The sequence below is a fragment of the Pelmatolapia mariae genome, linkage group LG16_19 (assembly GCF_036321145.2).
Source record: "Pelmatolapia mariae isolate MD_Pm_ZW linkage group LG16_19, Pm_UMD_F_2, whole genome shotgun sequence".
NCBI classification, from domain to species: domain Eukaryota; kingdom Metazoa; phylum Chordata; class Actinopteri; order Cichliformes; family Cichlidae; genus Pelmatolapia; species Pelmatolapia mariae.
This window is the reverse complement of record NC_086241.1, coordinates 57,990,372-58,062,460: the sequence shown is the minus strand read 5'-3', so window position 1 is coordinate 58,062,460 and position 72,089 is coordinate 57,990,372. Positions and strand designations below refer to the sequence as shown.

Here is a 72,089-nt window from a genome sequence, read left to right as displayed (position 1 = left end):
TCAGCTGGTAAGAATATCTGCTCCACTTGCAAACATAGTAGTACCTCGGAGAACTTTAAGCAGGTTATAACTTGATTTACCTTGTTTGTTCAGCTACAAGATGCCATTATGCACCAGACTGCATTAAGACCGAACGCTGTTATGCTCAGACAAAGTTCCTCAGCCTATAAAGGGAGAGGCACCGGAGAAGGCCTGCAGCAAATGGTCTACAAACATCGGGTAATTGCACAGAACATTAAGCAACAGGACTTTAACAAGGGGTCTTCAGAGGAAATAAACATTAAGGGGCCATTTCTCCAAATGACTTAATCACAGTTGCTTGATTGTCAACAGTGATGAAGGAGCTGCATCGAGACACCAGAGCTGACGACAGCCTGATGTACTCACCCCGGGTCAGGAGGAAATTTGTCTGCTGCCTAACTCGGAGTCATAACAGATAAAGGGGCTCGACGTACTGAACAACATTTACCCAGCTGATCTCCCACCATGCAGTGCGGGAGGAATGTCAGCCAGGGGGCCAGGCTCTGGAATCGCATATGGGTGCTCTCTTATCACTCAATAATTCGATCAGGGTGCAGTGGGGGGAAAATCTAATGTGTTTGACAAAGAGGAAGACAACAGGGCCACAGCTCTGCATGCAGCTGGAGCTCATTTCTGCAATGAGAAAAAAAAATGACTGTACCGGGTTCTGGTTCGTATGTTTAAGAGAACTCTACAGCATCAAAGTCAAAGGTATATAAAAATCGGCCGTTTGAAAGTGCTCTGAATTAGCTTGATGCAGCGTGCAGACATCAAATTAGCAGCTTATTTACATTTTTGCAAGCGATTAAGCGATCAAGTCTTTCGTAATGGTCATGATGTAACCGATGTTATTGTAAATATCTTGAACTCATGGCTGGCTGGCTTCTGTTCTGTTGCACCTTCTGGTAATGTGGACCCATCTGTTCAGCTTTTCCCACAATAAAGCCCTATTAAACACACTTACAAACCAAAACACACACGCACGCACGCAGAGACACACAGACACACAGACACACATACTCCCTCTCCATCCTTTTTCTCATTCCTTTCATCCATCAGTGACAGCTGAGTCCACGCGGGTGTTTCGCTTTTTGGCTTTTGTCGCAGCAGCACGATGACTGCATGTCCTAATAAGCACCACACACCTGACTGGCAGAGTAAAGGGCCCCAAAGGCAACGATGGACTCAAGCGTGAAGGGTACACAGAGGGATGTAAGAAAGGAAAAAAATAAGCAGCCTGTGTTTCCTCCTCTGCATCCTCTTACTGTTCAGCTCTCTGGACTACAAACACCCTCAAGGACCTGTGACCTTTTACTCAACTTAAAGACAATGGCCATTCATTTGCACCCACAGGGGGATTAAGCCTCACAAGTGACTTTGGGGGAGTTTTAAAGTAAGGAATGTGTTCATTTGTGGCATCTTTATCCTGTGTTTAAGTGGAATCAAATTGTTCTATTAACTTGACAAGCTGTGGCCATCAGGAAGTTTTTTTTTAAATTTACAATCATGTTAAGGAAGGAAGCTCTAATGGATAATTTGTTTAAAAAATCCATCCCCACTTAATAAGAAAAGAGTTTTAAGACTGTCCAGTGCTATATCTGTTTAAACTAAAACTAAGCTGACCCTGGCACTGCTGTGTTGAACATCATAATTGATCTGTTCAGGATGAATGTGTGTCTGCAGTTCCCTGTGGTGCTCAGTGACAGCGCAGGGTGGAGAGCCATGCTAAAGAGCGGGTAGGAAACACTTTTTTGGACGAGTCTCCCTTTGGCTGATGCAACCCCATAGCAAAACTTAGCTCTGGAGGTCGTCTGTCGCCTCAGCCAAGGCGAGGTTTCCTCCCCAGGCTTTCTCCCTTTCTCCCCTCCCTCTGTGAATAAAAAAAGGCCGACCGCGTGAATCCTGTTGACTGACGTAAATGGACTGCAGTTAACTCGCATCCTGTCTGGGCTGGTCAAAGGAGCCGCAGGCAAAGCACCCTCACCACAGTCCGTCTCAGTGACATGTTCACCCTCCCCAAACCCCTACACATGCTTACCCCTACACCACATTTCTTCTCTAACCAGTCAGGACACTTAGCCCAGCTTCAGGGTTTTCTAAAAGATCTATTCTGCATGTACAGCTTAGAGTAGCGGGCAATGTATTCAGAAGTGTAGGCAGGATCACTGAAATTTCTTTAGCTCCAGCCAGAGGTAATTTTGATAATGAACCCCTGAGGGGAAGAGACATCATATGACGGAGGCAGAAAATGTAGCAGCTAAGTGAAATCATCTGAGCTGTGTAAAGTGGAGTATTAAAACAGAAGAGTGTGGTGTACTGGAGTGCCTCGATTTAAAAGTGCACAACACTTTTAAATTGACATGTGATTTTTAATAACAAGGACCCAGTGGTAACATTCACAATAACATCAGCATTAGCCATTTGGGGCAGCAAATTTATCTGTAGTAGCTACTTTTTGGTTAACACAAACAGAAAAAAAGAAATTTGATATCCACTGGCAAAATGTGCAGTTCCTACAGCGATTTAAATAAAGCCAATCCATATAAACCCATGTTAAAATGACTTCTTTCAATTATGTTAGGGCTAAACTTAAGCATGATCAGGGCACGGCCACTTTGTCTGGGAGGTTGATGCTAGCTGTGTGCCAGGCTTTTAGAGCATTTCAAATATGGCAAATATGGCTTCCTCTATGGTTAATTATAATAACAGCCCATTCAAGAAATCTGTACTCCTGTTACACAGAGTAAAATTCTAAGTTTTATATCTTTGGTCTTTTTTATTTAGCACCAATAGGCAGTGTGAAGACATCCTGTTACCTAACACGCATATAAATTAGTAAATATCATCACTTTTGGCTCCAGATAAACCTGAGATGACCAAAAACACTAAAACGAGCAAAATGCTAATGGCTTCAAAAGAGCCTTAAAACAATGGGTGACATCATGGGGTTATTGCCATCTTTTATATACAGTCTAGTGTGTTAGTGATGGTCTTACCTAGGTAAGACTAAGCAGCTATAAGACTAGCCCACAGATTTCTGACCACTGCCTGCCACTATGGCTTTACTTACCGATTTGCTATCGAAAGCTAACTTTCATGTTTCGATCCACTGCTGTCATGGTAACAGTGGGTGTTTTGGTAGCTGGTTGCAGACAGGGCAAAAAGATTATTTTCAAACAGCTCCAAATAAAACTCAATCTACTGAAAACTCTGTTGAATTTCTCAGACAAACTTGGATTTTCTGATATATTAACCTTGAGTGACAAATAAGTCACATGGTTCACGTACGTCATGCCTGTTTCTGTTGCACTCTATCACATTTTGCTTCTGAACTTCTACCAGTTTTTCCAGCTCACACAAACAAAACCTGTTATCCAACTATACCTCATATCTATATGATTTACAATCTATCACCTAGTGTTCTGTGTTTTATCAGCCTCTAGTTTTTACTGGAAACCTGCCACGTGACTGCACATGTACTCTATGTATAGAGGGCTTCAACATAGCGATATGTTTAGAACATAAATACAAGAAATTGTGCTTGCTGAACAAAATCTATTCGTAAAAAATATAAATATGCATTGTAATAATGCAATCTCTAGAACTGTGGACTGTAATGAGCAAGCTATTTGGATGAAATGCACACATCCACCTTTGTTTCCTCTGTGCCGTTATGTAACAGGTCGCACTGCTGGAAGGCTTCACCTGCGTGGGGAGGTGGGGCAGTGGGGAGCTCAATTGTCAGCACCCAGCTTAATGCCATCTCCATTAGGGGATCATATTTGTGCCTCAAAAAGGCAGAGAAAAGGGACTCTCATTGAGTGGCACACAGGAGCTGATAGGTTATGCAATGGCACTGAACAAGAGGCAACAACTCAAGAAATGATGTTACATAACTGAAAAGGCACATTCACACAGCCCACTGGGCAGCCAAGTGGAAAACAGGGTACTCTAGCGTCGACAGAGAAGATGTGAGGGGGAAAAAATAGGGGTATTGTGTAGCTGTTTGGGGTAAAAGCGGGATTTAAAAAAAAAAAAAAGATGGTGTGTGGGAAGCAGTGCAATGGTCTCTGTGCTCAGACTGAGGAGACGAAGGTATTCTGTCTCACTAGAAGGACAAATGTACGGAGAGACAGAAAGAGCCCTGTGTGAATAGAGATGTCCTTTCTCATTATAATGCATGAAGCACTTTGAGAGTCTCAGTTTAAATAAAGGCGAGCCATCTCACATTCTCGCATTTCCCCCGGTCCTTGTAATTTAAAAAAAAAAAAAAAAAAAAAAAAAACGGGAAGAGAAATTCAGGGCCTGAGGCATCGCTGACCAAAAAAGAGGAAAGAGAGCCAGAGTGAGAAGGACTAGTGAATGAAAGAGAGAAAAGGGAAACTCGCAGCAGAACACCATTAGTTCCCATTAAGCTCTCATTTATTCAGTTAGCTGCACAAAGATGCATTGCTCCCGTTTGTTATGCACAAGAGTTGCATCACTCGGCTGAACTTGGATGCTCGAAACAAGCTTAGCGAGCCGTTTTGTCCTCCTTCACACGCCAACAGTGTCAGCAAATAGTCCCCCGTGTATTATGAGCATCTCCATACCACAGGAACTAACAGACGCGTCACCGCAATGTGGACGCTGAGAATTTTAGTAAGCAAGCCCTGCAATTAAGAAGTGACCATCTCTGAGATGTTTGCATTCTTTTAATACCAGCACCAAGAGCAGCTTCCTTTTTCTGCTACTGCTTATTTGGGTTTCTTAAAAAAAGCCTGGGCTTTTATGCTGCAGAAGCTTCAAAAGTAGAGAAAATGTTCCAACATGTGCATCGAGTGGCAATGAAATTGAACTGTCACCACCGGAAGACAGCTGTCCTTTAAAACTGAAAGGAAAATAATAATAAAAAAAAACTCCTTTTCCCCAAACCGAAAGAATTTCCATTCCAGACTGCGGCTCACCGAGGCCACTTGAAATAACGTCCCCTACAGTGGGACTCAGCCAATCAGCTAGAAGACCAGGTGGGGAACAGCAGGGTGGGCCCATCTATACAGCACACCACAAACCATGACCAAAAGAAGAAAAGGGGTAGAGCAAAATAAGATGGAAAATAGACAATTTTCTCTATCAACAACACATGTCATGGTGCATTTCTAAAGCACAGAGTTTTTATTTTCCACTTTACACCCCCATTCATGCCTTTTCCTCTGACTTTAACAGTTTTGCAGAGCTGAAAATTGATCTCAGCTCTGCATTTTTCATCACTCTGCAAAACCAAGTGGCTGAGAGGAGGGTGTGTGTAGGTGGAGCCACTGAGTTCATCTACAATATCTGAACTTCATCACTGACATGTTGATGCTCAGCCTGTGGGCAGCTAAACTGTTCTCCCTCCCTGACCTCTCCCTTGTCTCGTCATAGTTTTCACAGCCTCCCTTGAAATGGCTAAAACTTTAATAATACCTCCACTCACACCTCCCCTGATCTCCTTGGCTGGATGAGTGCAGTTAATTTAGTACGCACTGGCTTCCAGTAGGCCTACGCTGTCATCTTCATTGCTCTCCACCCAATAACACACCCCAACCAAAAATAACTCCACTAGCCTGGATCTCAACATGTTACATAAAAAAACCATCACACATCACTAAGGAGCTGTGACTCACCCACTGCAGCGTATTATGGTACGGTGCATAAAATTTGTATTGGAGGAAAATAAATCTTATTTGTACTGATATTATTCCATGCCGATGACTCTCGGGACCCATAGGATGAGCAGCAGCTGGGATATTCACTGCCACCCGTGTTACATAAGAGGACTTCCATCCACTAACATAATTGGTTTTGACCCCCGTAACAGCTCAGATGTGTGCTGCGAAGTGTAGAACAGATCGGTATCCAAGATTTTTTTTTTTCCCAGCATGCAGCCAAACACAAAAGCAGAAATACTCAAAAGTTCAACTGGATAACAGCAATAAAAACAAACTGAGGCGTGAGCATGTCAAGTGCAGCTTTCAGATGTAAATGCTCTCCTTTAATCCAGTGCTCTGCGCGTAGATTACTTTGCACTGTAAACATCTGTTGCAGTGAATATAAGGTGCGATCACTCTCACTGTGACCAAGTCGAAGCTCACGGCTCAAGTGGGTGTCTTGTTTTCATATCTTTATTTACAAAGATGTGAAAGATGCATGTTTTCAGGTTTTCATCCCACTGACGCAGCATGATGTTGTTCCGCTCCTCTCTTGAGTGGGCAATCTCAGCATATGGCATTTCTGCACTCTTGGCAACGGCCTGCATCAGCCAACTCTCCAAAGCCAACTGCCAGGCTTGGATGTTTACCAAACACAACAAATTAAAAATGCCACAGATCAGTGTTGAAATAAGATAAATCATTCATCCAGTCTTGTGTAGACAAGTGTAAACAGGGCATGTTTCCATTCACATAAGTTAGAAGCATTTAGTGTACAAAAATAAAATCTATTAAATGTTTGCACTTTGTTTGCACTTATTGGGTCTTTTGTTTACACTAACCCCACTTTCACTTCAGCTTCTAGGTTTATCAAAGTATTTCTCTGTGAATCATTTACTTTGTCAGCAACCTTTAGTCTAATAAGACATGTTAAGAGTTTTAGCTGAAAGAGATATTCCTTTACACATCATTATACATTAAGTTATACAGTTAGCTACAGTTTCACAAATTCTTCAAACAAAATACACCCAGTTCATGTTTACATTCAGAACCTCATTTAAAAAACAGGCATTTTTAGCAAATGAGTGTAAATGCTAGTGCTAGGTCAAATGTTTGTCTTTTTATTTTCAATGAATGGACTTTGAAAAATATCAAAAATATTTTATATCCCATTCAAAGCACCGCTCATGGGATTTCTAAATTAAGAGGATTAATGTAAAAATAAAAATTACATCGATTGGCTGTGATGAGTATATTTAGCTAACGAGCCAAAAAGTAATTTAAACACCCTGGATCCCTTAAACCGGGAATCACTTACCGAAATACACCGTCTTCTCGCACTTAGGACACTTTGAGGCCATTTTTGAGTGTGGTGGTTCGAGTGAAAGTGGTGTGTTTTGGTTGTCCGCAGCGGTTTCTACTCTCTAATCGTCCTCTAGCTCTGCTCTCAACAGCAAGTGTCCCGCTCCGCTCACAGAAGCTGGAGCATCTATTCAGCTAACGGCTCGTCATTTACATAGCTCCGCCCCCCACGCTATGAAAACACTCCTGATGCCCCCTTCAAGAATGGTGGGAAATGCCACAATTTCACGACAGACTGGTAAAAACGCCGAAATTTTCAGTGAATTTTCCGAAAAGCTCTACTGAAAATTGATTGTGTAATTTGCAGAATTTATACGTTGCATCCTACACTATATGAGCTTAGACAATTAGACAAATGTTACTTGTTCGTCACTTTAATGCTTGTGTGCTTCTGTATTACAATTTCTTGCAACATAATTCTAAAAAAAAAACAAAACAGTAACTAGTCAACATCTTTATCCTGTTTAGTCACATGAATATGGCTTGAATGTCTGGGGAAACTTTTCCCATGGTAAGTGAAAACCATTGATTTAAAATTATGTTCTAAAACATGTGTCTGTTTAATGTGTGAGTGTTGAAAGGTTTGTCTCTTGCTGATGCCAGAATTGGGATGAGGCTTTGTTATTTAGAAATCTGAAAATCCTACTTTAACTATTGAGTTTAGCTACCTAGTTGCTTACTGAAAAACTAGGCAGATGCTTTTAAGGAGCTTTATTTTCTTGATTACCTTTACCTTACTAAAGAGGCAGTAACCCAGATAGCTTTGCACAATCTGGAATCCTCTGGGTCTCCTGGACATCCCTGTAGCCAAAGCAAAGACAAAAGGTGATCCATGCTTCAGGTATCACGGCTCTGATCCCTTATAAGAACCTGCCTGCGGAAATTAGCCTTGCTGAATCTCCCTCTTTTTTTATTTTTATGGTTCATTCAGCTGCTTCCCTTCATATGCTTTCTGTTTCTTCTCATTTTTACCCAGTTATCATACCTTAATTACATTGTATTTAATTAAGATAAGGGGGGTTGTTGTCTCTCAGGCACACTTTAGCTTTAAATAAGACTAAATGACATGCTGTATAATCTGCTTTCTTTAAAACATGCTTCAGCTTTTAGAATCTTTCAAGCTTGATTTTGAGTTTTAAGTCTTACGAGCTGTCCTTAAAGGCAACCGTCTTCTCTATGGGCCAGCCTGTCTGCCATAGTCAGTCATGTTCAGGCGGGAATGCTTTTGGGCAAGTGGTGGGCCAGTCCACTGGGGCAAACGCACTCCCACTTCCTTTTCCCTTTTTCCACAGGAGGAGTAGGCAGTGGTTGGATGAATCACAATGCTTTCTTTCAGAGTGAGTGACTCGTAGGAATTTGTTAGGCAAAGGAAGATGCTGCTGAAACGTGGCTTGGGTGGATCAGCTTTCCCTTTAGAAGGCTTCCTGGCTTCATGACAAATTAGGCCCACTGAGAGTGATAGGCAGAGCTGGAAAGCAGCAGCAGAAGTTCTCACAGCCCAGGATGACATGTAGCTGTTGCCCTCACTTATGATGACTTATTAAAACACTCAAGAGATTATCACTTCCTCCGGCAGAGTGTCTGTCTCTTTCCAATCTTGGGAGTAACTGAGATCATCACATTCACACATTGCTATTGCCTGGTCTATCTGCTTAGTGACACAGAGCAGGTCCTGATCTAGGAACAGACACAGTGAAATTTCCCACATCTGTGTCCCAGCTGATTAGCACCCGTCAGCATGCCTGTAACCGGTCCCTCCTTATCTATGAGTTCACTGTTTTTGAAAGACCTTAGACTAACGGTTGGAAAGGCTTCTCAATGGCAGCAAAATTGTGCACTCTGCAGTTAAACAGTTGATCAGCTGGTGGGGTTTCACAGAGAACATGAGTTCGTTACAGTTCACCTTTCGGCTGTGTGCTGTGGTTGCAGGTTTGCTGCCCGTTCAGCTGCAGCATGCACTCAAAGCTGCTGAGAGGAGAGGTCAAATTTTCTATGGAGTGAATTGGAGACAAAGAGGACTAAGAGAGTGAAACTGAAGGGCAGTGTTCTGCAAAACCCTTGGCTCATTGAACACATGATAAAGATAAAAGAGGGGTGTATTATCCCCACTACCTGCATCTATGCACTACAAACAACCAAAGTTTGAGAACTTGATTTTATTCATTTCAGTGTCAAAAAATATATGGAGCCAAAACTGAATGACAAGTGAGGGAACAGGTGCCCCTGACAGCAGTGTGATGTGATTTGATGATTTTGAGGAGTGGGTAATGCCACGGAGACCGGAGCGAACATATTCAGGCCACCAGTTTTACTTTTAACTTGATTCTGATCTGGTGTTTGGTTCAAACCCGCAATGCTCTTTCCGAGCAGATCAAGAGTCTTGCCCCACAGGGATAGACAGAAATAGAAAGCAACAGTTAGAGAGGGAAGGGTGAGGTGGTCCTAAGGGTCTTAAAGCATGTTAGTATAGACTGAACAAGAAGACCACAACGTGACACACTAAAGTTTCTTTATTAAAAAAACACCCTTGGGAAGGGAATGCATCAATAGCTTTATAGCAGAGCTACTAAGTACAAAGCAATTTCAAGTCAAAACTTAGTCTTCATAGCAATAAAAATCGCAGAATGATAAGTACTATGCAAACGTCTTGAGCCACCCGTTATTGATTTATTTTGCTATGTTTATTTTCAAAGCGCCAGATTTTGTTGTTTTTTACTTAATGTGGTCTTAAAGGTAGGTCAAAGTTTTTCTTTGGATAATTGGATGCTTTTTCACTCATTTTCATTCCTGTCTTCATACCTGATTATTTTCAGATCAACACTTGCCACTGACTTATGAATCATCAAAGCTTCTAAAAGCTTTGATGAACCAGTGTTGTGTCTGCACATAACAGACAATAGTATCTTCAGGCCCTTTTGCTAGCAGACTACTATTAAAAAAAAATTAATTCTTTTACATTTTTTAGTTAAACCTATGAAAAATGCCCAGGATAACAATGTTCAATGGACATAGAATAACATTTTTGTACCTACAACGTGATTCCCAAAGAGCTGTTAGTTGAAGCAGTGTGCACTTTCTATTTGTGCAGTGTGTCCTTAAGAAAAGTTTGAGAAATGGCACAAGTAGAGGACAAAAGAGGAAGTGGCAAGACTAAAATTATTGAAGACTATCCAAAAGTCAAGTCCTTAAGTAACCAGACTCAGGACCTGAGCGATCCATCCGGCCCTTCTGTTGATCCATCGACTGTTCATTAGAAGCCTCATCAGAAATGGTCTCAGTGGAAGGGTGGCTGTGAAGAAGCCAATCTTAAGGAAGAGAAAAAGGGTGAAAAGGGTGAGGCATGCCACATCTTGCAAGAAAATCAGTGGCAGCAGGTCTTATGGTGTGATGGATTCAAAGTTGAAATTTTGCCATCAATATGTATGGTGGAGGTCAGGAGAGAGCTACAAACATGAGTGTCTACAGCCATCTGTAAAACATGGTTGAGGCTCTGTCATGATTTGGGGCTGCATTTAGTTGGTGGTGTTAGAGTTATGAACACAAAAAGCACAGAATGATTTTGATCCACCATGCAATACCATCTCAAACATAATAATGAACCAAACACAGTACCAATGCAGTAAAAACACAATGGAACACTATCTGTCAAGGACTCGACTCCACAAACTTCAGTATAGTGGTGTATTGACAGAGAACGTAATAAAAGGAAGGCCAACATCCAATGAATCTTGAGTGTTCTTCAAGAAACCTGGAAAACTGTTCCTGAAGATTACATAAAGAAATGATAAGAAATTTGTGTTTGCAGGTGTCTCTAATTCCTATTTATCTTCTTATCAAATTATAAAGAAATAAGGAGTGAATGAAGACTTTCACACAACACTTTACAGTAAGGTTTTATCATCAAAAGTTTATGTCAAATCCCAGCTATTCTGTTTCATTAAGATTGTGTGGATATAATTATAGCAGATTAGAAAGACAATGCAAGAATCTTCAGAGTTGTCATCACATTTTTGTTTCAGATCTTGAGTGAAACAGAAACTACAGAACATTCATTTCTCTAAAAACTGCACACTCGAAGTCAGTCACAAAATAAGGAATTAAAAGTAGTGCACAGCCACCAGTTGACTGGGAACTGTGTGAAACCCTTGGCTCACAGTCTCAGGCTTGGATTATATTTCCTTGTGCACACTGACTTCCTACTAACACAAGAGACCTGTATTTGATGTTCTTATAGTGCTTTCCGATTTGCTTGGAGGAAGCATTTCAAGTTGGTGCCCTTGTATTGTAATGGTCACCTCATGCACCCTCTGATGATAACATTTATGTAACTCACCCCCTAGCAGATCTGTGCAGCTCATGGATGTGGAAAACATAACATTGGTGTCAGTGGGAAACAAACTCCCCTAGCAGGGGACTAGCAGGCACAGAGCAGTGACCCAGCCTCCAGCAGGAGGGTGTTTATGAATTCCAGCAGAACACCTGTCCTAAACACTACGCACCCCAAGACATATTATACAAGCCCTTTGCCCCAAGATAGCAGGTGCTGCCTTTAGATCCTTCCTTTTTCCTTCCTGTCTGTCCCACGCCCCCACACAAACTCACACATTAAAGCGCCACAGATGCAACTGCACGCATAATTTCACACGAGACACGTGCCGAATCTGTTACTCTAAGGAGCCCACAGAAAAGCCAGACCGTGCACAGCCAAAGACCACAATAGGCCACCTCTGTCATCAAGTACAAGAGACAGAGACGACCTTTAGGTTAAATCGCGGCATTCTGAAGCTCCTATTTTAAATACACAAGCACATCATTTAAAGGACTTCAGATAGCTGTGTAGTTTCTGAAAATGTGAGTGCAGACCGTTCGTAGGGACGGCACGTGATCTGTCGGGTGTGCATGTGCACGTCTTTGAGTAAAGAAAGAGGGGGAAAAAAAGAGCCTGAATTAATTATTGAAACGTTCCCACAGCATACGCTACAGAGTGGTGATTATTTCAGACACAGTAGCCTATGTTTAGCTCTGCTAGGGGACAGGGGTAAGACTGAAGAGTCTCAGTAGATGATAAGCTTTATGTTGCTCGAAGAGACTGAGTGGTCTGTGAGGTTTTAATAGAGATGCTTTATCTTCTTGATAAGACTGAGAGGACAAGTGGGATAGGCTTATCTTCCTTCCTTTTTTGGGTCTGAAAATGTGATGAGCATTTTGTCCTGTCCCATTGTTCAGCCACAATAAAAGATCATAGCAATAGCAATCACCCTCAATATTTCCCACTGCACGTTACTCAATTGCTATAAACATAAATATAATTATTAAGTTTGCAAGTTTAAATTGGTTGACCTTGAAAAACAAGGTGACATCGGGACCATCCTTTTTTAAAAACTATTTATCTAATTTAAGTTCTGGGCTTTGGCCTATAGGTAGAAGCTGACATAGGGTGAAAGCAGAATACACCCTGGACAAGTCAATAATACATCATAGGAGTAAAACAGAGAACCAGACATAGTTTGAATGTGGGAGGAAACCAACACATAGAGAAGAGGAGGAGAAGGATTAAGATGACAAGGAGGTTTGAGCCAGAAATCTTCTTGTGATGCTACAAAAGGTTCCATTCAAATATTGGAGTCAAATATTTTTATATTGCTAATCACAACACAAAGGGAAAAAAAGATGTTAACAATTAGAAAAGGGAACTTTTCTTACAATTTAAGGATTCTTCTTCTTGAGATAATAAAAAAGGTTTTCCTAATTCTAATGCCACTTTTTCACCATTAGGAGCACATTCTAATAATCACCCCCTGTGTATATATGTGCATGTCCCCATTGTAACCCCTAAGGTCCCTAAGCTGCAAAAAGTGATGCTACATGGTAGAATTATTCTTAATAAAGGTAATTTAATAAAGTCCTATCTTAATATGGTGCATTTTAATAATTCATTCAGGAACATTCTGATGTTTATATCAATGGAACAACTCAATATTAATGCTTAGACCTGTCATATTTGTAGGTGTTAAGCGATGCCTAATTAATTGCTTTGGCCCTTTTTTGGTAGTTTTGGTAAGGAGTTATTTGGGCAACTATTAAAACTTTGTGATTCTAGATAATATTTTTTGGAAACCATTAGAAAACTTTTATCAAATAATAATGTTTGATATATGATTCTGAGTGAGCTTTTTCCTGCTGAACCATCACATAGACACACACACGCACATACTCTTACAGACAAAACAACAGTCGGTCTGTGTCTTAATCCAGGGACAGTCTTTTTTAAAGTATTTTACTCCCACAGGGACTGAAAAGGGTGTAGACTCCATTGAATGCCATTTTTAGTAGAGTGGGTGTATTGTTTTACTTGGCAAATGTCTACATTGCCCACTGCTGGTCAACGTTCTATTGCATACACTTTCACTACTCCCTTGTCTAATCTGAAAGTCTATTTTTAACCCATGCACACTGGAAATATTCAGAACATTTGTCATTCCAGTTTCTGCCTTGTGTTTGTTTACAGTATAAATAATTTTTTTTTTTGCAGGCACATGTGCTGTACAGTCTCAACGGCTGTAATAAAGGCGCGGCAGCCATTCTGAATCCCAGTGAGGGGCCCTGTGTAGCAAGGGTGTGCTGTGGAGGCAGCTGGCAGACAGTTTTGGAGGTTTTGATCTTGCTATCGCTAAGTTCTGTGATCCTCCCTCTCACAGAGCTCCCTATCATTTCTAAGAGAATCACTCTAAGAGAGTCACACATGGGAATTGTACTGAAAATAAACAGACTGATGACATGAAGAGAATAATTAGCATAAATAACCTTCTTTTAAAAGTTGTACATGCATAGCTTCATTCTTTATAAGCTGGACGTTTAATTTAGCCAAAATTTTATACCGGATGCTCTTCCTGATGCAATCTTCACCACTCCGGCATGAGAAGTACACTGATTTGTGACCCTCTGTGGAGTTGCACTGTATCTTTGTGTATCTAGAGAAAGACTATGATAGGGCATGAAGCGAGGAACTGGAAGAGGGTCTGAAGAGGTGGAGGTATGTGCTGGAGAAAAGAGCAATGAGCAGAGATAGAATACATGTATATGAATGAGAGGGAGGCCAGTTCGAAAGGTAAACATGCAAGAAGCAGAGATAGTGAAGACAGATGGGTTTAAATACCTGCATTCAACCTTTAAAAGCAAAGAACAGTACACAAGAGAGGTGAAGAAGAGAGTGCGAGCTGGCAGAATGGGTGGAGACGGATGTCAGGGGTTATTTGTGACAGAAGGATATCAATAAGAGCGAATGGGAAGGTTTGCGAGATGGTAGTGAGATCTGCAATGACTTGGAGAAGGTGGCACTGACAAAAACACAGGAGGCCGAGCTGGAGGTGGCAGAGCTGAGGATGTTAAGATTTTCATGGGGTGTAATTGAATAGATAAAATCAGAAATAAGAAGGAAAACAAGAGGGGCCTCTCAGGACTGCTTTGGAGACAATGTTAAAGAGGGAAGGCTGAGATGGTTTGGACATTTGAGAGGAGAGATAGTGGATATAAATTAGATAAAATATGCTAAATAAGGAGCTGTCAGGCAGGAAGAAAACAGGAGAACCACAGAGAAGATTCATGAATGTAGTGACTGAGAATATGCAAAGTGTTGGTGTGTCAGAAGGGGATGCTAGGGACAGGGTGAGATGGAGTAAGATGATCTGCTGTGTTGTTAAAGTGTAACAGTATAGTGATCAATAACCCTCTGATTAGTGGCATTACAGTGGTAACTGTGCTGTGTGAGCTTCATTCATTAAGGTTCAGTCAGCAGAGGAGTCATTAGTTACAGGCACAAACTGACAGCTGGACACCTGTTTCAATCATGTAATCTGCACTTATTGATAGAAACACCACAGCAATAGTTTGACATGGTGAGAACGTGTTTTTGTGCTTTCTTGCAGACTTTTGAATCAGAAAATCAATTGAGCTTGATGTTTGTACACTAAATATACAGCTACTGCCAGCAGATAATTAGCTGAGATTAGCATAAAGCCAGAAAGCAGGGGAAAATATAAAAACACAACAATGAACAAAAAACACAGGCACATTTTGCACAGTCAAATACAGTGTGGTAGACATTATTATCGCTTTGAAATGAGCCATGTTTGCTGTTTTCACTAAGTTCAAGTCTATAGGTTAACATGGTCTGCTAAGCTAATCATCTGTTGACTTTAGCTTTACATAAAGATGCATAAAGTTTATTTTCTTGTTCTTCTCTGTGCAGAAAGTTCACTGCATGCATTTCCTGTTCACAAACAACTATTTGGGCATGTTTTTTAAAGACTAATATTTGCCCTTGGTCACGAAAACAATCATTGGGTTATTGTTTTTCCAAGATAAGCTCTTTAGTGTTGTTGTGAACACACAAAAGGCAGAAATCTTTGAAATGGGTGAAATCTCCCAGAGCAGCCATCTATCCCTTCCTTTCTTTCATCTCCCAGTTTGCTCACAAACAAAACAGGCCTACTAAAGAGTCGCTGTGACAAGATCTTGCCTGCTTAACCCTCCCCAGACCATATTTACAACAAGAATCTCAGCACTCAGTTCTTTACCTCAGTAAAGAACTGAGTATAAACAAGCCTGCCTGTTTCCTCCAAATGAGCACAGACATTTCAGATGGAGTTCTCTTGCCAAGTCAAACTAACTGGTCACATCCAGTCAAAAAAAAAGTTTTGTTCCATTCGATGTAAAGAGACTTTGCTATGTACTTTTGTGGTGTATAATTAGACCCTCTCAACATGGGTGGTGCTGCAATGGAAAACAAAACATGATCTACCAGGTCCCACCCTGATTTTAGGTATTCCATGGAGCCTTAAGAGACATGCTTAGATATTTGTCTCACAAGGTGCAGCCACAAGTACATAATTCATACATCTTGTGTTTAATGGATTTTCACATCAATCAATCATCCTAGACATTATAAAGCCACATATATTATCTGCAAACTGCTAACCATAACTCTAATTTAGCCAATTAGTACTGTTTATATACTAATATTTTATGTGGGGTAAATTGAATGTTACAATTAAACATCCCAGACACATGAATAAATAGTTAACAAGTATTTTACCCAGGAGCAAAGCTGTTTCTTCAATATGATTGCCTTGACCTGCTAAGCATATTATCATTTTAGACACGTAGGTTTGTCCATGGCCAGCGTCAGCATCATGGACAGGCCCCTCTGGCTCAGGCTCATCCAAAAAGCCACTATCATCCCTCAGCTGAATAATAATAAAAATAAGACTTATGATTTGGTAATAAAAATGTAAAAACACCCACATTACATTGTAATAACAATCATGTTAATTATTCAGTTAATAGTAACATACTATAACATGTCTGCACAAACTCTTTCCAACTAAAAACAGCTATCATTAGTTTATAAGGCTGTCTTTGATGCATGGAAGCGCAATCTCACTTGAAACTTGCAAAATACATTCACTATGAGCGTACTGGGCATTTATGGTTATTATAAATGCATATTGGTTCATGATGTCATTTTAGATAGGTTGTGTAATCTTGAATTTGTCATGTAGGCTGCAAAGGTGGTATCATTGCCCATTATGTCCGTCTACTCTTGCACTGACCATGGCTTTATTATTATGTGCCCGTTGTTTTTCCTGTCATTTGTTTGATGATTTATGTGATACATATATAAAAAAAAAAAACATGCATCTCAAGTTGCTGAACAAGTGCTTGCCATTCCAGTCACTCATTTTTTTTTTCTTCTGTCTAACTGTTGTGGGTTTTTCCCCACATGGCACAGTCACCAAATGCCAGAGCCTCTCTGAAGATTGAGACATTTTTAGCAGTTCAACCAGCTGTTTCTATAAGAAAAAAAAAGAGAAAGAAAAAGCAGTTGCACTTGTCTGGCAGCTCCTGGCATTTTGGCAAATGGTTCTGTGGTTAAGGGTGGACACTCAGTGACGGGAGTGTCTTGCAAGGTGGGGTTCAGAATATGCAAGGGTTAACTTTTGGAGTGCCACATATTTCCATGTGTGAGACAGTCTCACAGTAACACCCTATTCGTACGGGTCAGTATCAATAACCCACAACTGCAATATTCTTAATCCCTCTGGATTAGGGCAAAGCATTCTTGGGAGGCTGAGTGTTTCATTCAAAGCTGTGTGACAGATGACAGACTGAGTGATGTCTTCCGATAGAAACACACACACCCAGAAAAGACACAATAATATTGACTTAATGGCAACATTTGATAATATTATGCTTCTGATCTACAGCTCTGTCTTTCAGCTTTAGATACAAATAGCTGGCATCAACCCAAAAATCACAACTCACTGAAGTGTCGTTTTCGCTGTTAGCGATGGCCACATCACGGTTCTTTTTTCTTCCCACAGCATGACTCTTTTTCAGGGAGCAAATGGGGACAATAGAAATAGCTGTGCACATGATGTCCCCTACTGGCAGACTATGTTTAGTGCAACTTGGAGCATTTTTTTTTCAGTGAGTATTGGAAAGATCAGGCATTGTTAATGAATGGTTTCAGAGCTCAATTTTATGTTTTGTATGAGCTAAAGATAAAGGATAACAGTATGTCTGAGTTTGCATGGTTTTAAGGCAGGCAAGCCTTTGTCTTAAGTGGTCATTTTTATAAAAAGCTAGACAATAGCTCCCCCTAATGGTGACTGAAAATAAATACAAACTCCTATTTTAAGTCTTTTCTTTTACTCGCAATAAGTCAGTGCTGTCTCCTCCCACAGCTCTCAGAGGACTGAGAACATGGCTTCATAGACTAAAGAATTAAAAAAAAAATGAATATTGTCTTTAAAATCAACAGCAGTGGTGGTGAATGTGTTTTAGATGGATGTACAGAGCAGTCTCCATACAGGAATCTAGGCATCTATGATATTGTACAGTAGCTCACTGCATTATTATCGGTAATATTTATCCTGCTTTATATATTTATACATGTGTCTTATATCTATAGCATGACTCACAGCAGAAGGTCACTGGCACTAACCTTCTGGGAAGGGAATATATTCAAGCATCCTCTAGAGAGCAGAGTTACAGAATGTTCCAAAGTATAGGTTATTCACTTTTAATAAGGAATACACCCATACAAAGTCAGGTGTGGAGGAGCGAGAGCTCTAACATTATTCCCTTTATTCCTACACCACCCATAGTGTGTCTAGATCCAAGTATAAGTTCCAGAAAGAGAATTAAAAATATATGAAATAGTTTCTGCAAGAAAACAGGTCTAATTGATTTCCTCTGTGTCTTTGTCTCTCCTGTGCATTCATCTGCTTCATGGAGGAGCGGAGAAAAGAAAGAGGACGAGGGAGGAAGAGAAGTAGGAAGAGAGAAAGAGAGGCCATCAGAGGTCTTCTTCCAAAGCGAAGGGAGGTTCTGCAGACGCTCTGCGTCTGGAGCCAATCCATCTCCACAGACTGAGATTCATCAGGGAGAACACCTGCACTGCACTGCTCTGTACAGAGCTCTGCCTGCATGCTTGTCTTCCCGAATGCAGCAACATCTGGCAGAGGAGCAAGTGTATTAAAAAAAAGAACATCTGCACAGCATCAAGCAGCCAAGTAAACAAACAGCCCTAATGAAAGTGGTAACAGTTCCCAAATACAAGGGTGCATTGTCGACCACCTATTTTCCTTTAATTAAAGGCATATTAAGCACTGGCAGTGTTTTCTTCTGAGCCTATTGGGGAAAATTACAACAGCTCAAAAGACTGCTCACGTGTGTCTCCATATGCTTAACAAATAACACATAATAAAGGGATATGCTGGATTATGCTTTACACTTGAAATATTCCACAAAATAGCAATATAATATGCACAAAAATAAGCATTTATGCAGAAATGCACTGTTTGTTGCACATAGCAGGGTGTACTTAAAAATAAATGTACAGTATAGTGATGCTCTTTCATCAGTGAGCATGCAACTATACTACAAATCAAAATACTGTGCAGTGTACCATGCACTGGCATTGAAAAACATCGCAAATTCAATGTAATTAAATTTGAATGACATAGTGTAGACGTAAATCCTTCTACACACCCATACATAAACACACACATGCACAAAAAACACACAAAACACACACTCCTTGTCTCTCGTTCCTTTTCATAAAAGAGCCCCGGGACATAATACAGAATCCCTCCAATGCAGCACAGTTCTGACTGCACACTTGAGTAGGAGTGCATACTGTAAGTACACATGATTGGCCTATAACAGTCATGTGACTGCAGACTGTGATCCCCTGTGTTAGGTCACAGTAATTGACGCTTCCATATGGTATAGATCAGACGTAGCCTTCACCACGCATTCCTCTGTCACAGAGGCCCTATGCTATCCACAAAAAAAGTGAACCAATCAAACAAATATCTGGTCATTCAGAATCACACATTGTAGATACCTTTCCATAAAAGACGGGTTGCCATGTAGAAAAAAAGCTATGCTCATGTGAGTTTTTTAAAACATTCTGTGGTTTGATTGACAATTTATTGTTCCTTATCCAAGGTGATATGGTACTATATGGTTTGTTTGTGGTAAGATTGAAAGAATAATATAAACACACACACTACTGATAAGAACAGAAACACTGCTGCTAGTCCATGTTACAGAACCAACATCCTATTTTAATGGCAGATTATTATCTTGTTCTCTTACCCACGTGCACATAGAGTTGTACTGTGGCGTAACCATGCCATTGTAATAAGCTTAATAATCCTAAAACTCCATAGTATTTCCAGAATCCAGAATATATCTCATATTATCATACCATAATTCATTGCATGTTTCTGCCTTCACTGCATGCTGTGGTTATAATGTAGTCCTATACAGTGAGACAAAAAAGAGCTATGCTATCTTATAAATAAACCACCACTGTAGTATACAATCCTAACTTTAATACACCTTTTTAGATTGGAAGAATTTGCATATGTCTTCCTTTCTTTTGTTAATAAAATTAGGTATTTAACAACAAATGTTAAATAAATGTTTAACATTAAAAGACAAAACTATCTACATGACAGTGTGCCCTATCATGACAGCCCAAAAACCACCACTATAAACCTCCCTAAAAATTAGACCACAGGGATAACCCTGTGTCTTTCTAATGTACATGAATTATATTTAACATACTTTGTTATTTTTACATTTAAGCCCATGCATCCCTCCCCTGCCGGTCCACTGACCTCTGACCCTCACTGACACTGTGAGCATTGAGGGATTTAGGATCACAGCACTGGTTTATTTTTAGGGCTGATGCATTTTTACACAGCTATACAGTTCCAGGTAAAAGGCTTATTTTAAAACCAGCTCTGGAACCTGTCCACATTTCATGAGTCATCCAACGTGGGAGTTTATACAGTCCGAAGTGGGCCTGCTAGGCCCGGGAAGTTTTCGCATCGAGCTCTTAGTTAAAGACTTGCTTTCCACCGTAAATTATCGCGATACGTGTCGATTAGTTGATTGAAGAGTTGTATAATTATCATAAATAAATAAAAACTTTAAGCTAGTGTCCAAGTTTCATGTCTTAATAATAAATACAGGTCCATTTCCAAGAAATTTACCCTTTCGTTTATAATCTAAACTGGCAAGTAAAAGATAAATGAACTACTTATGTAAGGTCAACCGAGTAGTAAAGTTAAGCAAAGTTAATAGGATAACGGTTCTTTTCGGACGAGCGCGTGCTGGGTTGCTAACAGTGACGTAGGTACAGTCTTAAAAGGCAAATATTTATTTATTTATTTATTAAATTTTATTTTAAGTTAAAGAAATTTGTTTAATTAAATCGTTAATTTGTTACAGTGCTGATTCCCATTTACCAGCGCCAAAGTTGTGGGTTAAAAGAAAAAAGGCGTACTGTCTCTTTAAGGCAGCCAGCCAGTCTCTTTCGTATTGATCAATCCACCATTTTCCAACACAGAGCGGCGGCAGTGCTAACACAGCTCCGGCAGCGCGAGAGAGAAGAGAGCCACCCCTCTACCTGGAGAGGAAGCCAGGGACCGGGGGCAGTCATGGCAGCGAACATGTACCGGGTTGGAGGTAAGGTGGAGGGGGCAGTATTTTAAGACCTTCCCGTAATTTTTTATGGCGGACTCGCCATGATTAACGTCGGTTCTTTTATGTATTTACAGCGCGTGGTCCGTCTTTTGCTTCCCTTCTTTTATTTCCCTAAAGCTAAAGAGCCTTGTGCTTCACAGATGATGATGATGGTGACTGTGAAGAGGAGGATGGTGATGAAGAGTAGTGGTTCTCTTTACAAAACTGCTCCCCGGATTTCCTCGCTTCTTTTTGCGTTTTTCTTGCAACTTAGCAAACAAGTACTTTAGTGCAACGATGCACTCTGAGTAACATGCATTGCGCTTCTATATATTTTGATGTAACGTAGCGGATATATTCTAAAAGTTTTGCGTGCCATTCAGCTACAGCCCGGACTATACGCTCACAGCCATAAGTAACATCGTAAGTGCTTTAAGTGTCCTGTAGAAACCTCTCAGTGCTCACAAGATAGCAGCAAGGAGTGCATGCTTTTAAAATGCAGGGAAGGAGTGGGAGAAAAAGTTAAAGACAACACTTTACATGCAGGAACCACTAAAATTCTCAAAGCATGCGTAGAGATCCGTTTTACACATTTATAACCAGTGTGTCTTCGCTTCTTTTGTGCAGGCAATTCAACTTAATACCTAATTAAAATTCCTGATTTCCCCTCCCACTCATTTTTTCCCTGCATATGTTCCCCTGATTTACATCCCGTAGGTACTGTGTGAAAATGAAAACACGAAAACCACTATAGCTGCACTGTATTTTAAATAGAATGTGCTGTTTTTTGAGGGGGTATGCAGTGGAGATGCATAAAAGAATGGAGACCTTTTTAGATGTGTCTTCAAAAAACTTCAAATTTAGCTGTCAAAAAGTGTCACCATACAGAGGTTTGATATGACGACTGTAATGCAGATGGCAGTCCTAAGCATTTGCAGGACAGTTTCTTTATTCTTTCTTTATTCATCCACTTTAATGTCTTTTTGGACTCGGTGGCCATTTGTCAGTAGAAAATGGAGGGAAAGCAAACTGATTATATTTTTAAGATTATTAAGAACTGATGTCTTTTGAAATATGACTGATGTGATTGCAGTTGGCTTGGAGCATGCATCAAAAATGGCCTATGCTGAAGATAATGGCATTGTTATTTAGTCAAATGAAACAAAGCCTACCTGAGTGAGAGCTGGATTATGTTGGAGCAGGGTAAAAAGTTAACACTTTACCAGCCAGATGTTACTTAGTTTAGTATTTCTGTTTACGCTGTCAGTCTCTTACACTGACATACCAACCAGTTAAGCTTGTATGTCTTCTTTGTAGCACACTAATTTGCAGTAAAAAAAGATTGTTTTATTTATTTAATATCTACCTCGCAGCTTTAAGGTTGTGTAGTTTGACTAATTTGTGAAATCTAATCAATCAGAATGGATTAAACATTTAATGCTCAGTCATCAAAGCAAAGTTGATTACTTTTTTGGAAAAGTGAAAAAGTAAAAAGTAATTCATAATTTAATTTAAAACTACAAAACATAATTTAATAAGCATAGTCTTAATTTGTCCTACAACCACACTTCTAGTTTAAAAAAATAAAATCACAGTTCTAGTTTGGCCTAAAAATAGGCCTCATAATTGACTGAAGCTTCTCCAGGCCAACACCAGAACAAAGCAGAAGCCCACACAAAGATGGCTGCTGCTTTGCAAGACAATGCAGGATCATCTTGGAAAAGCAATGAGTCCCCTTGAATGAGCAGTGGACAAAAGACAAAAGGTCTTGATGTCTTTGTTTTTACCATCCAGGCCACAAGCCACTCTTCCGGTGCCTGCAGCACTTCTTCCTAGTGCTTTCCCTCATGTGCAGGAAAGTGTTGGTGACTAAGTGTAGGCTGTACGATAACTTTTAACCATTTCAGCGGTTGGAAGACGTTTTTATGAATGCAGTGAAATTTTAAAAAACCTCTAAGACTTGCTGACGACTTGTTTTCCCTAAGTGAAAACAACTCTTTCCTGAGATTATGATGTTCTAAATTTGGTTGTCAAGTTGTATAGAAAGTTTACTACAACTTTTGCTGGTGGGTATTCAGACTTATCATTAAAAAAAGAGGACAGGCTTTTAAAACTGTGGAGCTTTGATTTTGTAGTTAATATTACAGTAAGTTGCTGGGTGGTGTTAAGCCAGGTTGAGTTTTTGGCCAGGTGATCCTCTGTTTGTTTCCTTTAAAATGAATTTGTACAACAGGCTTCTGAATGTGGACCTACTGTGATAGAGATGTTCCAAAATATAGTAAAAGATGTCCTGTTTGTATTTTCTCAAATCGTGTTGCTCTGGTCGAAATATATTTCTACCTACAATGAGGAGTGTGGGTTTTATTCCCCCATCACCTGCATCGGAACTGCAGTATGAGGCCATATCCGAGGATGTTATGATCACGAGGAATGATTACAGGATGCAAACACTTCTTCGGTCGTCATATGGGTAGAGGTCTGTTATTTAAAGAAATAATTGGAAAATACGGGATCCATCCTTTAAATAAGAACTTGCATTGAAATGTTTTGGATTGTGACAGCTCTTGCACAGAGTTTGCAAAATGTGTTGCATTGTTTACTAACTTAAAAAGTGAGAAACTTGGGTGTTAATGCCCACATTTCCTTTGGATGGTGAGGATTTTCTACAGTAATTATTCAGAATGTGCCTGAAGGTGTTGCACTGTTTACTAATCTACAAACTGACTAAATTACAAACTTTGACAGTGCCCACACTTTGTTTGGCTCATGGCTGGTGTTAATCTCCCACGCTGGCAGTTGTGTCTCTTGCAGGGTCTGGTGGGTGTACTCACTGAGTGGCAAGCTGAGGCTTCTTTGCTTCAATCCTGCCAAGTTCAGGACAACTAGTTGGACAGATGCATGACAACCTTTTTACATCCATTCAGCAAAGTATCCCCATCATTGTGTTTCTGAGGGGGTCAAACTGCCCGAACGCCCATCACAATAACCGCTGTTTGCTAGCTTCCTAGTATTGCCTATGGGCTTAAAGGTCTGGTTGTCTAAACTTCACTAGAATGAATGTTTGAGAAAAGAGTGGAAAAATTTGCTGATTTATCGCATTTGTTAAGTGCAAGCTGCAGTGGCTGCTGCAGTATGATTGCAAGGTGTCATGGGAGTTGTGATCTAATTATTATAAGATCAAATCCATCTCAGCCTTAACACCACTGCTGACTTTATGCGAAACTGCTTTTTAAACATTTTTTAGTCCTCGGTGTAAAATATTATAATATGTCAGAAAAATGAGCGGGACGGGATATGAAAGACATATTTTTGTCTCTTTCCTGCTTTTGCCAGGAATCCTAGCAGATACTAGCAGGCCAGGTAGATTGTATAGACTGTACAGAGGTGTATGCATCTGTGCATACAGCTGATCGTACTTTAAGTGATTGTGAGTGATATCAAAGTGTGAAAATAAGGTGCGAGTTTGACTTTAGGATATTAAATTAGCTTCTATTACCATAGAAACCTTCATCCATACTATGTCAGTCTATAATCTCGTCTGCGGTTGCCGCTTCTGACAACAGACGCACCTGTCCGTGTGACTGCATGAGTAAGCATCGGATGGGGTGTGAGCTGTGGAGGGCGTGTGTTTGCTTGGACTAACGTGGGCAGATGTTCATGCTCTTCCTCTGCTGCCTCTCCAGCTCCCTTTCTAGCTCTAGCCCAGCCCTTGGAAAAAAAGAAATATGACTAAAGTATGCTGTACTACGTGTAGACATTGAATTCTCTAGAGATGAGGTTGAAGCTGGAACACTTTTTGAATTTGAAATAAATTGCATCCTTTCATTAAGTTGAAATATTTGGATATGCTGTGGTGCAGCTTTATCGGGGCTAGCATATTGCAGACTAAATAGAAACAAAGATCAGTTGGTTACTGCGTTGTTGGTTTTTCTGTCACATAATCACAGTGTTGGTAGAGCTGTCTTTTAGGGATGTACAGGCAGACTTCCAGCTATCGTTTGAAATGTCTATGAATTTGATGATTAACCACGTAGTCTGTAGAAGGTCCGAAAATAGTCACATCCCAAGTCATGGGTACACAAGGAGAGAGGTGTAACTTTGATTTCAGTAGTCAGTGAGACGTACCAGAAAACACATACACAGAATCAACGGTCAAATTTGTTTAAAAAAAAGAAAGAAAAAAGGTTAATACCCTTTACTAGGTATGAACAAAGTTTTATGACCGCTTAATTTTAGACTCTGTTTAAAAGTGCCGACAGGATCAGCGAGTCAGGGTTAGAGTACTTGAACGATTGCTGTGCCAATTTATGTTCTGGATACAATAAGGCAAAAAAGGAAACTGCAGCTGTACTTGTCTACATCTTCACTACAGTAATGATCCCTGTTAAAATTGTTTTGAACCTCTTGCATCATTGCAACAGTGCGGTTTTCTTATTATGTTTCCCACTTCAGCTGTTATAAAGTAGATGATTGGCTGTGGGGAACTGCTGTCTTTTGGTGTTGGTCACAGATTTCGGTTCAGCATTCTTGTATCCTCTTTGTGATGTCTGAGATCTGTAGAAGCTACAATCAGAAATGTAATGAATTTAACATGTTAATTTGCTTTTTGTTAACTAATTTAATAATTCAAATGGCTAATCACGGCAGCTTTAATGTACTACATAAGTTATAATATGCTAATACACAGATTCCCAGCTGTTTGTCTCATGACTGTGCCTACTCAAATGCCTTTAACTCAGAGTGTGTTGCAGGGTGTGTCTCTGAGCTGAACAAGTGATGTTCCCTCTGGGATTGCTTAATTTAAATTGCTTTAAGAAACTCTCAATGACAAAGTTGTTTAAAAACAGAGATTTAGGTAATAAGATGAGCATAGTGTTGGTGAATTGTGCCATTCCTTGTAATGTACTTTCTGGAAGGCATATTTAACATAATAAACCACTACGACTATGTAAAGCAGTTTATCGATGAGACCACCAATACAATATAGTTTTCAGCCAGAGCTGTGGGATTTGGACTGTAGGCCCTTACAATGTGCATCTTGGATTATCCTGGTCACCTTAACCGAAGTTTACAGTGAATGTTTGGATACAGGTTATTTTGATTGTAATTCGCACACCTGTTCCACTTCATTTTAGATTTTGCCCACCTTTATCTCTTTCTGGTTGATTATTTATCTCATGTTTTCTTTCTCTCTGTCTCTCTCATCATTGCGTCTCTGCCAGTCTGTCTCTCTGGCCTGGTTTGAATCAGCCCAGCAGACTCTCTCTTTCGGGGCTCAATAACGTGCCTTGATTGGCTCACAGAAAATTTGACTGCACTATGACATCATGGCCGCCGGAGCCCGCCGATTGGCTGACGCTGAAAGTGGGGGATGGAGAGCGGGGTGGTTGTACGCGGGCTGATGTGACGGGAGGGCTGATGGGAAACCGAGAGACTGATGCTGCTCATTGCCTACAGGCTCTCTCTTTCTGTTGCTCTCATTTTGAGTTCCTCTCCAGCTTGCTCTCCAACAGGCTTCAGCTCCTCACATGTAGAAACTCCAACATTCAACCAGGCTGTTCTGGACAGTCACTGAGCCATTTTCCTCCCATGGTTATTTTATTACAATTTTTTTTTCTTCTTCTGGAGGTGGCAGGAAGGGACACGGGTTGAACTTAAGTGTTTCCATTCTTGGTAACTTAAATTTCCGAGCCAGGAAAAAAAAGAACACGGTGAGCTTTGCCCAAAGTCCCACCTTCTCTAAATGTAGCGGGAGACGTGCTGTCACCAACCAAGGGGAAAAAAAAAAAATCTTAGCATGTAGTGGCGATTCACACCCAACACCACATCAAACCGAATATTCAACATGTGGTTCTGCTTCATTTTCTAAAATGGTTATGACGCATTTTGGCTCCTGATTAATGGGTCCCTCTGAGCTGGTGAGCGTTTGAGGGCCGCAGCTACACGTCATCATTTCTCCCCACGCTTTGTCAAGAGACTTGTCCCTTATTTTTTTTGGTAAATTAGGATTCTTGTAAACATGGACTTTTTTTTTTCTTTTTTTGCAACAAAGGAATTTTCTGTCTCAGCATACTGGATTGCAGATTTAAGTCTTTTTTTTTTTTTTTTTGTAAAATCAGATGTAATAAAGTTTTACTAAAAGACATCACCTTAACTTATGGAACTTTTTTTGTACAATCATTCATAGATTATTCTGCTAATTAACAGAATAATCTACAACCACAATAACAAAGTCCCAGTTCCTGCAGGTGATTTCTCTATAGTTTTCTCAGTAGTAATTCACGTGGTGATTAGTTTATTGATTATTTACAGCATGGCGTCCCACAGCATAAGCTGGTGTCCTGGAATGTTTTGTTTCCTAATCAATAGTCCAAAAAGGAATGGGTTTGTTTGTTTATGTAAATAAATTTAAAATTCTAAATCATCACATTTCTAGCCAATTTCCCTGAGAAAAAAGAGCTAAAGCTTATAATTTAATCTAAATAACTGCTTCTAAAAGTGTATGAAATAACTAATTGAATCATGGCTGCGCTACAGTACAGCTTGTTCTGTTATAGGCAGGTAGGAATAATGGCCGCAGCAGTCAAGGATTACTTTCATTATATTCTGAAAATTCTTTCAATGAACATTAAATGATTTCAAACTTAAAATGGGAAGATATGTCTTTAAAGAGATTAAAACCGAAATAGATATTTCACTTTCTGTGATGTAAGACCACACGTGAAAGGCGTTTGTCACGTTTCAGAAGCTAAAATAAGTTTCAAGTATTATTAATTTATAAAAACTGTTTCTGATTAGTTTAATTAGCTATTCAGTTCTGTTCTGTTAATAGCTAATAGCTGTTCATGCTGAACAAGTCTTTTTTTTTTTTTTTTTTTTTTTGTTCAAGGATGACTTGACCATGCTTAATAAAAGGATAGTGTCTTGGTCACTTTCCCACAGTTTCACAGCCAATCTGGTGATCACAACTAGTCACAAGCTAGTTTCTTCAACCCCTGACCTCCGTGCTGCTGACTCACATGTGTGTCTGAAAGCGAGCAAGTCGGATATCTCGTCTTCATTTTCTTTCTCAGTGTGCCGCTCAATTTCAGCTTGGCCTATTTGATATTCAGCAGCGGGACGGAGATGTCACAGTGGCAGTGGAGTCTAGTAACAAGCTGTTACAGGGTGAAGAGTAGACAGGCATGATGTGACGATCTTTTCCCATCTTGTAGCAATGTTCAACAGTAAAAAGAGGGTTGCTGGAAGACGCAAGTCATAAAATTTGCACTGTGTATGCCTTCTGAATTGCTTTTGCTACTTGGAGGAAGTGCTAAAGTTTTACATCTTCATGCAAATGATGACTGTTCAGTGGCTTAATGCATAGAACAATTTTTCAAGGGTTTAAATAAAATAAATGCTATCTGCCAACCGTAGCTCTGGAAATTACAGTTATCTTGCATTACAAAACTTCAGACTGGGCGTGAACCTCTTGTATTCAGTTATAAGTGTGGGTGGAGAGAGGAATACCAATAGGCATAGTGGAGCAAAAGGTTTTCCAGCGGAGAAGTCAAGGTGTGCCCCCTATGCAGATGCAGGGGTTGCTTTGCATTATTGTGTGTTAAAGATCAGCGTGGGCGAGACTGTCTCTGAGATAGACTTTCAATGTTTGACTGTTGATTATTGTCAGCAGACATATTAAATATATACATGTCAGATGTGAAGTCATTGGTAGTTCAGTTTATTTTGGTTGTTTGTGAATTGTTAGGAAATGGTTTTCACTCAGGTTCCTCTGAGCCAAAGACAGTGTCTTTAAATGCCGGTTTTTCCTGAACAGAGTTGCAGTTGAGAATACCCAAGACGAGACAAAGAAATTCTGTGAATTAGTCCAGATTAAAGAGTAGAGAGAAAAAAAACATAAAAAAACACTATTAAACTTTGTTCATACTGTCGTTCATGGGAAGGAGCTCTCAGTATGCTCCTCTGGTATTCAACAGCCAAAAGTTTGATTGTTTTGTATCCTCGGTGCCCTATGACATACATGCATCCTGGCCGTTGCATGGGGAGTACTGAAAGCATACAGTATGTTTGCAGAAACACATTAAATACTGCAATTTATGCATGCCAGGCATAAGTATGAAAATAAAGCTCGAGACAGAAAAGAAATGCAATGCAGAGAAAATGAATTGCAAAAACAATTATTTTGCAAAACCAGTTCTTCTCTCTGTGCACCCCTACCTTCACCCAATAAGGACCCCAGATAAGTTTTAAATGAATTAAAACAGTCGTTGCTCAAAGAATTTAATGTTGGAAGTTCCAGCATATAATCTCTGCAGCTTTTTGTGTTGCAAAGCTTTGAAGAGATTCTATATCCAGTAGTGAAAGCTTCATTTCCTGCTTGGATAATGTGTGTTGTGTAATCCATCTATAGGTTGTTATGTAGATGGAAACATGATATCATCTTACACAAAGTTACAAAATGCGTTTCTAGTCATACTTGTCATTAGTAAAAAAAAGAAAAGAAAAAAAAAGCCAAATGAGTCATCTGGACTGAGATCAGAAACTAGGACGGGGAGGGAGAGGCAAGACTGAGACTAATGCACTGAGACTACATTTACGATTTCAGCAGAAAAAAAACTTTATCAATGTCTGAATAATTTATTCAGTTGGTTTTCAAAGATGATGCCTAACAACTTTAGAGTCAAAAATGGAATATCTTCCATATTGGTTGAACTGTTTGGTTGGGCAAAACCATTCAAAACTGTTTGAAAGCCACCTTTGGGTTTTAAAAGGAAGCTGGAAACAGAACGGCTTGATAAATGCGTCTTAGATAATTGTTTTAATTGTGTTTACAATGTTTTGTGTGAGGATTTTTCCTTTAACTGTGGCACTTATTATTATGCGGGTTAGACTTGGATGTCGTTGCAGATTATGGGTGTGCTAACAGGATGGGTGCATGCCTAAACCAGTTAAGTGTTGGACACAGGAGGAGCAAGAAATGAAGGCAAGAGTCAGTGTATGTTACGGTTGTGCTGGTGGAATTTTGGGCGATCTCTGGCCTAGTCGGTCAAGAAGACGGGTCTTAGGGGAGCGTGGGGGGATGGGAGGGGGCATATTTAGGGTGAAGGGAGGATAGCGCCAGCTCCAGGCAATATACCAAGTGTGGGGTATAATCTGACAGCACTCAGCCAAGACACATGCAGGGCTAAGACCAGGCACCCTACCAAGACTGGGGCCTGTGGGGACATCCTGGTGAGAGCTAAGCCTCCAATGGGCCTGGAGTGGTGCCAGGAGCAACACACACACACACGCATACACGTTAACACAAATGCATAGTAAATCCACACACGCGTGGTAAAGCCTGTGCAATGTCTCTCGTACACCCACACACAAATGCAGACACACTGCGCATACAAACACCACCACACATGGGGAGAATGAATGGAGCAATAAGACAAAGAAAGCATGAGGGCTGAGGAAATACAAGGTTTGCTATTTGAATGGAAGGGTTGGAGAGCCAGTTTTGTTGCTTATGTGCGAGTGTGCATTAGCACGTCAACATCTCATTCTGTCAGACTTCCCAACTACAACAGCAACTGCTGTGTATGAAATTAGCCTAATCGAGTTAAATCAACATTTTGTGTATGTCTCTGCTGCACTTTCCTCTTGACTAATCAAGCTGTCGTTGTGTGGTCCAATTGGAAATTGCCCTGAACGTTTGACTGACCTCACATTGCTAACTGACACTTCTTTGTCTTTCTCTTTCCATTCCCCACTCTGTTTCTCTTTCTGTTCCTCCTTCTCCTTCTTGCTGTTCCTCTGCAGATTATGTTTATTTTGAGAACTCGTCCAGTAACCCACTGCTGATCAGGAGGATAGAGGAGCTGAACAAGGTGAGTGTGAGTGGGTGTCTGAGGTTGAATTTATACCCTTGAATGCAGCACATATCCCAGCACTGTAAATCGGATATTAATGTCTCTATCTCAGCCATTCAAATACACTTTAATGAAGGCACATTTTAACTAATATTAGGTGCTTTTTTGTATATTTAAGTAAAAATAAATAAATGTATCTTGTAATGTAGAATAGTTTTGCCATTAAAATCTATTTTAATTAGCTTTTTTTGATATCTGAAGCTACTTTATACTTTCTACAGCTTGTTCAGTGCAAAAACTCCTCTTAGGTAGGAGGGGAATATATTAAACTGCTTAATTGTTTTTTTCACTGTACATGTGTTATTTCACTTCATAATTTATTAGAGTGAACATACCATCTGAACAAATTGCACTTTGATTACAATGCAAATTTTGGTTTGGGGAATGTTGAAAAGAGACATGTAATGATAGGCTGATTTATTTATTGAGAGAAACAAAATCATTATCTGTGCTGAAGTGTCCCAGCTTCTGAAGTGTGATGATTTGCAGATTTTATTGTGTATGCGACAGCAAATATGCTTTCATACAGCTTTAGACTTACAGTCATTAAAAAAAAGAAAATACAGCCTCTTAAAATGATAAGTTTTATATATCAGGGCATCAGAAAAACTTGGTCTTTAACAGGTCTTAAAATTAGGTAAATGTAACCCCAGAAGAAAAACAACACATATTATGTCATTATTTAGCAAATATTAAGCCAAAATGCGGGAGCAGCGTGTGGAAAGACTAAGTATGTGCTGTGTCCACAGGGATTAAAAGGGGACGTATCAGCCAGGTGCTCCTAATCAAATTCACTTGATCATCATCAAGTATGGCCACCTCTATAAAAGCAGAAGCTTTGTCAGTTTTTTGGTCTGAAGCATTCAAGTGTGTGTGTTAACACAGTGCTAAGGAGGAAAGATGTCAGCAATGATCTTAATGAATCAAATGTTGCTGTCCGTCAATCTGAGTAGGGTTAAAAGTCAATTTCCAAACACTTTGAAGTCCATCATGCTACAGCGAGAAAGATTCACAGTTGCCAGTCTGCACTGAAGTGGACATCCCAATAAACTCACTCCAAGGTCAGACCATGTAATGCTTGGAGAAATTGCAAACAATCCAAGAGCCACTATAGGCACTATATGCCTCAGTAATGTAATAATTGACTGGACAAGACTGGATAAGTATGGCTTGTTTGGAAATTTGCCTCTTCTCTCGAAGAAAGAACATGGCAACATGGCTTGGGTGAGGAAAGTCATATCTAAACAATCGCCAAGACTTCAGGAACAATATCATTTGGACAGATGAGACCAAAGTGAAGACAAACTGTCAAGCACGGTGGTAGAGGGGTAGTGATTTTGGCTTGTTTTGCAATCACTGAGTCAACTCCTTTTGTATACCAAAGTATTGTAGAGTCAAATGTAAGGCCATCTGAACCTTGGCTAAAATTGTGTCATGCACCAGGACAGTGATCCCAAGCACACTAGCAAATCTCTTCCAGAGGAGCTGAAAAGTGAAAAAAATCCAAGTGATTCAATGATCCAGACAAAGTCCAGACCTCAGCCTGATTAAAATGCTGTGGTGGGACCTTAAAAGAGCTGTGCATAAATTAATGCCCACAAACCTCAATGAACTGAAGTAACACTGTAAGAAGAGTGAGTTCCACCGCAACAATGTGACAGACTGATTAAGTCGTACTTAAAATGATTTCTTCAAGTTATTAATGCTAAAAGTGGTTCTTAAAGCTATTGAATCATGGTGTGCAATTAGTTTTTCACACACTGCTTCTGCATTTTGGCTTAATTAAATAATGACACATTGTAAATGCCATGTGCTGTTGTTCATCTGAGGTTAAATTTACCTGGTTCTTAAGCCTTGTTATGGACTAGATTGTTTTTTTTAATGCCCAGATATGTAAAGCCTTAGAATTAACAATGGGTGTGCTTTTATTTTTTACTGTTAGTGTGTTTTTAGACAATGCACTACTTGAATATGGGATGCTAGTCTTGACAAATTCTACAGACTAGATCTTAATGAAAAGAGAAACCAAATGTTAGTAGACAGATTTTTATTATCCTTTTAAATGTATGATTTATGTGGTGCGTATAGTAAATGGTATGTTTTTATTCAGCATAATGCAGTAGTGAAAGCAGTATTGCGTTAAAGTGTCACATTAATGATGATGTTGTTGTTAAGGTGTTGGGTAAATCCCAGCCTGCTATTTGGTACGTTGTTCAGTTAAAGAAGCAGAAAAAGAGATGTCTCTGTAGACTAGTTACAGGTGCCTGCTGTCTGTCCCCTGTTCCAGGCCTGTGCTGAATAATATGGAGAGTGTTTAATGTGATTGACACAGAGCTCAGAGTTGGCCTTCTATTCTGTCTGTCACTGTCAGTCTCTGTGCTCCTCGGGGATCTTTGGGTTTCTCTTCCATACGGCCTGAGATGCTGGTTTAGAAAATACAGTGTCTGAGGGGAAAAATTTCCATTGATCAAAACTGAAAACTGATCAAGTTAACAGTTTAGTCTGAAAACCTTTCTGCAGTCTAAAGTGCACACCAGTAGGTTTGCCTGCTGATTAAAATGTGAAATAAATATGCAGTGTGTAGCTTTCGTGTCTATTTATGATACTATTGTGAAAGGAAACTGTATATTTCACTATTAAAGTCACATCTTTTTTGGGCATGTTGCTCAGGTATATTAACAGCAGCCAAATTATATCTGAAGCCTCGTCTTTTTCCCAACCTACTCTTTGGGATGCTCCATAATTCTCTATACACCAGTATTTCTTGTTCTGCTCTTGAGGTACTGTGTGAGCTCCAGGGCCACTCCACCCAAAACCTGCATCAGTTGAAGTGCTGGTTCTTGTGCCACCTCATGGAGGCTACAGAGCAGAACAATGACTGCTATGAGCTAGCTGCAAGTTGGTGGATTTGGAGTCTCCCAGCGAGACCAGAGACAAGAGAAGCAGCTGATTGTGTTGCTTAATTATTTGTTGGTTGCAAAGTACTTAGCAAGTAGAATATTTGCAATGGGGCACATGCACCCCCAAGAATATCTAATTCAGTATGAAACACTCCTCCTTATTCTGCTGTCCTATATTTAAACTCTGATCCATTAAAAAAAAAAAAATCCTACATAGGCCTTGTTTTTTGTTTCTTACACACAAACTCCAGTGATAGTGCTGACCATAAAAGGCTGTAGTACGCTAAATACAGTTCTTACAGCTCAAATGTGCACATACAGGATGACATGAACCACAGTTAATCTTAACATTTCCAGTATCACTTCATAAATGATGTATGTGCTGTCACAGGGTGCTGTGGGAGTTTTATTTTATTCAAAACTTTCTTCATTTTCAAAGAAAATGTTTTATTTTGCAGCCATAAATGGGCCAATTATCTCTCCTCTGTTCTATGGCCTTTTTTCAAAAATGGAACTGGAAAATTGGATTTTAATTATTTGATGATTGGGAAAGTAGAAAGTCTGCAGAGCTGAAGTATCTACAGAATGTAAATCTATGTTAGGTGTTCACTTTGTTTGTCATCACTTCGTTTCTCATACAGTACACAAACTCATAAAAAAGTTAGTCAGTACTCAAAACTTAATGCATAGTGATTTGAAAAAAGGTAAAAGCTACAACTTGGTGTCTAAATTATACTTAGTATCTTTTACACTTAATAATCTTACTAGGAGTACTAGTTTCTGTTTTTTAGGTAGTATTCAATAAAATATTGTCATGCAGATTCTAATTTAAAAACAGTTCTGTATGAAAACATCTATGTAGTAATTAATGTAAAGGGAAAAGAGCTGGGGCTTGCACAGACGCAGTCCTCATCACTGCAACACATCATTTTTTTTTCTTTTTTCTTTTTTTGGAGGATTGCTGTGGCCACTTTGTTTTCAGGCAAAGTTAAAAAACTAGCCTCAGTTATGGGTTTTTCATCTGTGTGCGCGTGCCCGTGCATGCACGTGTTGGTTCTCTGTGTGAGGCACCACTTGTTGCCATGGTAACGCTGATTGTCTCTGGTTTGCAGACAGCCAATGGGAATGTGGAGGCCAAAGTGGTGTGTTTTTACCGGCGCAGGGACATCTCCAGCACACTCATCGCACTGGCAGACAAACATGCAAGTGAGTGACCGACCATAACCCAGCCAGCCAAAATCATGCATCAAACAAAACTGCCAACCAGGACATGAAACATTTCTTTCTGACAACCCTCTGCAGTCATTTTCCACTGCAAACTTGTGGTACTTTCACATCCAATCGAACAAGATTTCCCTGAACAGAAAAATACAGCTCTGCTTGTTGTTTGGCTTGATTGTAAGCTTGTTTGCACTCCAGATTTTATCAAGGGGTGATACAAAATTGAAGTTTGTTTTCTTTTACCAAGCTGGTCTAGACTTTAGCCCCTCCTCTGATAGACCGGCTTGCAGAAAGCATTCGATAAGTTATGTATATCAATATGGTAACGTCTGGGTGTTTGGGTGAGTTTAGTTTGTGCTTGAATATGCTCCTGTCCTTCAGAGCTTGGAGCAATGCTGCTTGGGCTCCATCTCAAGTGGCTTTGTATGTTTTTTTGTTTTTTTGTTTTTAAGTTCTGGCTACCAGGAAGTTTTGTCTGAGAGAAGCGCTTTCAAGCGGTGGTTTTAAAAATAGGGAACAGGAAATATAGAAGCTCCATCAGAGGAATGTGATGGTAGGTTTATTAGCAGTAAAAGAAAGTAGTGTAGATGAAAACTGTTAACAGGTAACAGAAGTATGTCATTTAAAGGCCAAACTATTGAGACTACTAGGTCACGTCCCTCGTGGTCAGTTGGAAATTACGCCTTCAGGGCACTGCTCCAGAGTGCCTAAAGAAATAGAGAAGGATACAGGATTTATTGCCACTTAGAGATATTGCTTTTGGCATGACCACCTCTTCCATATCACCTCTTTGACCATGTAAAAGGCGGCTTTTTTGACACATGGAGACACATCGAGGTCCCACTATGGGCCTTTTATGAGGTAACTATGCAGTTTGGCTACATATATTTAAGGCACTTAGTCTGTTTTCCTTTAATCTTTGCGTTTTCTTCTTATTTTATTGTAATCTTCTAAACATATTTTAACTGAATAAAAAACTGTGCAGTTTGCTTGTTAGTTGAATACGGTTGTAAACCTTGTCTGCAAGCCAACCTTGCCTTGGAAGGTTATATCTATTTTAAATTTAACTTGAAAAGACCTGAGTTCATCCTCATTTGAAACTGTTGTCTGTCTATTGTGTATTTAGTCTTGTGGGAAAATATAATCGCCCACTACTACCCACTACTTAAGTGAGTAATCTGTATCCATGCTGCCACAGCGGAGCATTTGGTTGCCTTGCAACAAGATGGACCTAGGTTCAGACCCAGGAAGGCTAATGCAGCCAATGTAAGAGTTTCTTAATCTCACGGGTTCTCACTGGTTAAATAGAGGCTAAATAGATCTATGAACAGTTATTTTTCATATCGTCTCTCATCAGGAATATGACATTCACCTGTGTCAGTGGTCATGTGGCAGCAATGTAAAAGAATCAAACAAATCAAATGGTTCATTCTGTACTCATCAGTCACATTTTTATTATTTTTTCCATTTCTTTGAACAAGTCATTTCTCTGACGTCGCTCCATTCTATTGCATGTGTTTTTGGCCCGCTTGTAATCCTGAATTACTGATGTACTTTCTTAGGTGACTGACGGAAGGCAACATACTCAGCTGGTTTCTACTATACCTGTTATACAAAAGAGCAGATATAGCTAAGTAGAATAACACATTAGCACTTGCTTTCTCTATGTAATGGAGTGTTTCATTAACAACGGTCCACACTCCTGACATACTCAGGTTCTTTTGGAGGCTCAAAAAGACTTTTGGCTAAAGCAGGTACACTTGGTGTCCAGAGCAGTGTGGCCTTCTGTGTCAACACAAAGTTTTATCAGTTAGACTTAACATGAATATGAAAGCACTCGTAAAACAGATCCGGCTAAAGCAAATAGAAAAAATCTTTGCACGTTATTTGACGTCCAATTTTTCTTGTGATAACCAGCAGTGGAAACACTGACATCCTTTAGTTGAGACCAGCAAAACCAGCCACCAGACTTTGACTGGGTGTGGCAGGATAAATGTTAGCTCTTCGGGTGTGAAAGTGTGTGCGTGTGCGTGCGTGTCTGAGAGCTACCAAGTATCCTGTTAGTGTGTGAATGTATGTATGTGTGTGTGCGTGTGTGTGTCTGTGTCTTAACCACAGCGTCTACTGAGGAGGCCTGGGGGTTGTAACCATGGCAGAAGGGGATTGTTTATTCTGCTGGACCACACAGCATCAGCTTGTTAGTGTGGCATTCTTTTAAGAACGTCTGATTATTTTTGATGTTTTTGTTCTTGCTCTGGTGTTGATTGAAAAGGAAATATGCTCTTATTGTATATTGGAAAGAGTCATTAAATATTGCTATTTGGGTATTTTTGTGGATCGCTTGTATCCTCTCTCTGGTTTCTTGATGAATAAATATGAATGTATAATCAGGGTTGCAGTGTTAAAAACAGTACTCCAATAAAGCTAGCGTTATATGGAAGTTGCAGTGTGCTGATGGATATTGCATTATGAATGTTGCAGAGTAATGCATCAGTGGACTGCTCCTATATAGACCTCTCTGCCAGCTGCAGTTCAGTGAGGGGGCTTCTAGACATTTTCAATATGTAAAAAATGCATGGAAGGAATTGCTGTGCACCACATGGGTGTGGGCTGCATCCTGTCTGCATTTATGTAACTGCAGCCCCACTTTGGCTGAGTGTATATGTGCGTCTGCATGCTTGTGTGGGTCCGCGTGTTATAGGTGCATGATGTACTTGAGTTTTTAGCTCTGGGCCCTGTCGGAGGAATTGCTGAAGGGGTGCATTTAATTCAGTTTCGTTGTGGACCAGCGGAGGATGGCGGTGGTGTGTGTGTGCTTTTAATGTGTGTCTGCTGTGAGTCATTGATCAAATATTTTGCTTGCAAAGATTCAGAGCACTCCCTCAATGGGGCCTCCGAATCCAGTGGTAGCCCCTCCCCTGTGAGTGAAGCAGGCTCCTGAGTGGTCAGCCTCTGTGGCAGATTTGGCATTTTACCTCCACGGCCCCTCCTTCCGCACATTTGAATTTGCCATGACTCAAACCTTTTTTCTATTTTGGAGATGTCGCTCCTTGCTTCTATAAACAATAGGAAACACTGTTGCCAGTGAAATGATGCACAGAAAGTTGAATCAGGTCCTGGGCTAGCATTATGTTACATCGACCTCCCTCTTTTTAGGCTAAAATAATGTTCAAAAACAATGGAATATTTTTTTTATTATGTTTTTAATGTTGAATAACTAAGTGCACTGACGGTATAGGAGTTTGCACATCATCACTTATACAGTTAGAAAGTCATAAGCTTTTACTGTGAGGAATAGCCTCATCAACTGTAGCTATTCAGACTGTCTTTGTCTTGTGTTTCTTTGTACAGCAGTGACTTAACCCACAGCAGGACTCACACTTTATCTACTGTAAGCAAATAATAAACAAAAGAAATGTATATTTTATGAAAAAGTGTATAGTCTATAGGAATATTTTTTTCTTTTTGCCTTCATGAAATGCTGATATGTAGCCGTACGTATGGTTGTATACCATATGGATTTTCCAGAATAATGCGCCAGGTAGCAGTCATTTTCAGGTGTTTCAATATGTTGTAAACAAATAAATGAAAACCTATGAAATTAAATTCATATCTCCTTTTTCTTCAACCTGGTTCAAGTGGTTTACTGTTTGTTGCTGAAAGATATGCCTCTGGTATGAACATAACTGCTTTTTATTTTTAATGACCTTGTTTTCTGTGTGTATTTACAAGCATGCACGAAAAGAAATATCTGCCAAAACTGCATTTTGTCAGCTATTCGAAACTTTTGCATACACAGCAACAGCCAGATTATTCTAATTCTGTTTCCTACTTCCTGATGTTTCCTACAAAAGCTGGTAGTCTTTAGATATGCTATTGACACTGCATAGCAGTTTGAAAGACACTGTTCACCGTGTCTACTGCACTGCTGTAGAAATGATCTTAAATATGTGACCACGTTTAAACGGGTGGCGCAGTGAGAAGATTCTGGGTTGGAATCTATTGGCTAGGTGTACTGTATTTGCGCCCACAGTCTAAAGACACCCTTGTTAGGTGAACTGCTAATTCTGGATTGGCTTTAGGTGTGGATATAAGCTTGAATGATTGCATGTTTCTCTATATTAGCTTTGTGATGGGCTGGTGTGCTGTACATGGTTAACTTGACCTCTAACCTAGAGTCAAGTGAGATAGTCTCCAACCCCTTGTGACCCTAAAGTGGATTGATGTATTGTTGATGGCAGAGCAGGGCGATATGGCCAAAAATATTTATCACGATATATATTTGAAAATTTGCGATAACGATATAACTGACGATATAATTGATGCGAGACAAAATACAACTCCACAACATTACTAGCGCAAAAAGACAACCTTCCATTTATTTTCACTTAAACAAGAAGCTGGTTTTTATGTGCATTACAGCTATATAAAAATTTAACAGTGTAAATGCAAATTCCTTGCTGAAAGTTTAACCAAAAGGCATTTCCAGTAGAAATGGGCTGACATATCCTGAGCATAACCATGTATAATATCCACTGCAGTTAAAAAAAGGTGCTTTGCAACATTAAACTGCAGTGTGCAGTACGTATTTTTCGGACCATAAGGTGCACGGGATTATAAGGCACATTAAGCGAAACAAAGCAGTCAGATAAATCAAACTTTATTCAACTCGTTCTTCTTGCTTCCTCCACTTCTGTACCATTGATTCATTAATGCTGTATTCTATCACAGCTGCTCTATTCCCGTGTTGTTGCAGTATATTAATGACTAACCTCATATTGTGGATGGATTATCTCAGTTGTTCTCCTGACTGAAGTTTGGTCCGTTTACAGCATCCTGCCATGCGATTGCATTTGTCTCTAACTATCAGGAACCTTAACGTTAACTTTTATAAGTGGAAAAGTGTTAGTGTTCATCCTCCAGCTTCACTGTTTATGTTAAGCTAACATAGCTGTGTCGCTAGCGATCACGTAGCACATCATAATATACCAGCTAGCCCAACTTCAGTAACCCTACAAACGTCACTGCTGTTTAGTTTCCTGTCTTCATTTATGTTGGACGTGATAGCAGAGCTGTACGTTTGAATTTTTTCAGAAATCTCTCAGTCAGAACATGCTATTTCATGCTTAGGTAACTAGCGAAACTAGCGAGCTAACTTCCGCTAGCTTCCTGCTAACTTCTAACTCCGTTAAATGTAATAAATTCTGTTTTCATGGATGCCTGGAAGTTAAACTTCATAGTTACACCTGGTAAAGCAGCAACGCTGATCGTTTTATTAAAGATGAAAGAATTTAGACAGTTTTTAACTCTCAGTGATGCTGCAGTGTTCGTTTGACCTGAAGCATACGGAGTTTAGGACCCAGATTACTCCCAGATTTAAGAGCATCTTAGTCCGACAAATACGGCAATAACGACGGCCCGCTTGCATGTTCTGCAAAAAAATGTGCTTTGTCGTGTATCTGACGGACAAACTCCAAACCAGTTCCACATCACTGGAGTTGCACCATTTTTACAAACCAATTCTGGTTCATCTGTTTCACTCAACAATCGGCCATGTGCGTATGAAAACAAAGGCACTGCGCATGCGCGTTTTACTCATATTCTATCGCGATATTTCATTTTCCTATCGTTGCCTAACATTATACCGGTATTACCGTGAACGGTATAATATGGCCCAGCCCTAGTTGATGGCATATTTTTCTTTCTCAACATCTGATTGAATAAGTTATTATAGTCATTTTAATAGTTTATTTAACTGGAAGAAGGTCAGTCTATATGCAACGCTAAACATACCTTATTCAAATGGTACATCTTAAGCTCACATACATACGTCACTTGTTCCTAATCCTTTGTAATGTGAGAAGGGTAGGCCTCCATGTTGCAGTCATGGCTTGAATCTCTAGAAGACATGATTTATTATTTTGTGACTGTAAAGGCACTTTTGTGGTTATTCCTTCCAGCCAGAGTCAAATGAACATTAATCAGTCAAACCACATAATTTAAAACAATGTACATGGAGATTTGCTTATTATGTCTGTTGGTAGTTACATGTGCTTGAATTTCTGAATCTCTTCGTTCACTGTAGAACCCTTGTGTGTTGTATCCTTAACCCTTTCCTTGAGCTATAGGGATAAAATGTGGTCTGCTGCAACGACTGAACAACATCCAGGATGATTTTTGTGGTTTGAGGGGGAAAAAGCAAACAATGCACAAGCAAACCTTCAGTGAATGCATTCTGGAGCTGAAGTCCCATTGTAACCATTATGCAACCGGCACAAAAAAATGATCGGCACTCCAACACTGCGTTGTCGTCTTCTTCCTTTCTTTCTTTTTTTCTTCAGCTGACTGTGTTGTTGTTGTTACTCTTACTTGGACTGTGCTGTAAAACGGGGGGAAACATCATCTTGATAGTGTGCTTGAGTGAGAGGGAAAGACGTTCAAAATCAAAGTACTTTTTCTTGTTCATCTCACCCTTGACGAGGCAGATCTAAAGATATCTATCTAAAGATTTATTTGAAATGGGTGTTACGCAGCACATAAAATGCTATATCTAGTCATTGATCATGTGGTGGGAGTTTAGGTGTGGTTACTGCTATTTTTGTAGTAGCAGTTAACAACAATAGCAAAAATTCAAGTAACTTGAATGACTAGATTGCAAAAAGATGTTGTAGAGCAGCTCACCATGTAAGCGTGAGTGTTTCACCCACATTTGCAAATAAAAATAGATTTTTTTGGGAACACATGTATGAACATAAAGTAGTACAACAAGTAAGCACAAGTAGGCCCCAGGTTTCTCAACAAAAAACTGATAACACAGCAGCAGCAGTGACAATGCTGTCATTGTTTAATGTGGAGTCTGTCTACACACAAATAGCGTAGAGTAAAGAGGTAGAGCTGTTACTGAGACAGGAGTGAAAAAACATCAGCACTTGCATTTGGAATCAACTTTAAAATCTTGGAAAAAAACAACTGTTCAAAAAGCTCCAATGTGAAGAAAAGCAAAAATATCTACAGTAAAGCTACAGAAGTTAAAATAAGTGATGAACTGTTAACTTGGTGTTCACGATGCTTGATGAAGGCTGACGGCATAGTCAATCTAAAGGGGGATATGAGGTGTACAGTTTTATTTCAAGGGTTTTGTAACATTATTTAGCAGACTTATTATATAAAGATAATAAAGTTAAATAAATTATTATTATTTTTCACAGGCCATTAAAAGTATACATTTCACAGTAAAACCCTGAGCCAATGACCTGGTGCTGTTACTCAGGACACTGAATTATTATTAACATTAATTATTAACATCTACACCATTACAACCTCTGCTTTCTGCAGCAGGAGGCGCTTCTTAAGAGCACATGGCAATCCTCAGTTCTGAGAACGGTCAGATGAAGCTACCACATGCTTAAAGGCTTATAGACACACAAAGTCACTCATTCACTGGTACACTTAAACATGAAGACACAAATACTCATGAACACACACCAAAATACAATATTGTTAGTTGTCTTTTTGCCTCATTTTAATGTTAGAAAGTCTTCTAAGAAGACAAAGGCTTTTTTTCTAATGCCTTAGTTTAGATTGTATGCATACCTTGTTTTATTTACGAAAAAGAAATCTGGTTTTAAGATGGTATGTAAATGAAATGAAAGGATTTTGTTATTTTGACAGAAGTTATATCCAGTGATTATTGAAATAATCAACAGCTGCAGGCCAAGTGAGTTAATATCATATTTCAAATGTAAACGGCTAATGGAGGACAGGGCAGTTAGATAAGTGTAGAAAATATCATCTCAGTGTAATGTTGGGCATTTGGTTCATTGCCAAAACCATAGTCAGAATTTGGTGAGTTTGGTGAGTAATTGTTATATTGATCAAATCAGGCCTTTGTTGAACTGTTACTGTAACTGTAAATAGAACTTTATTAGTCATTTGAGTTAATGAGGAGGCAGAGGAGGACATGAGGCAGGATAAGGGTGATGTGATGTGAAGAATGATGGAGTTGGGCTGAGATTAGTGTACCTTGTACTAGGCCACTGTTGGATGTCTGCAAAGGTAGGACTGTGCGATATGACCAAAATCTCATATCCCGATATTAAGACATCTATCGTCCGATAACGATATAAATCACAAAAATGCAACATTTTCTGTAAATCCTGTGAATCTCGGGCAGCTCAACTTGCGTGAAGTGTTTCCAGCTGGGCGTCATGGACCTGGAGTCGAGTGTTTTAACTGATGCATGAAACTATACATTTTTAGACATAAGTTGTAACGGCCGCCGTTTTCTTTGTGAGTATTTATTACACGGCGTGCTGCGGGGAAAAGTCTGTTCTAACGTTTGAGTCTAAGGTTTATTTTTTTAGCACCTGGCGGCTCTTTTTTGCTTCTCATCCGTAAATACGCTGCATCTTTCACGTGATTCAGTTTATTTTGAAAAGTCTCAACAGGATCTTGAGCTTTATTGTGAAAGGTTTATGTGGAAAATAAACAAGCGGACACGCCGTGGTTTTACCGTCGTTGTTGCTAACGACAACGCATAAAAACAAGTGCTTGTCTGTCTGTAGTGTGGTTATATTAAATATAAGAGAAAGAGAGAACTTTAAGAAATTAATATAGTCACTACAGTGACCATCAAAATGATGAAAAAATATTGCCGTAAACAGTTTATTTTACGACACCACGAAACAAACGTTAGCGTAAAATGAAACGATAGATGTTTTTATATCGTCATTCGATATATATCGTTATGTCGAACAGCCCTATGCAAAGGTATGTGTGTGGAGGTATCTTAAGGCTCAGAGAGAGTTCTTAGTTCAGCACCTGGATTCTGCTTCATATTCCACACACAGAAAAGTTTTTCACTTTGCGTCAGTCCATTTTAAGTGAGCTTAGGGCCACAGAAGACCACAGCATTTGTGGATCGCGTTCACACATGGTTCCTTTTTAGCATGATAGAACTTTAAACTGCATTTGTGGATGACATGCCAAGCTGTGTTCACAGACCATGATTTCAGGAAGTGTTTCTGAGCCCATGCAGGGATTTCTGTGACAGAATCATTGCTGTTTTTTAATGCAGTGCTGTCTTGGGGCCCGAAGGTCACGAGTATCCAGTAATGATTATCAGCCTTGTGCACAGGGATTTCTCCAGATTCCTGGAAACCTTTGACGATATTATGTATTGTTGATGATGAGATATTCCAAGTTTTCACAGTATTACATGGAGGAACATAGCTCAGAAGTTTCTTCCACAATTTTGCAGATCAATTTTTTTCCTTTTTGGCAGATTAAGGAACTTTTGCTCACCTTTACCTCTACGAAAGTCTGTCCCTCAATAAGACTTTTTTATAACCTTAGGTCTTACTGACCTTTTCCCAACAAACCTAATTATTTGCAAAATACTCCACCACACATTTCTTTTGAGTACCACTTACTTTTCCATTCTTTTGTTGCCCCACCCCCAGAAGCTTTTTTTTGTTCCGAACATGTTACATTTTCTTAGTTTTCTTTTTTCTGTAAATACGGATTTAATAGCTCTGCAAGTCATTGATGTCTGTTATTTTAGACAGCCTCCAAACTTTGAAATTAGGATTATGATTGAAATTTAAATTCAGTTAATTAAATAAAGTTTCATTTTTTTAAATTTAATAGTCATGGATATGATGGGTTGGTTATAAGAGGTTTACCAGTGGTATTTTAGTAATTACATGAGCCTCTCTGCAGCCGTTTGCAGTTCAGTATATTAAAAAAGTGGTCTGTTTCATAGAGATGTAGTCAGTTGGTTAAGTTCAGCGGTCCCCAACCCCCGGGCCACGGACCGGTACCGGTCCGTGAGTCATTTGGTACCGGGCCGCGAGAGTTGAGACTTGGGTGTGAAATGTATGGTTTTCAGGGTTTTGATCGGTTTTTAGCGTTATTTTGTTACCGTTTTTTTCGTTAACTCGGTTTTCCTGGGTCTTTTCACGTGTGTTATGAATAAATCTTCTTTTTTTCGGTACCGGTACTAGTTTTATTTTGTTGTATTTATCCGCGACACCTTAAAGGCCGGTCCGTGAAAATATTGTCGGGCACAAACCGGTCCGTGGCGCAAAAAAGGTTGGGGACCGCTGGTTAAGTTAACACCAATCAGCTATGCTTTCCTCACCTCCTTAACTTGCCCTGAAGCCTGCTCTCTCCTCTCCTCTCCCTCCTCTCACCATCTCAACACAGTAAGGCGACCCATTCATCAATAATTGATAATTGGCTGGGACAGGTGAGATGGAGAGGCAATTTGTAGAGTATGGTGTGGGTGCACTGCCAGGAGATTGGCTCCGAGGAGGAGAGGAGGAGGACTGAGGTTGGGGAGTTGAATTGCTTCTCAAGGACTCACAGCCAGGGGCCAGCTGGAAGGGCCAGCCCTGCTGATGGACCACTACATAATCCTGCTAGTGTGTGTGTGTGTGTGTGTGTGTGTGTGTGGTAATAGATATGGGGATGCAGAAGCAGAGTAGCTTTGAAGTCAAGCAAATACTATTTATATTGTAAAATCAAGAATCATACATTTGCTTCAAGGTCTTTGCAATCTGGATAACATGAAAGTCACCATCGGTAAATTCACCAGTAATCTGTTACAGGGAAAAATTTCACAAAACACAAATAGGGAGGTATGCATTAAATACAGGCAGGCTTTGTGAGTCCACTGTGATCGTAAATTGGCAGGAATGCTCGAAGCTGTTCAAGAGTGCAAAAGGAGACAACCTCAAAGGGGACAACAGCCAAATTTTATTTATTTAGGCTCTGTTTTTTTTTTTTTTTTTTAATTGAAGAACCACAAAACGTTTTGATTTCACCTCTTATATAAAGGCATACAAAGTTTCAGGTTTTTAGTCTCCAACAGAACTCCTGGTCTTTGACAGGGCTTCACATTGTTTTCCTGCCAGCTCAAACCTCAAATCTAATCTCTTTTCCTGCATCTTTATTCCTTTTCTTCTAATAAGGCCTATTTTGACATTAGAATAAAACCCCACAACTCCAGATATTCTTTAGTGTAAGAAATCCTCTTATATACTTCACATGTATGTTTTTGAGGTCAACTGGGACTAATTGTGGCTATATTTGTTTATATAATGTGATATTATTGAGAGACGGATAAAATGAGCAGTAATATATCCTGGAGGATCAGGGGTTAATTAAGGTACTCCGGCTTTGGATCTTACTGTATATAATTCCTCTTTTTCCTCACTTTGGATGAATAAAGAAAGAAAGCATTCTAGTAACATTACTTTATTGTTATATTCAATCAGAGGTAACACTGTTGAGTCTAATTACTAGTTTTAAATGTATTTACTGTCCCAAAAAAATAGCCAAAACATTGATTTACTGGTAAATATTTTCTATGCATACTTTTGCATCACAGTAAAGCCAGTTTCACTGATATTCAACACAACTTTATTTGCACAATATAAGTTTGGCATTTAAAAAATAAATAAATAAATCAGAGCAATGTCTTGTAAAGGAAAACCGACGTGTACTTCCAGTTTTTAACATCTGATTCATGGTAACTGCTGGGAACATCAGTACAGTATCTTTATAGAAATGAGATTCACAAAACATCTCTCAGTTTAATCTCTGGTACTTTTCCTGTTTGGATCTTGGTCCATATTTTCCTGCCTTCACATGGAAGAAGATGGTGAAGCCCACGCTGTGTGTGAGTGTGTGTGCGCGCCTCTGCGTTGCTCTGCCTGGGCATTGATAGTGTGTCTGCTGGGTGCTGAGTGCTGGGCAGAGTGAGGGAGAGATGGAGTACTTATTGATTTTGGCCACACATCTCTTCTCCTGAAAATCCCTTGATTGCTTTTGTTCTGCTCCCTGTCTCCCTCTTTCTGTCTCGCTTCCTCTAATGAAACTCCAAATGAATTGGAGCACGTACTGACTGCTCTCCCGCTCTTCGTTTCACTTCTGCTCTCTCATCGGCCTTCTTCCTCACTCTCTCACTCCGGCTCTCCCTGCTGATTTCTCTATTGCTCCCGTTCTACCTCTCTCTCGTTTCCTCGATGTTTTTATATCGCTCGGCCTTAATCTTAAGCTCCCATTCTCTTTATCACTTTTGTCACATTTTTCTCCTGTGCTCTTCTCTACTGTTTTCTGTCTCTCTGTTTATTTCACCATCCATCTCGTCTCCTTTTCCCTCTGCGTTTCCCTCGTCCATCCACATCCATGGGAATAGGAATTAATATCGGAAATGTACTAACCCACTAGCCATGGCTCAATCTTTTACTAAAGGATGACTCAGATACATGGCTCACTTAAACAGGCAGACATCTCTTCAGTAATCTCTCTGTCCAGTCATTCTTGGACCCCTTTACTAGAACTGTTCTTTTCTCTTTTTTTCCTTCCCTTTCATCTCACCTGGTGCCCTTTGATTCTTGCTTTTTCTACATGCAAAAATTAGAGAGAGAGAGTGTGAGTGTGAGTGTGAGTGTGTGTGTGTGTGTGTGTGAGCAGTACAACTAATAGAAGACAAATCTTTGAGCTCAGCTTCTGACTCAAGAGAAATTAGCTCAATCAGCAGCACGCAACTAAAGGGAAACTCCTGAGTTTTACACCTAAAGTTCAGCTTATTAGTCAGTCAATATACTATCCAATTTGTGAGAACAGTTAAATAAATGTCTTCTGTGATAAAAAAAGGGCTTTTATCAAGTCTTAAAAATAACGGTAACAAAGTGAGAGAGACTAACAGAAAGGTTTTATTGGTTGTGTTCTGGGAAATATACGACCCAGCCGTTCTTTTATCCAGTCAGCCATCCATTCAGTCAGTTTCTTAACCTATTATCTAATTCAGGGTCATGGGAGAGGCTGGAGCATGTCCTATTTGACATTTGGTTAGAGACAAGGTATACCCTGGGGAGGATGGCAGGCTAACGCAGAGAGACAGACAATCATTTATGATCATGCTCACACCTATGGCCAATTTAGAATCCCAAACAGACAGACACCAGTTGCCCAGCAGGTTTGAACCCAGAAACTTTCCAAAGCAAAATTTTTTTGAAGATTTTTAAACCCAACAAATTTTTTTGGAAAATTATCTTAATATTCAAAAATGCAATTGAAACAATGTCCATCCATGTACGCATCCACCAGTCTTCTTCCACTTATCCAGTTCAGAGTTGCAGGAGGGCTGGAGCCTATCAAGCTGCCATAGGGCGAGAGGCAGGGTGTACACATTGGGCAGGTTGCCAGTCTCACAGGGCTAACACGGAGATCACGAAACCATTCACGCTCACATTCACACCTATGGCCAGCTTAGAATTACCTGTTAACCCAACCCCACTAACTGCATGTGTTTGGACTGTTTTATTGATCCATTTATGGATGGCTTCAAATTTCAAAACAAACAAAAAACCCTTTTGTGTTTCTGTTCTATATTGACATCAAATAATTAACATCAGAATCTCTTTACAGGTGTATATTTTCTGTAATTTTTCTCATGCTCTTAACTTTTGAATTACATTTTTTTGCTTAGAAATACAGGACATAACAAACAGCAGATCAGTAGAAGGGCATTAAAAGCATGGACAATCCTAAGGTAACAGCGATACCTGGGATGTTGCAGGATTTGAGGTGAAATAGACTTAACTACTTCTTCTGCTGTTCATGCACAATAAAATCCAAACCCTTTTCTGCTTCTGTCTCTCTGCCTGCTCCACTTTTCTCTCACACAGACGATTGTTTAGGCTAACTCCTTACGCACACAAACAGAGCTCAAGGTCGCGTCTGCACAGAAAGAGTTCACACACACAAAGAAAGTCTGGGTTGAAAGATTTAAATATTAATCATTGTAGTGATTATTTTCTTATTGGACTTTATTGATTCTTGATTATATTTTGATTAGATTTCTGATTGTATTATAACAGGAATAACTACCAACAATAGCACATTAAACTGTGTCACTCTGTGCTGCATTACACCCTCAAAGGCTGGATTGGGCCTTTTACTTCACTTTTTGTAGAACTGAGCCAAGCAATCTCAGTCCACTTGACATCCTGTTTGATTCATACCACTTTATGTAAAATATCTGTATATATACACAGCTCTCCCTCTCCTTGGGGGCTCCATCGTTGCAGCTCATCAAATGTGCATCCTCTGTGTGGAGTGTGTGGCTTCAGCCGATTCACTTGCCATTCTCATTTTTTTTTTTTTCCGCTTATGGACTTCATTGTTCTGCCTCATCTAAAGTACTTATGTTTGACACTCCTCCTCCTTTTTTTTTTTTCTTCACCTAGGGGAGCTGGAGGAGGAGATGGAGAATCCAGAGATGCGGGATCTCCCGGAGAAACAGAAACACCAGCTCAGACACAGAGAGCTCTTCCTTTCTCGCCAGCTGGAGTCTTTACCAGCCACACACATCAGGTACACTTCATTTGTGTCACAGGACTAGATGTTTTATTTGCCTTCTTTTTGTGGGACTTGCTTGTGCAACTTCTAAACCCACCCACCTACTTGACATTCTATTTTGGTTTCAAATACCCATCTCATGCTGTGACTGAAGTTCTGTTCACTAAACGTTTCTTCATCTTTTCATCCAAATCTTTTGGGTTACAGTTGATTCAACAAACCCAAATTTTTCTCCAAACAGAACATCTCTGATGAAATTTTCCTAGATGGTAGGGGGTCGGTGAAGAGAAAACAAGACAGACAGAACCGACTTGATTTTAGAAAAAGTAGTTATGAATTTATGGTTATAACAAGATGAAAAAATGGCAGCTCATTTTTTGTTTTGTTGTCCTTTTTTTAAATTAATACTATCAGGGATGAATGCTTTGTCGTTTTTCTGTGTTGACTTCAAGCCAATAGGGGGTTAATAAAAATTGGTAGTGGTTAGAAATTTTCAGCTAATGAGCAGTGGCTTAATGCAGCATTGATACTATAAATGAGTAAAAATTTAGGCTGATTAACACCTCAGTTACGCAGGCCTAGAGACTGGTTAGTAACCATCTGGCAACCACCAGTTGCGAGGGGGGATAAAAAATGAGTATACCTCCAGTGGCTGCAAGTGATTGCTGGAGATTGCTCTTGTGCAACTGCGGCAATCTGCTAGCAACCAGAGAAATCACACGGAGGTTTTTGGTGCAGCACCTTTTTGCAGCTAGTGTAGGTCAGCAACCACTTGGACCTGATTGAGAAACATTTGTTTTTCCCCCATGTCGAGTGATTTGCCAGATGATTGGTAACTGGTCTCTGGGCCTGTGTAACTCGACCCTAAAATTTAGATGGATTGCAGCATTATTGACTGTGAATCACCTTTTGCTTAAGTAGGAAATTTAGATCAAGTGTAGGAAAGGTGGACTTATTCACATCACAAATGCAGTTTACGTTGTTTGGATTGATTAATAAGATAATTTTCTAATACTGAAGAGCGAATCTTGATTGCATCATAATGTTAAGACCTACAGTATAACAAATATTCGCAAATTTCTTCTGATTATTCCCATTTCCAGGTTGCAATTTTTTATTTACATGCATTGCATGAACTCATTTATACTGTTATAATGTGTATTCATGCTTTTTGATGCAAATACTGCAATTTCCTTGATGTCACATTGCCTGCTATACGTGAAGCTGTGCTGGCGAGAAAGACAGACACAAAGTAATCCACTCATATGCAGGGTACACGCTGAGCAGTAAATGTCAACAGAAAGCTGTTTCTAGATATAAACCTGCCTTTGCTCATCAGTAAGCTCGAGGCAAACCTACCTAATCATTAGCGTATTATTACTTGACATTTCTGAAGTCACAAGAAGAGCAAACTGACATCTGCTCGAATAAAAATGCTCTGATGAGCAGTTTGTTTAGTGAGAATTCAAGCTTGATTAAGTTTTCTAACTTAACAGTGTGTGGCGAGGTTACACAGTGCGCTTGAGTTTATTACCCTGCCAAATCGTATTTGCTTCAGGCTAGAGAGGTATGACTAATTAGCTGGTAAATAATCTCAGTTCAGACTGTAGCAGTTTGGGGACAGGGATGAGTGCTGTTGGTGTCAACACACTGGACCAGGATTTATCCCCCCCCCCAAAAAAACCAAAAAACCAAGCTGGGCAAACTGGACCTGAATCAATACCATCATTGGAGATTCTGAGCTGTATCCTACATTTCTCTTGCAGAGGAGTTTGGACCAGAGAGCAGCTTTCATCTTGCACTTACATAACCACTTAAAATCCCATGGACTTTCAGCCCCGTCTGCTTTTCTATGTTTCACATGTCAAATATTGGCTCATACTTTTCTCCTCTATGACTTCCTCCTGTGTCTTTCTTAATTTTTTTTCTTCTTTCTTTTTCTCTCACTTCTTCCTTAACTGTGTTTCTTACATCCTTCAGGGGAAAGTGCTGTGTGACGCTGCTGAACGAGACAGAAGCCCTGAAGTCCTACCTGGACAGAGAGGTACGTGGTCATGATGAGGTCTCAACTGTAATTAGGTTTTAGATTTCAGTGTGTGTGTGTGTGTGTGTGTGCGCGTGTGTGTGTGTGTGTGAGAGAGAGAGGAGGAGAGTAAGAATCTTATGAGTTTAAAGATTCTTGTTTCCAGATGAATTATTCAACGTGTTGACCTAGAATGTTCTTTTCACGTACTGTAATGAGGAGACGAGAGACTAGGAGAGGGGGGGAAATACACAGACACAAACACACACGCATGCAGACCAACAGATACACCCCACTCTTTCGCCTCTCCGCTCGCCCATCCTGCTTCCTGTTCCTTTCATTGCATCCTCACACCTTCCTGTCATCTGTATTTCCCAGGATGCCTTCTTCTACTCGCTGGTATACGACCCTCAGCAGAAGACCCTGCTGGCTGATAAGGGGGAGATCCGCGTTGGGAATAAGTACCAGGCCGACGTCACCGACCTCCTGAAGGAAGGTACGTTGTGCTTAAAATTTTTGGCTGCTTTTTAAAAATGACTTATTCGCTTAGAAGCACTGTATCCATTTTCTGCAGGGCACTTTTTACCCTGCAGTGGACTGATTATTTTTTTTTTAGCAATATGTCTGCATTAATGGGAAAAGTTTAACAGTCTGAGCCACGACTGTCAAACTTTTTAATATTTGTGCAACTGCTCAAATTTCAGGAACATGTCATGAACTTTTATGACTTTTCTGCCTTAATACACCACTTTTTTTCCTCTTTTCTGTTACGAGTAAAGTTGAGAATACAACCAAGTTGGGTTTCCATGGCAATCACACTGTGGACTAACAATGATTATACATAATCACAGCATTTGAAATAACAGTTTATTGCATTCGTGTTGCACAATTGATGACTTTACAGTCACCCGCAGAGAAGACAACTGTTCATAACGCATCCCAAATCTGACATCAAAAAAGCTGTCGTTGAGGTATACACCCACGATGAAATATAATAGGTCATAAAGTGTAGCAAAATATTTGTAAGCATTCATTTTAATAACTGGGGCTTGACAGTTTTGTACAAACTGTAATGTTTTTAAATCCAACTTGTTAGTAACACAAATCCACTATTATTTCCATTTAGATGAGCAGAAGGATATTTTCCGGGCATTCTCTGCCAATAGTTTGTAAGGTAATCATTAATCAGGTAATCATTTTCAAATGTGACTGTTTTTCTGCCAGATTATGGTGTTTCGCTGGCATCCTGTGTTTTGCCAGAATTTTATTCTTAGCAGGTGGGATGCATCTGAAATTGCAATTAAAGCACCATGGGACACTAGGCTTGCTAATTAAACCCATGTTAATGAAATTCTTCTACATGTGTTAGAATCTCAGGCAGGCTGGCTCGTTGGTTGAAGGCTGGCAACTTGACAGAGCCCACCTCTTCAACTCTGGGATTCATTAAAGCCCCACAAAGCAGGATTTATTTATTATTTTAATCTAAAAGGAAAATTGCAGAGAATTGAACTTGAGTTTTTTTGTGTTTGCTGTTGTTTTTTTCCCCCCAATAAAGACCCATGGCAATCTTGGAGAGCATTAAAAGTGGACTTGCATCCACATTTGTTTGTCTTCTGGTGCATTTAGGTGAGGATGATGGCAGGGACCTGGAGAAAATGGAGGAGAAGATCTGGGACCCCAACAGCTCACTGACAGAGAAACAGATTGATCAGTTTTTAGTAGTAGCACGGTAAGTCAGCTCAGACATGAAATGTATAACAATAACAAAAACAAATCTGATTTGTGTAATTTTTTTCAATTCCAGAGAGAGTTAGTTGTAAAGTTAGTTATGCTAAGGTAAATTTACCTCACTTATTAAAAAACTGTGTCAAGTAAACCTAATCCATCCAGTCTTAGAGCCGTGACTTCTGGCTTTTATTTGTGTGCATCTAAAAAACAATTATGACAGTTATTATAAAACACATGCATACTTTTTTTTCAGGGAGTGCACTACATTTAATCAGGTGTACTTGAATCCAAAGTGAATCCAAGAGCTAATCTAAAACTTCCTAAAGGTCACTAGAAAGGTCAAGGCAAGGTTAAAAAAAAAAACAAAACACCCATCATGCTGAACGGGCATTATGGGGTGCCATAAAGAAGTTTTTTGAGTCATTAAATTTAAAAACCTCACCTGTTTAAATTGTTCCAATTTTCTCTTTGACATCATGTCTTTGTGCACATCTGGACCGGTTCCAGCTCAGCTGCTATTTTTACACCGCTTCCTGGAAGTCCCTTTCTGACTACTTGTATGGGCACATTATTTTACCGTGGAGCTCCGACTTGCCAGAGAGCAAACATCAATTTCTCTGTCAAGCTGACCCAGCCCAACCCCCATAACTGGTGGAGAGAGTGAGGGCACATCAGCGAGGAGTGGCTGCTTGTTGTTGTTGTATTTTGTGTCCTGAGGTGGTTGAGGGAGAAAATTTACAATAAATGGTCTCAACTACGGCTCCCCGAGACTTCATTCTATTCCCCTTTATGTAATTCAAGTTGAGGAGTCACTGTTTTTACACAGCTGAGCAGATCCAGTGCACATTATGGACACACAAGTGCAAGTAATCTGAGTGGGACTTGCAGGGAATGATAAATAGAAAATAAAATAGCAGCCGCACTGAAAGCGGCGCACTGCTGCTCAGGAAGATTGAAGATTTAAATATGGTAGAACTTTTGATTTGTTGTGAAACACTATGATTGCACCTGCTAAAGATGCTGCAGTTATTTAATTCTCAGCGTGAGAGAAAATACATGAATTCACTAAAACTAATAAGTACTACAAACGTTTCCTAAAATCTGTGAATATCTAGTTTTCAAGCCATATTTGGTTGCTAAGCAGTTTTAACCTGTTGAGGTCTAAATTTGCTTGAGGTGCATTATCTGTCTGACCACACTACAGAGTTGAATATTTTATTAGGAAGAACCAGAGTTAGGACTATGACTTCCATGTTTGTTCTGTAAAGGAAACTATATCAATAGTTTCTCATGTGTCCCACAGGTCAGTAGGTACCTTTGCCAGAGCTTTGGACTGCAGTAGCTCTGTCCGACAGCCCAGCCTACATATGAGTGCTGCTGCAGCCTCCAGGGACATCACCTTGGTGAGATAGACATATATATGATTTGATATATATGATTTGATTTAAACTGTTAACACATGACATGTGAAAGGTGTTGTGGAGAAGGAGGACTGTTAATCAGAAAATCCCTGCGCGTGTGTTTGTTATTGAGTCTGTTAATGATTGTTGAAGCCTGTGTCTGGTATTCCTTAACAAGCATTTGGCCCCAAAACCTAGCCAGCCTAGCGTGGGTCTATTCTGCCCTAGATCCTTTCCTCATATATAAAACATAGATGAGAGCCCTAGCTACCCACATGTACACAAACACACATGCACACACACAGAAACAGCTCAGATACTCTCATGGAGGCTGTGTCAACACACTCTAAACTGGTAAACTATAATCATATAGCTGCAATGAAATGCATGATTGGTTCAACTCATTCACTGACATGGATTTGTCTTGTATTTAGTTTCATGCCATGGACACCCTCCATGCTACAGGCTACGACATAACTCGAGCCATCGCGGCACTGGTTCCTCAGGGTGGACCCGTCCTCTGCAGGGATGAAATGGAGGAGTGGAGCGCCTCGGAGGCCAACCTCTTTGAGGAGGCCCTCGAGAAATACGGCAAAGACTTTACCGACATCCAGCAGGATTTTGTAAGTGGGAAAACAGTAGGGTTTGAAGGTTTTAGGAAATATGCTTTCGTTCTATGTATTGGATGAGAAATGAAAGGCACTGTCATATTTGTGTGCAGTATGTGAAACTACATAAAGACTGTAAGCTGAGAACCGGGCAGACAGACATAGAAGTGCTGTTTTCCATTTTGGGTTTCAAATGGAATAACAAAATGTATTGCAAAGTGTCCTTGGTTTATTTAAGAGCTGCAAATACAACCACTTGAATTCGTTTTATTTTACAGATCTTTCTCAGCTCATCATGCTTTATAATTATCAACTTATGCAGCAATTTGCACTGAAATTAAATGGTGAATTTTATGTACAGAAAACATAATAAAGGAATATCCTGGAGAGAGCTCTGGCTGTAATACGTACCCTCTAGAAGTTAACTTGCCAACACCTTTACAGCTCAAACCAGTCCTATGGTTCTCCCCATTTTAGACTTCGTTTAGGTGTTCAGCTGATTTTCCTTTTATGCAACTTTCAAGCATAACAGTATTCTTGTAAAGAAGCACTGTGTCCAGCCCCATGGTAAGAATGAATAGTGAGCATTTATCCTCTATCTTTTAAACAAACATCCATTGAAAGCTGCCTCTTCTCTGCTGAAGCGCCTCATGTTCTTCTGTGCTGAGAAGAGTGGTGCTGCCTTTAGTGTTCTCTCACTGTGTGCATCACTCCGCCACCTGGTGGCCATCTGCCGTCAGTGCTGCAGACTTTTGTTTCTACTTGAGGTTTTTTTCCAACAACAAGACTACACCATCAGTATGGGTGGGGCCACCACTTAAAGGCTCATATTCTTTCAAACTTCATAGAGGCAATGTAACGATTTAGCTTCAGTTTTTTAATCGTATCTTTACCTATTTAATGAGCGAGTACTACATCAGGTTGAATGCGTGTGTGTGTGTTCCTTAAAATGTGAAAGAAATACACAGATATTTTAGCATTTATAATTATAAATGTCACGAAAGGGAGAATCATCTTATTTGAGTACCTGCAACCTTAATTTCTCAGTTAGTTAAAGTAGTTAATGATCGTGTAATCAACTAAGAGTTTCAGCTTTAATTTTACGTTCCCTGCCTTCAGCAAGATTTCTTGTCTTTCTATCTGTTCCCATAACATCACCTCAACTAAAACCATAATTATTTTCCTCTTCTGTCCCTGTGTAGTTGCCCTGGAAATCCCTGACGAGCATTATTGAGTATTACTACATGTGGAAGACCACAGATAGATATGTACAGCAGGTAACAACTTCCTTTATACATTTCTTAAGGAAAAAAGAAAACTAAGTGACCCATATTAATTAATTTTATATTTGCATGCGATTCACAAATCTGTTGTTGGTACCTGAAGGTTAGAAATTCACTAGGTCTAACTGCACTTCTCGTCAACAACCTCCTTTTCTGCTCCAGAAACGATTAAAAGCAGCCGAGGCAGAAAGCAAGTTGAAGCAGGTCTACATCCCCAACTAGTGAGTACTTTGATGCAGCATTTTTGTGCTTAATTTATCAGCCTGCTTTCATTTTCCTACATATTATCAAGTATTAAATCAGTCGATGCTGCGGAGAAGGTCACAGCAACAACTCTGGTATTTTAAAGTTCAGCACTTGTCGCTCATTATACAGTACAAACTCTTCTTTTATTATTCACGAACGCTCTCAGTACAGGATCAGTGTAACTACTGTCTCTGGTTGCAAGCTGATGAATATTATTTGTTCTCTTGGTGAATGTCTTGTCTCTGTATCTCTTCTTATATCAGTAACAAGCCAAACCCCAACCAGCTGAGTAACAATGTAAAGCCAGCTCTGGTAAATGGAGCAGCGGGTACAGCGGGTACAGTGGGTACAGTGGGTACAGTGGGTACAGTGGGTACAGCGGTCCCAGGACCTCCAGGCTCAGTGCCGACCCCAGGCTTGGGTAGAGCCTGTGAAAGCTGCTACAGTAAGTCATTCTGTTGTGTCCTGTTATTGCGCAACTGCAGTAGCTACTGTTATTTGTGTCCTGATGTAAGAGTTCTTACTCCTCCTTAGAGGAAATGAGATTGTCGTGATAGATATACAGTCAAAGCCTCAGATGTTTGCAAATCCTAATCAGTTTTGATGCGAAAATGAAACATCTTTCAGTCTTGGTGTGAAAATCTATTCGCTTCTTTAATTGCGCTCGATAATTAACCTGGTACGGATCTTGGGTACTGCGTCTGTATTTTTAGTATACATGATCACAACATCCTTTTGTACTGATTTTCCTGATTTTTTTAATTTAGCAAGCATCCAAGATCACCTATGTTGATCTCCATCATCCTTGTCTTCAGATCGGTGTATTTTCAATCTAATACAGATAATTTAAAGATCTGCTCTGTGCTCTTTGTATGCGGCACACATTTGATATTGGATTTACATAATAGAGAGAAGAGAAAATGGCCTTATGTGCCCTGCAGCAAAGTATTGTTTGAATTATTTTAGAGGCTGTACTTAATTTACTGATGAATGATTAAAGCTAGGGCTCTCATGTGTGTGTGCATGTGATCATGATTCTGTGTGTGTTTATTGCTCACTACACCCATTTTTGTTTTTTTTCTGTAATCATCTCTGCTTAGCCATGTGATTTTGTGCTGTGTGTTTCTGTGTATAGCCAGCAGCTCCTACCAGTGGTACTCGTGGGGACCTCCCAACATGCAATGTCGCCTGTGCGCTTCATGCTGGACCTACTGGAAGAAATACGGAGGGCTGAAGATGCCCACGAGGTTGGATGGCGAGAGGCCCGGACCCAACCGTAACAACATGGTACAAGCTCACACACGCTTCACTAGATATTGACTTATTTTCCTTTCCACAAATAACAGCCTTACAGTTAATTTTGCCCTTTTAAATTAACCCAGTCTTTATATAAAATGAAAATGACATCTGAGACGCTTGAATCAGTATAATATTATTGTTTGGGGGAAAATGGTCCAAATGATCCTCTTTCAAAGCAAACATTTTGTCTTGTGACAGTAGGAAAAGCAAAGGTGGAGTTAATCACAGCCCAGTTCCATTAAGTGTCTCAGTAAGCCTTGAGAATGAATCAGCATGTGCAAAAGTAGGTCTTTCCTTCTTCGAGTGCGGCCACCACAACCTGTGAAAAAGTAATATTTATTACTTCAAGAGAGAAAGTACCACAATGTCCTAATTTGGGGTCTATAGATGCCAAACACACCATACATCTATGCATTTCTCTTCTTGTGGTTTTTGTCCTTTTTAATAAAGAGCAGCGTATCCTATTTTATTTTAAATATTTTTTATTACAATCCTGTTGAGTAAAATCCCTACAGTACAGAACATTCAGCATGCCCAGCCATTTAAATGTGTTGTGCATTTTAAATCTTTACCCTTTGAAAGCCTACTAGGAGTAACCCTTGAAGCTCTCTTCTGAACTGAGTGACTTTCTGGCATATTTCAGGTCTGCTTATAGAACAAAATGACTGGGTTTGCATCAGAAATTAAATGAGGGTGATCTCTGTCTGTGCAGCTACCCTGGGAAAAAACAGAACCTATTCTAATGGTCATTGGACCGCAACTTTACTGAGATATACTGAGGTGTCAGAACTTAACTGTCTTTCACGGGTACTTTATGGGGGAGTTAAAAAGCACTCTAGGCATCTGTCTTTCCCTTTGGTAGCCATTAAATTCCTATCGGACAATGATTTTAGTCCAGATGTTTTCTTTGTCTTCAGTCCTGTGATGAATTGATCTCTCCCTAATCCATCATTTAGCATTCAACTGTAAATACACATTTCCACTAGTACAGGCTGTTCTGCATTTTGGTTATAAAAGAAGTTTCTCATCCCTCTAAACCTTCTCTAGAGCCCCCATGGCCTGCCCCTTCGCCACAGCGGCAGCCCCAAGTTTGCTGTAAAGACCCGGCAGGCTTTTTACCTGCAGACCACCAGCCTAACACGGATGGCACGTCGCACCTGCCAGGACATCATCAGACCTCGATACATGGCCAGGCACCCCTACCTCCCAGTCAACACAGCAGCCATCAAAGCAGAATGTAAGGAACCGATTCCCTCATGCATAAATATGATATGTTATAACATTTGGGCACTCTGTACACTTCCTCATATTTCTAACGACAGTGTTGTTTCACTGAATGTGTGCAGGTGCTCTGCGGTTACCAGACAGGCCAAAAAAGCCTTTGCCACTGAAACCTGTGGAACGTAAACCTCTGGAGTCTGTTGTTCGGTATTTAGGTGAGGTCAATTCGCCACTACATGTTCATTTTTCAGTTTCTAGTTTTTCAGGTCACTTTTAACTGGGTGTGATACCTTGAGCTAGGTATTATTAGAAAATGAATTTATTTCCTCTGTCATTTTCTTCATGTGTCTCTGATCATGTTTCAGAAGCACATCCCCGTCCATCCAAGCCCAATCCACCGACTCGCGGAGGGTCAATCTCTACAGGCAGTCTGACACCTATAAAGTCCTCTCCCATCCTCAACAATGGCTCTCCCACCATCCTGGGCAAGCGTACCTATGAGCAGCACAATGGACTGGATGGTGAGCCAGACAGACTAGAAACTCTGAAGCACATATACAATCTGCATGTGTTTGCCTCGTCAGCGTCAAAGAATTTCATCTTCACCGAACTCCTATTTGTCACAACCACCATAGAAGATTATTTCCATCTGCAGTGGTATATATTTGGCAGCATGTCTTTGTTCTTGCACCTCTCCACCCTTCCTCACAGATATGTGGAAAACCAAAAGCAGGGAGAGCAGCAGCAGCATCAAGGGTTTCGTATAGAACAGAGCGGGCTGGGATGGGGGTGGGTTGCAATGTGGCTTGCAGATGTGCAGCATCTGTGGGCAGGCAGAAATATATCAGCATTTAAGTCTGTAAGCTTGAATTTAGCACATGCCCAAGTTATGCTTGATATGTTGAACATTGTTTTGTTTTTTTACACTTGTTATTTTTTGGTTGTTAAAGACTTGTACCATCAATATGCATTTTAATCAAAATCCCCTTTGTGGCTCAAAATGAAGATATCCTTTAAAAAACATTCAAAGGGTTTTGAAAGGCTTACAGGCAACTTGAATTTGCCTTGGTGTAGTTTGCTTGTCTCATTTGATCAAATTTGGACCATTAAAGAGGCAGTTCTCATGTTTTGAAGTTGAATTAAATATTACTTAATGTATTCGCCTTTTTATTTTAAAAATTCCTTTTTTAAATTATTGCAATTATGCCACATCTAGATTTATTATCTCACTATTGTGAATCATTTAACACAGATTATTTAAGCAGAATATAAATCTACACCTGCGACCTCTGCGGCTACAGCACATAGTTACGATCCACTGCCGAAGGGTTACCAGTTTGAGTGGGGCTCTTGTGTTGTTGTATGTTATTTATTTATTTTTGGGGGGGGGGTTATGTCCCACTTTCTTTCTCCCCTGTGAAATGAGAGATGGGTAGAGACAGACTAGGAGATGAAGAGAGGGAGAGAATGCCAGGGAAAGATGGAGAGAGGAGAGAGCAAGAGGGAGATTGCAACAGGATCCGATCGGCCTTGCTTCTTTAGCTGGAGGCTACGGTCTATGTTGTCATGGTAACGGGAGAAAGGAGGATCAGGAGGGTTCGGTAAGTGTATCCTGAGGGAGAGTATCTCCACTGCTCTATGAGCCCACCTCAGGCCCAGGCTGGGATAACACACCAGGAGGAGATCTGAGTTGGAAATCGTCCAGGTTCGAGGATTAGGGATTAGTTTTTGTTTGTTTCACTTCCAACTAGCTGACTCAATCATATCAGAGGACAGAAAGGGTTTCTGTTGCATGTTTATTTTCATTACTTTTAAACGTCGTTATTTATTTGTCTTACTTATTAAATGACTGTGTTTTGTGGCAGGGTGAAAAGGATCATTTGTGGTCAGAACGCACAGGAAATTGTGACCCAAGTCTGCTGCTCAAATTGAGTTTATGGAGCATCGTAATGAGTTTCAGCTCGTTGTTCAGCTGTTTCGCCTGCAGGTTTACTGTTTTGGTTTACTGTCACGCTCTCACAGCATCTTTTTGGCTGCGAGCAGGCACAGTGACGAGCTGATGAAAGTAGCGAGGCGTTAACAACCTAAGGGCTGTATTTCCCTTAGGAGCTGGTAGAGACCACAAAGGGGACCAAAAGAGGCTTAAATCTTGACTTTTGTATTTGTTGTCTGTCTAAATGGCAAGTTTGTGTTTGCTGCCCCCAAGTGGTAAAAGAAACTTCTTTCATCCAACTTTCCTACTTTTAAAATTTGTTACGTTTTGTCTTGTTTGCTTAACCCAGACAACACTATACATATGGAACAGCCAATTAAATTCTTTAGTGTGTTTCTATATGTATGAAGTTGGAGATATGCTGCATCATTGTGAATAGAAGCTTCTACTGTGAGTAAAAAGCTGGTGAAAGGGACGAGTAAAGTCTCCTTCTAGCATCAAGAATTGCGATGATTTGCTGAAATCGTTTGAGGAGTAGAAAAGTAGAAAAAAGAAGAATGCTGAGAGACCACAAAACAGCATAGGAACAATATTATGTAATAGTAGCATGTAAATGCTGAGGAGAGGCGCTCAGACCTCAATGCAGAAATATAACTTCTTACAAAACATTGTGACTGAATGACAGTCTGCCATGAAATCTCACTAACAAGTATTTGCAAAATAGCCTTCGTTGCTTCTCTAGCAAGCAGGAGTGCATTTAGAGTTTTTTTTACTTTCAATTTTGAACATCAATTAACTTGAATATTACATCATTTTATTGCTACTTTGTGTTGTGCTGCCAACTAAATGTGATTGTTAATGGTGCTGGCCTGATGGGCTTTGATGGAAGCGTATAAAAAGTAGTGAAGTGGAAGATGTGGAGGCACACGTTGTTTTCTAAAGCGCAGCAAAAATAAGGTTTGGTGTTGAGTTTTTCCTCTGTGCTGAAGTACTTTAGGAAGCCAGCAGAGGGCAGAAGAAAGCAATATTTTTGTGCAGCCCCTTACTAATAAGGGAGCATCTGAAAGTAGTTTTGTTTGCCTGTAGACTAAAAAACTAGAGCTGTGTTTATTTTATTCTCATGGTCTTCTTTTTTTTAGGTGCCAAATCCAAAGTATTGGCTCCACAGTGGGACATTATGGCCAAACGAGTGAGTGAAGCGGTGCGGCCCTCATCGTCCCTCCAGGACGAGGTACATGAACTGGACTGAGCGCTCTGCGGAACAACCTTCACTGCGAACCTCAGTGAGGTGAGAAATCCCCACTTACCCTTGAGGATGCTTATTTTTAATTGGCTTTGTGTTAATAGTTTTGCTCTTCTGTCTAACAATGTTGTTTCGCCAAAAACGAGGAAAGGAAAAACATAAGCCTATCCAGCTACCCCTATAACCTGAGACGCTACGAAAGTAAAATACAAATCAAAAATCAAAGCAAAGAAAGCATCTAAGGTGATTGTATCTATTACAACTAGGTTACAAACCTACATTACTTTGAAAAATAGTGGTGAACTTATTACTGAGGGAGAAATATGATCAGGAAATCTTTGTTAATGATTGTGTTGCATCACTTCAATGTTTGGTGAATTTAAATCCTAAAATAAGCCAGCAGTAGAAGTCACAGCTGTGTTTTAATAATGAAAGTAAGAGCATTTCCACAAACACACAGTGTGAAGAGAGAGGCATTGAGACTAAGTGGCTGTGTAGCCTTAAACTTGGGCTAATAAGGGTTCAGTTTGTTAGGTAACAGAGATTAGACTTTGGAGCAATGGAGGAAGGTCATGTGGTCTGTAATGAGTGCATCAGGGTAAGAAGAGAGGCGAATGCACCCATTATGCTTGATGCCTACCCTTTTTTTTTGTATTTTTTGAAAATAAGATGACTCGAATCAGAACTAATTACGTTCAGTCAATCAGAAGTGATCTCCTTGCATAGGAAGGTTGTCACGTCTGCCCCCGATAAACAAGGTTGGACGAAGAAGAGAGTTGACACGTGGACTCATTTTGAATTTGATGTCAATGAAAATAAGGTGCTTTGTAAACTGTTACACTTTATATTTTGGTCAACTGAAAAAACTTTAGATTCAGTCAACTATAATCTAAAGCTAAAAGAATATAGCTGCCTAAATGCTTTCATTAAAGGTAAAGAGCAGTTAAACTAAATACTCAATATTATTTTTAAAGCCAAGAAGAGTTTAAGGGGTATGCATAACTTTAACATTTCAAATGAAGGTAAAACAGTATAGTTTTTGCCCAGTTTTGAGAGTTTTTGCTGTCAGCTGTCATTAACTGTGTGTAAAAACTTTCCCTCGTGTGTTTCTTCCACAGCAGCGGGGGATATGAATTGGATGAGGCTTTTCCCACTATAACCATAGCCGAGGGCAGCTGAAAGGAGACGACAGCATTGGCCACTTTTCTTCAATCAGTATGAGTCTATCAGACTTCTGAAGACTAATCGATCAGTTTGGCTGTGGTCAATCAGAAAATGAGCCTGACTGTACAGGACTGTGTTTATTACTTACATTTCTCGTTATTACTGTCTTTGTAATTATTGTTATTGTTATTTTAATTTTTTTCTTCTTTTTTTTTTTACCAGTTATAACTCAGCTTATTTGTTTGTCGATCAAACGTTGAAACTTGAAGTTTCAAGAAAAATGCTTGCAAAAAACCCTGTGGAAAAGGGTGGAAGGAACGTAACAAAAGCCACTTGCATCTTCTGTGTTTTTTCTTTTTCTCAAGTTTAAAAAAAAAAAGAAAAAAAAGAGAGAGACGCACTTTGATTTCAGTGACACGAGTTCAAAATGTCTTTTGTTTTACTGAATTTGAATGCTTTCTAGGAATTTTTCTGTTGTGTGAGTCGGCCCTGCTCTTCGCCCAGAGAGGTTTAACTTATTGAGAAAGACTTGGTGTTTTTTCTACCTTTTTCATAAGTAATGCATCTATGCTTCTAAAATGTAATTAAAAAAAGGAAAAAAAAAAGAGGTAATTGATTTTTTTTTTTTTCCCTCTTCCTTTGGTGTCTGTGCACGGAGGTGAAAGTTGCACTGAATGTTCTGTTTTCAAGCTGGTGTTTACCTGTCTTTCTTACTCCTGCAGGTATGCAAACAGGGTATATGCAAAAAATAACGGAGAATTTTTCATTCCTAATTGCTTTATATGTTATATGATTAGTATTAGAAAAGATTTCATGCACAACCAGAAACATGTTTTGTAAGCAAACATCTGAAAACTAAAAAAAAAAAAAAAAAGCAGGAGTGTGCTCTGCTTTCATGTCCTGTCCTTTGTGTGTTTATTGTATGTTTGCTAGCAGCTTTGCAGATTACATCTCTTCTCCTGCAAACATTTTTCACTTTGGGGTAACATCCTAGGCTCAGTAGACGCCTGACAACCTGTGCTGGCTTTTTAGCCTTATATCAGAACATATCTGAGCCTTAAAGTCTCTAATCAAGTGGCTGGGTAAAGCTGGTGGTTTTGCTGACCAATTTAGTGAATTTGCATCATTGTCTTTAGGTGATGGTGGACTGAACTCACTTTTAAGTAATGATGCTAACACTGAAACGCTTTAGAAAATTGGACACAGCACATGTACAGTTTACAGTACTTGTAGTGCAGCAGATAACTGAAACAATCTTTCAAAAGTGGATACAAGCAGCAGAATTTGCAGGTTTGTCCACTTGGAGAAGTGTGAAAAATCCTATTAGCTACTTGAGTTGTCGAAACTTCTGCATTTTCCATCTTGACCGTCATTTCAACCTTAGAAACAACTACAGAATTTCAACCACTGGATACATTTCAGAAATGTTACTCTTGATTTTTACATTTTTGACTTCAAGTAAATCAAATTTATAACTTAAAACCCTTTTACACCACTGAAAGCACACGTTTATTATTCATGCCATTGTATTGCATTTGAAGTTCATTTGAATTTTACATATTTGATCCACACCCTTGGCTCATCTCTCCTGTGCTGGCACGGCATGCTATCAGCCTCTTTTTTTCTTTTCTTTTTTTTTTTAAAAGGCTTAAACAGTCATTAAACAGTCACTCCAAAACAACTTTAGAATCACCAGTTTACCTGACAAGCAAGTCTTTGGACCTTCTTGATACTGAGTGACTGTTGCACAAATTTGTTGTTGAAATGTATGTTATATGGGCTTACTCATGTAACTAATCTAAGTATATTCGCAGCATTCCTAATGTTACTTAGCTGATGTTCTACCCTCTCCTAGTTTAGTCCATGGTTATTGGATTATAGTTGATGCTTTTTCTTAACTCTCACGTTGCACTCAAAACACTGCATCCTATCCACAGACACAGTTTTAATGCTCATGCACACATAATGGACCCAGACAGATGTATCAGCAGGTACTTGGAGTTCAGTATCTTGCCCATTTAAATACATGGATGCAGAATCTGGGGTTTGACTTGCAGACCTTCAAGGAGACAATCTGCTCTAAATATAAATAAAAGAAATCGATGAGATTTGGGGGTTCAGGGGTGAATCCATTCAGGAAATGCAACTGAGACAAATCTTATTTATACTATTGCACACCACACCCTGTTTGAAAATGTAAAAAACTAAAAAAATATATATAAAAAAATCACAAAATGACTTTTAAAGTTGACTTCTACAAAGTTAAATGTGTATCATTTGACACAAAGATCATTCAAAAAAGGGAAGTGTAGTTTACATAATCTTAAAAAAGAGGAACTTTCTTGCCTTTGTTGACATTCATATTGAATTTTCAGTTAGCTAATAGGAAGTTGGCTTCATCAAAAAAGCAATAAAAGAGTATGTGTACAAATTTTGCAACTTGTATTCACCTGGAAATGTAGATTTATCTGCTGCACTATTCCAGTCTAATTGGTAAAAGATTTAAATTATAGAACTAATAAGGGGAAACAAGACTGTCTACTTTCTGTAGTAAAAAAAGTCATTAAGTAAAGTACAGGGTATTAGCAGAAACAGGGTTTTGTACACCTGGTTGTTTTATCTGATTTTTGAGCATTCACAGGTGAAAACTAAAAAAAAATGGCATTTTGGGTAAACATTTGAAAGCCATCGCCATGTAGGGTTGATGGCTGATTTAACTAAGTGTAAGAATATGACCGATCTCCTTTTTACTGACATCCACGTTCAAAGTTATGAAGACTCAAAAATGTTAATTAATAATAAAAAGCACAATACCCCTATATACTTTGAACTGTTCTTAGTGTAAAGGCAATGTTTTATGAAAACTACATATTTAACAAAAGTAGCTCCTCAGGGAGGACACACAATCAGCAGAGAAACTGAGAAGTGGTACTGATGTATTTTTAATACTGATATGTTAAAATTCATGTTGACATTACAAACCCAAAATCAAATCCATGCAATAATCTACACAGTAAAAAAATGAAGTATTTAAAATCTGGGAAAGGAGATCACTGGTTTCAAGTTGGTACGTTGTAATAAAACGTTGTTTTAGTGAGTAATAACAGGAAGAACATGTTAACAGGGAGAAATCGCTAACAAATCACAATATTGAGGTAAAGAACTTGTCGCTAAAGCAAATCAAGCAGCTCTTTGCTAGCCATATTGTGACACCTTTACAGCTTTATTCAAGCTATTTCACCTAGTTTTCCTTATCTGATAAGAGGAAGATGATCAGCATGTTTTGTTAAAAGCTTTGGGGCATGGTCCTCATCACCTCTGTCTGGACTCGATATTTAAGGTACCTGCAGGTACAATTCCTACATATCACACAGGCGTAGTCTGGTCCAGTCTGCTCATCTGGATGATGAGATCGATGCTGACTGCCAACATAACGATTCTGCAAGAGCATCCCTCCTTACTTTATGTGACCTCATGGAAAATCCCGTCTATGTGGTATTTTAGCCTCTGCCATTAATGTCCAGTTGAAATCATACCTGGTTAGTGATGTGCCCAAGCATACAGATAACATTACCATAATCATATAATAAAGTTTTTCAAAACACTGAATGGCCTTTCAAATCTTGTTATAGGTACTTTGAAGACCACTTAGAGTTCGTATTAATATTTCAGTTATGTCCTGTAGTGCATTATGTCAGGTTTAATGATTGTACATAATATTACTGTTGTTACTGCGTGCTTTATTGGGTCAGGCAGTGCATTATCTGTTGTTTAGACTGTATCATCTACTTTACATACTGTATTTTTCCAGTACAATTCACACTCGCCAACTCATATATTTCTTGGCCAGCACATTGAATTAAATTAGTTTTCATAAATCCTATAATGACTCATGGAAAGTCCTTACTTAAGCTCTTGTTTGTGAACTATATGTTTGTTTTGGACTGTGACTACACAGCAGCTTCATCATGTGCGTGGAGCACCTTTTCTTCTGCTGAAGTAAGTAGTTTGACAATAAGACTCAAGTTACCACATGCCCCTAAACACTGTGACTGGTTTCTCTTAACTGAAAGAGAAAGACATGCAGATGTCACTGGATATGTGTGAGGGTTCATACCTCAGCAAACTCCTAAAATATTCATTCAGCTGGAAGCCTGTGGGAAAATCCTCTCATGTCCATTAGTTTAAGATCAAAGGTCTAAACAGGAACGAGTAACAATGGATGTTTGGAAATTATGTTTATGTACTGCATGTGTTTTCTGAGAATTAAATATGTTTTAGGCTGAAACGGTGGTCAGCGCCACAGTTTACATCATATTAAAGCAGCAATTACTTAAAGTAATTCACTTTTGTTGTGAAAATTTTTTAACTACAGAACTAAAATAAAAACAGGTGATTTTTCTTTGGATGCAACTTTTATATTATCCACTTTTAACATAATGCTTCCTGTCTGTGTTTGAGGGAGTGGGAAAACAAAGCACAAATGAGCCAAATATGTTTCTTTTTATATACTGTTTGTAAATAAATACAACCCAGTCATGGGGGGGACCAGAAGTGAGTGTATTTCTAGTCCTGGTCTCAAGCTGGGATAAATGGGTATTCGGCATAAAATCTTTGCCAAATCAAACATGCTGATCATCAAGAATAAGATTTCCGTACTGGATCGGTCGAGGTCTGCGTTAACAATGACCACCTCTAGTGCTGTTGGCCAACAGGGTGTCAATGGAAACTGCGCTACTGTTGGCTGAAGACAAAGAAGCAAGAGAAAAAGAGGACGGGGGAAGAAATGTTAGGAGGCAGTGAGAGATAAGGTAGAAGTGAGACTAGGGACTAAAGGGGGAGAGCTGGCTGATATAAAGGAGCGATAGATAGATAGATATGTTGTGCGTGCAGGTGGAAGGGAAGTAAGGCCAGGAGCATAAAGAAATTAGGACTATTTGGAGCTAAGTGTATAACAAAGAGACAGATGGCAAAGGAAAAAGCTTAAAGTGAATTGTATGTCAGGCTGGACACTTAGGAAAGAGAAGACTTGTATTGGCTGGCTAGACAGAGAGATTGAGTGGGAAAGGCTGTGCAGCAGCTTAGGGTGATTAAGGACAGAAATTGAAATGTGCTAACAAGTGAAGAGAGTGTGTTGAGAAGATGCAAGGAATACTTTTAGAAGTTCACGAATGAAGAAAATGAGAGAGAGGAGAATGGATGGAGGACATTGAGTAAATCAGAAAGTGCATAGGATTAGTTTTGAAGAGTGGAAAGGTGGAGGGTCTGGATGACATACCTGTGACAGTATGGAGATGTTTAGAAGAGAGGACAGGGATTGACAAGATTTTTTTACACCAGCCTGGAGAGTGAGAGAATGTAATGGAGAAGATTTGTACTTGTACTGAGTGTGAAGAACAAGGGTGAGCTGTAATAATTCAATTGAATTCAGTTTTATTTATATAAATCATAACAACAGTCATGCCAAGACGTTTTATACTGTAAAGTAGGGATACAAAAATATAGAGAAAACTCCAACAATCAAATGATCTCCTATGAGCCAACACTTGGTGACAGTGGGGATGAAAAACTCAATTTTAGCAAGAAGAAACTTGAGACAGAACCAGGCTCAAAAAGCAGCAGCCATCTGCCACGACTGTTTGGGAGTGATGGGATGAAGACAGGATACAAGAAAAGAGGCAGCACTTCACAATACCTAATTAACTAAATGAAATGTGGAGTGATCTATAAACATATAGTGACTGAAAAGGGTTGTTAAAGAAGAAACACTCATAGGGAACCACAGCAGTCTAGGACTATTACAGCATAATTAAGGGATATGTTTTTTAAAAAGGAAGGTTTTAAGTCTAATCTTTGAAGTAGAGAGGCTTTCTGTTTCCCAAATCCAAACTGTGAAGAGAGACCTGAAAGCTGAAGGCTCTGCCTCCCATTCCACTTTCAAATATCCTAGGAACCACAAGTAAGCCAGCAATCTGAGAGCAAAGTTCTCTATTGGGGCGATATTGTACTATGGGGTCTTTAAGATAAGATGGGCCTGATTAATCAAATATGTCAGAATAAGGACTTTATATTTGATTCTAGATTTAACAGGAAGCCAATACGGGAGAAATATTCTCTCTTTTTAGCCCCCTTTTTTTTTAGCATTCTGGACCAGCTGAATGCTTTTCGGGTAGTTTTTAGGACAGCCCACTAGTAATAAATTACAATAGTCCTATAAATAATAAATTCATGAACTAGTTTTTTAGCATCACTCTGAGACAGGATGTTTTTAATCTTTAAAGATTTTGCGCAAATGCAAAAAAGCAGTTTTACATATTTGTTTAATATGGACACTGAATAACAGATTCTGGTCTAAAATGGGAAAAAAGTCTTTTCACTAAGGTCATCCGGGTCTTTATGTCTTCAAGACATTTCTGCAGTTTAACTAATTGGTGTACATTATCAGGCTTTATTGATAGATAGAGCTGTGTATCATCTGCATAGGAATGAAAATGCATGCTATGGGAAGCATCCATAATGTAAACAGAATTGGTCCTCGCACAGAACCCTGTGGAATGCCATAATTAACATTAGTGTGTAATGAGGACTTTCCATTTACATGAAAAAATTGGAGTCTATTAGATAGTTAAGATTTAAAGGGTAGTGCAGTATCTTTAATTCCTACAACATTAAAGATACTGCACTATACTGCACCATAATATTTCATTGCACATCTCTGCAATTAAATATTATGGTAAATGGTACTGAGCAATGCACTGAGATCTAGCAGGACAACAGGGCATATGATAGCAGGACAATAAAGCATATGATAGGGGCCCAAGACAGGAACTGTGATATTGCATGAGGAAGGAGTGACAGAGAAGAAGTACGTGAGGGTGGTGCAGGACACGTATGAGGACAGCAAGACAGTTCAATGGGTTCAAGGTGGGGGTTACATCAAAGATCTGCTCTGAGTTCCAGTTTGCAGTGATGATGGACAAATGGAGGGAAAGCAGGAGTCTCTGTGGACTATGGTGTTTGCAGATGACTTTGTCATCTGTATTGAGAGTAGGAAGCAGCTGGAGGAAATCCTGGAGAGGTGGAGGTATGCTCTAGAGAAAAGTGGAAAAAGTCAGTAGAAGCAAGACAGAATATATGCGTGTGAATGAGAAGGAGACAATGAAGGAGGCAGTGAAGGTAGATGAGTTTAAATAACTGGGGTCAATCATCTAAAGCAATGGAGGATGCAGAAGAGAGGTGTAGAAGTGAGTGCAGACAGGGTGGAGACTACTGTCAAGCCTAATTTGTGACAGACAGACAGCAGCAACAGTGAAATTGAAGGCTTTTATAAGATAATAGTGAGACCTGCTATAATGTAGGATTTATAAATGGTGGGCAAGCATAAAAGCGTGACTCTTCAAGTATTTTGCCAGGGTATGGATATCAAAAACAAAACTGCATTTAAAACTTTTAATCCAACTTCAGTGACAGTTAGGACTAAACTAGCCTCGGAAAAGTCGATCTATCATTCCAAGTCAGTGTTTGCGGAACTATTCCTTCATAAAAGTCTTTACCTGTGTTGTTTACATGAGGTTAACACAGTTAAATTGTTAAAATAGGCCATTCATTGTCCAGCTGGGCGTGTGTGTATGGTTTTCTTCCGTCCTGTGACTTCACACTACACTACCTGAATGAGAGGGCTTCCACCTGACTTCCAGCGCAATAATAAACAACCTGAAGCCTCGCACACGCTGAGCTCCGGTGCAGAAACGGTTAACCAAAAGATGCAAGAACTGCGTGAGTCTGTCTGAGCATGTGCTGCTGGTGCCGCTGCTGCTGCAGTGAAGTAAAATGTGTCAATTTTCATCGGACAGTAGAGACACCGTGGAGGAGAAGCCGGGGACGGCAGATGAGCGGCAGGAAGCGGACACCGAGTCAACCAGGACAATCTCGCCGGGGGAGATGCATTTGATCGTCCGGCTTGTGTGCTGAGGGACACCGCAGAGCTCAGCCGAAAGGTAAACGAAATGCACAGACGATGATTCACGTCGGTCTGCTGGAGCTCAGCGACATGTAGCCAACATGTTAGGATTTAGGAGGAATAGCCATTATCAAAACAAGTATTCGTGAGGCTCCCCAGTTATTATTTTGCAGGTTTTCGTAATGTATCCAACCGTGGGAATTTCACCCGCTTGTTACTAATGAGTGTTTCCTTGCAAGTTGATAGTTGTGCAGCCGCGTTTCTGTTAACCGTGCCGCAAATTTAGTACACTGTGGCTGGGAAAAACAGCTGGACATCCTGTGTCAAAACTGGTCGAACCGGTCATTACTTAACATGTTTTGTGCACAGTTAGGCTGTTGCACCTGTTAAAATAAGGATATGTAAGCGTACATGAGCGCATTATAAAAGCAACCTGCGCGTATAAGTGTGTCTTTTTCATTACGCGGAAGCTTTGTCAGAG

At 39.7% G+C, this 72,089-nt stretch overlaps 3 protein-coding genes across 5 annotated transcripts in view; 2 read left to right on the top strand and 1 right to left on the bottom strand.

Annotated features, from left to right (window-relative positions):
• crip2 (cysteine-rich protein 2) overlaps window positions 1-7,184 on the bottom strand; it is a 19,244-nt gene extending 12,060 nt beyond the window's left edge. The window contains exon 1 of the mRNA XM_063498259.1: window positions 7,009-7,184. Within this exon, the coding sequence (XP_063354329.1) occupies window positions 7,009-7,051 (43 nt within the window). The 5' untranslated portion in view covers window positions 7,052-7,184. The remainder of the gene's footprint in view (window positions 1-7,008) is intronic.
• Window positions 7,185-20,980: 13,796 nt separating this feature from the next.
• Window positions 20,981-64,511, top strand: mta1 (metastasis associated 1). 3 transcript variants are annotated; one of them, XM_063498367.1, is made up of 18 exons: window positions 20,981-21,098; window positions 30,900-30,967; window positions 35,022-35,115; window positions 49,389-49,515; window positions 51,481-51,544; window positions 51,902-52,019; window positions 53,150-53,252; window positions 54,555-54,654; window positions 55,086-55,274; window positions 56,462-56,536; window positions 56,705-56,763; window positions 57,052-57,233; window positions 57,924-58,075; window positions 59,135-59,324; window positions 59,434-59,523; window positions 59,674-59,829; window positions 62,381-62,529; window positions 63,606-64,511. In XM_063498367.1, the coding sequence occupies exons 1-17, from the start codon at window positions 21,071-21,073 to the stop codon at window positions 62,488-62,490; spliced, it is 1,905 nt and encodes a 634-aa protein (XP_063354437.1). In that variant the 5' UTR covers window positions 20,981-21,070; the 3' UTR covers window positions 62,491-62,529; window positions 63,606-64,511. The 3 variants fall into 3 exon arrangements, with proteins under 3 accessions (XP_063354437.1, XP_063354436.1, XP_063354438.1); XM_063498366.1 differs by having other exon boundaries at window positions 63,603-64,509; XM_063498368.2 differs by lacking the exons at window positions 59,135-59,324; window positions 59,434-59,523; window positions 59,674-59,829; window positions 62,381-62,529; window positions 63,606-64,511 and having other exon boundaries at window positions 57,052-57,116; window positions 57,177-57,232; window positions 57,970-58,069.
• A 6,901-nt stretch (window positions 64,512-71,412) lies between these two features.
• The window catches only part of tmem229b (transmembrane protein 229B), a 16,052-nt gene continuing 15,375 nt past the window's right edge, over window positions 71,413-72,089 (top strand). Inside the window, exon 1 of the mRNA XM_063498127.1 lies at window positions 71,413-71,645. The gene's annotated coding sequence lies outside the window, so the exon portion shown is untranslated. The remainder of the gene's footprint in view (window positions 71,646-72,089) is intronic.

Bases quoted from the DNA above. Each gene is read 5' to 3' on its own strand.
- mta1 (XM_063498367.1), top strand. From the start codon at position 21,071: ATGGCAGCGAACATGTACCGGGTTGGAG. The intron at 56,764-57,051 runs GTGAGTACTTTG...TTCTTATATCAG, and splicing joins CAGGTCTACATCCCCAACTA to TAACAAGCCAAACCCCAACC. The intron at 59,325-59,433 runs GTAAGGAACCGA...GAATGTGTGCAG, and splicing joins AGCAGCCATCAAAGCAGAAT to GTGCTCTGCGGTTACCAGAC.